The 70,718-nt window shown below is 46.2% G+C and overlaps 5 protein-coding genes and 1 long non-coding RNA gene across 6 annotated transcripts in view; 3 read left to right on the forward strand and 3 right to left on the reverse strand.

Moving 5' to 3' along the window:
• Positions 1-8,341: 8,341 nt before the first annotated feature.
• Positions 8,342-14,798, reverse strand: LOC113024817 (glutathione S-transferase theta-3-like). Its single transcript, XM_026172163.1, has 5 exons — positions 14,304-14,798; positions 13,941-14,028; positions 13,715-13,865; positions 12,986-13,162; positions 8,342-8,878 (listed from the first exon to the last, which is right to left on the reverse strand). The coding sequence occupies exons 1-5, from the start codon at positions 14,413-14,415 to the stop codon at positions 8,681-8,683; spliced, it is 726 nt and encodes a 241-aa protein (XP_026027948.1). The 5' UTR covers positions 14,416-14,798; the 3' UTR covers positions 8,342-8,680.
• An 8,909-nt stretch (positions 14,799-23,707) lies between these two features.
• Positions 23,708-24,590, forward strand: LOC113023391 (uncharacterized). Its single transcript, XR_003272568.1, has 3 exons — positions 23,708-24,030; positions 24,121-24,274; positions 24,505-24,590. It is a non-coding gene; the product is annotated as an uncharacterized LOC113023391 (long non-coding RNA).
• A 6,281-nt stretch (positions 24,591-30,871) lies between these two features.
• On the reverse strand, positions 30,872-35,844 carry ddt (D-dopachrome tautomerase). Its single transcript, XM_026172164.1, has 3 exons — positions 35,600-35,844; positions 33,176-33,351; positions 30,872-31,217 (listed from the first exon to the last, which is right to left on the reverse strand). The coding sequence occupies exons 1-3, from the start codon at positions 35,786-35,788 to the stop codon at positions 31,145-31,147; spliced, it is 438 nt and encodes a 145-aa protein (XP_026027949.1). The 5' UTR covers positions 35,789-35,844; the 3' UTR covers positions 30,872-31,144.
• A 2,211-nt stretch (positions 35,845-38,055) lies between these two features.
• chchd10 (coiled-coil-helix-coiled-coil-helix domain containing 10) lies at positions 38,056-39,889 on the reverse strand. Its single transcript, XM_026172167.1, has 4 exons — positions 39,711-39,889; positions 38,778-39,000; positions 38,520-38,661; positions 38,056-38,227 (listed from the first exon to the last, which is right to left on the reverse strand). The coding sequence occupies exons 1-4, from the start codon at positions 39,872-39,874 to the stop codon at positions 38,208-38,210; spliced, it is 549 nt and encodes a 182-aa protein (XP_026027952.1). The 5' UTR covers positions 39,875-39,889; the 3' UTR covers positions 38,056-38,207.
• Positions 39,890-39,962: 73 nt separating this feature from the next.
• Positions 39,963-45,653, forward strand: LOC113024820 (zinc finger protein 568-like). Its single transcript, XM_026172165.1, has 3 exons — positions 39,963-41,325; positions 42,590-42,720; positions 44,448-45,653. Exons 1-3 carry the CDS (start codon positions 41,037-41,039, stop codon positions 45,363-45,365), a joined length of 1,338 nt encoding a protein of 445 aa, XP_026027950.1. The 5' UTR covers positions 39,963-41,036; the 3' UTR covers positions 45,366-45,653.
• A 10,638-nt stretch (positions 45,654-56,291) lies between these two features.
• Positions 56,292-70,718, forward strand: part of LOC113024569 (uncharacterized) — a 21,437-nt gene continuing 7,010 nt past the window's right edge. Inside the window, exons 1-10 of the mRNA XM_026171751.1 lie at positions 56,292-56,600; positions 56,761-57,184; positions 57,811-57,887; positions 58,894-59,008; positions 59,091-60,114; positions 63,682-64,028; positions 66,984-67,075; positions 67,167-67,281; positions 69,249-70,007; positions 70,253-70,338. Of these exons, the coding sequence (XP_026027536.1) occupies positions 56,911-57,184; positions 57,811-57,887; positions 58,894-59,008; positions 59,091-60,114; positions 63,682-64,028; positions 66,984-67,075; positions 67,167-67,281; positions 69,249-70,007; positions 70,253-70,338 (2,889 nt within the window). The 5' untranslated portion in view covers positions 56,292-56,600; positions 56,761-56,910. The remainder of the gene's footprint in view (positions 56,601-56,760; positions 57,185-57,810; positions 57,888-58,893; positions 59,009-59,090; positions 60,115-63,681; positions 64,029-66,983; positions 67,076-67,166; positions 67,282-69,248; positions 70,008-70,252; positions 70,339-70,718) is intronic.

Genomic DNA, 70,718 nt, shown 5'->3' on the forward strand with positions numbered 1-70,718 from the left:
GCTTTCTCTTCTGTTTTTTTCTCTCCATACAGGTGATCCAGGTGTTTTGTTTGTTTTTCTTTCTTTCTTCCCCCCTTTCTCACCGTCTCTTCTCCCCTCTGGTTTTCTTTCTCTCCCTCTCTTTCTTTCATTCTTTCTCCCTGTCCTATCCCCCAGTCATGTCTGTCCCGTTTGTAGCAACCGCAAATAAAATAAATACATAATTATAATAAAGGTCAATCAAATGGACCAATATGGCAAGGCCATGATGATCCACTTGGTAAAATAAATCCGCTTGGCATCTTTCTTGGCCTTAAGACAACAATTCTGATGCTAAAGATCCAAACGGGACAAAAAATAAATAAATAAAAAATAATAATAAACTCAGCCGTCTGCTCCTTGCTATCTAAAATATAACAGGACACTGGCGTAAACTCTCGACCATCTCACACTTCTGTTTAATCAGTTTTCTGTTTGACGTTTATTCAGCTGTGTGAATATCCCGGAGGAACCCAGATGGATTAATAACGTTTTATTTAATCTAATAATCTAATAACTTTGATCTCAGCCAAACCGATTTACTCCGGAACAAATAAAACACCGAAAAATAGGCAAACAATTACATTTTTAAGTTATCCGAGTGACTTATATATCATGTTTAACCTGAGTAGCGAAAGAGCGGGGATCTGAAAATGATGAAGCCGGGAGTCCGCTGCTCTCGCCAGCTCGAGTGACCACTGAACCCCCCGCCTTGCTATCGAGCGGGTGGCTAACAGACATCTCCGAAAACGTCGGCGCACTTTTGCAAATATGCGATGTCTTGATAAACCAAGCAGATATTTGAAATGTACACAGCTGCTTTCTCGCCTGAAAATATGTTAAAAGTTTATTTTGTGACCCAGAAAGAATAATAAGACTAATTTTAAAACTTAGTAGCAGCCGCCATTGTTGGCAACTGAAATTTGGCTGGGCCGCGCTATGAATTCTGGGATATGGTGGGCCACGAAGGACACACCCGACCCATCCTTCAAAAATGAAGGACGCATTTGAAGGAGTCGACGAATTGGGACAGCCTTTGTCGCCTGACTGTGACGTAATCGGTCTACAAATGGTGCCTCTGGAGGATGCAGCCGACGTTTTGGGACACAGCTCTGGTCTCTGGAACAATGTCTTGAGTGGTTTGCGTGTCATCACAAACGCCAGTTTGTGTGGGATTTCGTGGCGACGTGTCCTGGGCGCTGACGAGGTGAAGGCGATTGCGTCTTAGGAATTGACCGTCACCTGTTTTGATGTGATAGCTGCGTGGGGTCTCTGCTGGTTTGACAATAGTGGCTGGCTGCCATGTCCCATCTTCTTGTTGGTAGCGTATTAGTGCTCCAGCCTGCAGTGTCGGCAGGGGTCGGGCGGATGTGTCATAATGTCTTTTCTGACGCAGTTGACATTCCTCTCGTCTTTCTTGCACAAGGCTTTGTGGGGTGACCTGAGGGCGGAGCTGTGTAGTTGTTGAGGGCAAAACGGAGTGCAATCTACGGCTCATGAGGATTTGGGCTGGGGATTTAAGGCCATCAACAGGTGTGTTCCTGTACTCCAGCAAGCTCAAGTAGGGATCCATCCTGTCCTGTTTTGCTTTTGTCAGAATACGTTGTGCAGTTTGGACAGTCTTTTCAGCTAAGCCGTTGCTCTGGGGGTAACGTGGGCTTGATGTAATATGCTGGAATCCCCAGTACTCTGCAAAACGTCTCAACTCTTGTGAGCTGTAACATGGTCCGTTGTCGCTTATGACTTTCTTCGGAATGCCATGTGTGGAGAGTGTGGCTTTCATCTTGTGAATCACAGCTGCTGTGGTGATGTGGTGAGGAGTGATGAGAGGCGCGAGTGGTAACATCTAGGAGGAGCTTCTGTCTGTGTTCACACAGCAGAACCAAGCACAAATGGAGCTGGAGTCTTTAAAGAGCAGCCCCACCGCTGGCTGATGGTCAGAGCATCTGCCTGAAGTGAAGGCATTTCAGGATTGAGATGTGAATGTACTGAAGAGCGATGAGTGTTGAAAAGCTGGAAGAAGTGCTTTAATCAGCTGATGAATGAAGAAAGTGGAGGACAGCTAGGAAGAGCAGAGGATTAGTAAGGAGGAGATGAGGGCAGCTTTGAAGAGGCTACTCTAGAGGACGATCCTGTGGAGTCGGTTGTTTAGGAGGACAGTGGACTAACCAGGATTTTCACAGGAGGAGAACTGTACTGGTACAGATCTGCAAGCACCAGGGTGATGTACAGAGCTGCAGTAACTACAGAGGGCTGATGAGCCACAGCATGAAGATATTCAGATGTCCAGGTGTTCACTGGGAGTGAGCAGGATGGACAGGACTAGAAATGAGTCCATCAGAGGAACAGCTCAGAGTCAGAGAGGCTGGGATGATTTGTACATGTGCAGAGCAGGGAGGGTGGATGTACTGGACACAGGATGATGAAGATGGAGCAGCCAGGCCGGGGGAAAGAGGAAGACCTCAGAGGAGGTTCATGGATGTAGGGGTGTTGGTGTCACACAGGGGGATGCTGGGAGAGGCTGAGACAGAGGCTCCTAAACCGACCAGCTGAACGTCTGAAAAATCACCCGAGATCCTAACTTTGTTCCTCGTTAACTTTTATTATGGCCCTAACCAAAGATCAGTCACGTCTCCACTGATAACTGGTGACCTGCGTGATTACGTTTTTGTCCTGTTCTGGCTGCATTAAAAGTCAGTGTTTCCTGCTCATACACTGTGACGTTTAATATCAGGGGCTCTCTGCAGGTTCGTCTCACAGCTGCTGTGAGCCAGATGATTCAGGGAGTTCAGTCCAACGGGGAGTCCTCGTGCTCCATCTCTCTGCTCTCTGAGCTGCAGAGCACTGGGTGAAAGGTCATCTGAGCATTTACATAACTCAGAGCTATGCTCCTGTTGTTGCTCTTTCAGGGACAGATGAGGGTCAGTAACCTCCTATGACAAACACTTGCTAGCATGGACTGCCTTCATAAATGTACCCGTGTTCACTCAGCTGGTGAAGTCTTACAGCTCATCATTGTGTTAGTCAGGCCAAAGCAGCTTGTTTGGAACATCCAGTTATTCTCTAACCCAGATTCTAGAGACTAAACCCTTCACACTGATGTTCATCACTTAGATTAAACTCACCTTTTCCAGTACATTTCCAACTGTAGGATTGAGTATTACTGCAAATGGAGACGGTCCTCTACCTCAGCCAACACAGGAGCTTTCCTCTGCTCTCACACATAAAGACGTGTTGCTCAGTAAGGACGAGGCATTTAGCCATGTCTTCTTTAGATAAGGAATATTAACACATTTAGGATACACATGTAAAAAGTGGCACCTTTCTCACTGATGTGTGTGAGCCAGGAGCTACGAGCTGTACGTCGCACTTCTTTAACGACTGAAATCACCAATGTGCAAAGATGCACATCGAACCTTCAACATCATGCACTCCACACTGTATATAAATGCCACTTGTTTTGCACATATTCAACTCTGTATATTTTATATATTTTATTATTATTATTATTATTATTTTATTTTATTTTTTTACTATTTAATTTGTAAAAATGTGTATACACACACACACACACACACACACGTAGGAAAATATTTAGTATACACATCCAGAAATGCATACACTATTATATATTGTACATATATTTATTAGTTTCAGGTTGGCCATTCTTGTATTTTGCTCGTTTGTGTTGTTGTGTTTGCACATCTCTGTTGCTTGTGGGGCTCGCACACAAGAATTTCACTCACATGTGCTGTGCCAGTGTGCCTGCACATGTGATGTGACAATAAAAAGTGATTTGATTTGATTTGATTTGAACCTGCTGAACACACGAAACAATGAACATTTTCAGGTGAAGCTGAGCTTTGAGAATCTGGCAGCAGATGTATAACGTGCAGTGATGGCTCACACGTGTCTGCTAACATGTGAAAGAAGGCAAACACACACACACATAAGTGAACTGTGTTTATTTCATCCACATCACAGTAACATTGTTTCCAGAGGAGCCCTCTGCTACATCAAAACTCAAACTTTAGAGCTCTTTCTCTGTGCGCTTCTTCGTAACAAGTATAGAAACCAAGCGAATGTAACAGTCGCAGAGCTTGGGTTTGGTTCAGACAGCAGAAATGATCATGGTGTGAAAATGAAGCAAGTGACCTTTAAACGACTGTGCAGAGGGGGCGGGTGCTGATGTGGTACAGCCGGTCGTTCAGGGAGGCGAGCCTTCACAGGAAGCTCATGACGGTTCCCTTTTTCCCCACTTGGTGAGGCTCCAGCGCGTTGAACACAATCACAATCCTGCCAATCAAACACAGCAGTCAGTCTGCACATCCACATGAGAGCAGCACACTCATCGCTGACAGCAGCACTAATGCTTACTGTGTTTAAACCATCATCCCAGACAGAAGACTGGCCCTGGAAGCAATCTTTCTACCAAATCAGTTCTCTACATCATCCTAATGGGAAATGCTCCACATGTGTCCAGATGATCTGCAACAACAGGAGGAAGAAGCACAAACACAGCACATCGAACACCTCTGCACCAGTGTTGTGGAGCACGGTGGTGCAGAGGTGAGGATTTGGGCTTGTTTTCTGATTGTTGCGAGTGCTCTTGCTCTTGACGAAGGCGGTCGCACTTTTCTCCTCTCCCTTAGCTTCCCTGCTTAGCCTCTTGTGTCCTTGTCTAGTCTCGTGTTTTTTTGTATTACTTTTTATTACTTTTCCGTGGAACACTCTCACAGTCTGTTCTCTAAAACCTAAAAGAGAATTATGGGTTGGATCAACTGGTCCCTGAATGCAATTGACACCCCTTTCTCAACGAGAAGTCTGGGCTCGGGTGAGCCTGAGTGCTGAAGATATCTACCTATTCAGAACCATGGTAACAGGGTTCTTGCTGATCGGAGCTGGCTTGGCCCTGACTTATCGAAGAATTAAGAAAGCGGAACCGGCTGTTCAAACCCCCACAAGGCTGCCCGCTGGGATTGAAACGATGGAAGAGGCGTGAGTTTCTCAAAATGGGCTCATTGAACGCAGCATGGATAAGATCTTGGAGAAGCTTACGGCTGCTGTGAATACTCAGAATAAGATCTCTGAGCCCAAATTGGATGACATCTCGAGGAGGCCCACTGTTGTGAGTTCTCAGAATCGGCTCTTTGAGCACAAGAATGACAACATCACAGAACGTAAGTATGGCGAAGCTCGCGGCTCTCCAACGGGAGATTGAGAGACCAGTGTTGGACTGTAGAACTGCTTTGAAATTCATATGAGCTGTTCGCACTAAAGTAAAAAGCACCATCACTTCATGCAGATACCCTCTCGGCGCCAGCTGCAGTCGCAAGGCTGGAGCTGAACAACAACTCCCTGATAACGACTGTGTTTAGTCTGTTCTTCCCATTCCATGCAAGGCCACCTGGGTTGGCTGGAAGACTGTTTACTGAGCCTGGCAGGGCGAAGGACACTGTCTCAACTGAACTCTGGACACGCCCACACATACATATACACTGATATGCACACACTCATCCTCCCTCCCTTTCCAAACGCCTTCGATGCTTGTTGCCTCCTGGGAACACGGCGGGTCTGAGCCTGCGCTGGATGGTAGCGCTGGGCAGGATGGCTGCTGTGTTTGCTTCGGATTACTCCTCACCCCCCACCCGACCCTGTGGCTGGTCACGTGCTCCATAATGTTGTGCTGTGGACATTTATGTGCTTCTTTGTGCAGAGGAGTTTTGTTGTTTCCTGTTCTCATGCTGTCCTCCCAGGAGCCCGGCATGAGTAGAGGTCTCTTTTTTTCCTCTTGTACTTTCCCATTGTAGTGTATATTTCAGTGTTTTTCTGTAACGCTACCGATCTCTGACCTGTATCCCCATGTGATGTCTGTGCTATGTATGTATGGACGGGAGGGGGGGTCCTATTTCACTACAGGGCAACCTGCACCCGGCGAATAAAGCCTTGATTGATTGATTGACTGACAGGTCAGCTCTTTCCCCCTCTGTTTCTTGTTTGAACCAGTGGAAACACTTCAGATCTCTGCGTCCCGCTTAGACGTTTCACTAATGTCATTCAGACTTTATCCTGGTCTCTCTTACAGAGAAAGCAGGCTGTTGGCTTACACTGATTCTGAATCACTACTAGGGTGCGTATCTTTGATGAATCCAACTGTAACTTTGTGTGGATACAGACCGAGTACATGTCCACACAAGTGTAAGTGAATGAGGCCCAGTGAGCCCCACTACAGCAGCATGGTCAGAGTCCAAACCTCGTAGCAGAGCTGTGTGTGAACAAATTGCTACAAATCTCCATGAATCCAAGGAAGGATGTAAATAAGAGGCACGTTCCTCCACAACAGAGACGTCAACTTAGCTACTGACTCACAGGGTGTCCTCAGTCGCTCCCAGAGACTGTGCTCTCTGCAGAGACGCGAGTCCCTGATGCAAAGGTTTTACAATGCACAGCATTTTCACTTTCCTTCTGCTTGATATGGTTCCAACCTTTCCTGTGACTTTGCTCCTTGACACTCTTAACCCGTCGCACCAGCAGATGAAGCCTGCCACGTGTTCCTGACTGTTCCTTCCCATCCCTACACACCCCCATCCTGGATCCTGGACACCTTTGAAGGTTTATCTCCAAGGCCGAGGTCAGCTGGCAGGTCTAGGCCCAGCGCTGGATTAATAGCTGCAGGGCAAGATGGCTGTGTCTACATCGGCTCACCTCTCACCCCCTTACCCACCCCCATTGCTTGTCATGTGGTTTATGGTGTTGTGATGTGGAGATGTTTAGTTGAAGCCGGCTGCCATTCTTTACAGTTTCACTGCATCTGAAAGGTTTCTTAAGTTCTACCTGCCAGCATAGTGATTTTTCCTAGTGTCACCTTGGAGGTGGTAAATGTACTGATTCTTATAACGTGCTTTTCTACTCTCCTGGAGAACTCAAAGCATTTTATACAACATGCAACATTCACACAAGCACTTCCTGCTATGCTTTCCAGTGCTTTCTAGCTGACATTCACACACATTCGTACTCCGATGGATGGTTAGTATCTTGCCCAAGGATATTTGGTATGCAAGTGTGCAAAAAACCAAAACAACCAGAGAACAGAATGATAAAGACACACAACAGTGCAGTAGAAAAGTGCAACAATGACAGGGGGTGGTGCAAAAGTCTGAGCATTGTGCAAATAGTAGCTTGATGTATGAAGGTAGGTGTGTGTGTGTGTGTGTGCGTGAGATTGTGCAGATAAATAAAACAAATAAGCAGAGTATTTCTGGCTCTTCTGTGAAATCATTATGAGTGAAAGCAGGTAAAACATCAGCATTATAACAACAGCGTGGACTCTGGCCACATACCCACTCTTACTGTTTCCTTATGTCAGGGGTGGGGAACTCCAGGCCTCAAGGGCCGCTGTCCTGAACGTGTTTTAAAGTTCGCTTGGTAATGAACTAATCGTATGATTCAGGTGTGTTGACCCAGGGTGAGACCTAAAACCTGCAGCACACCGACCTGCATCCTGACTTTCACTTTCTCTCACCTTTATTATTTATTTTAGAACAACACACATGTCCATGTATGAAAAGAACATTTTCAATAACATCCTTTCTTTGAGTACTTCAGTTCACCGTCCATAAATGTACTTTAATGACAATGACTGCCTTGGAGCAGCTGTTTGTATTTGTTCGGGGAAATTACATTCAAATAAATGTATTTGTCATTTCCACTGAGGTGGTGCTGTGGGTACTGCTTTCCAGCCCTCTGCTGTGGATGTTCACCATAATAAGGATTTGCTGCTGCTGCCTCAATCTCCTTTCTTTCTTAATGCTGTATTTGTTAAGTTCTTTATAGACTTTAATCGGTTTTTTAACATCTCTGGAGTAGGTTGGACTCATAGGATCCTTTTCTGTGGATAAAGCAAAATGTCCCTTTTAGACTGGTCAGATGGTGCCAACCCCACCTCTTCAACCCTGGGTGAACCGAGCTGGTTGATAACCAGCCCTGTGTGAGAGATTATCCTGACCACTAATGTTAGAGTAAGTGAATCCAGACAATGAAGACATCCTGGGTACACTGAACTGGCTTTGTAGTGTAGACCTCTGGTAAAGTAGCATGTTGTGGTGGGCGGCCATCTTTGAAGAACAGTCAATTTCTACGTGAAAGGGCCGTCTCTGCTTGTGAGTACAAGTCTTGTTTGTTCTACAGTATGTCTGTGTATTACACTTGCACTGATTACTGTGCATGTAAATATGAAACACTAGGTGGCAGCAGTGCACCGTCATTTGCAAACATCCACACAGATCTGCACCAACACAGTAAACACAAAGGGAGGAAGCCAGGCTGACAGAGTGCTGCAGACACTTTATTAGGCTTGAAAGAAGATTAACAGCAGCTTCATTATATACGAAGACAGAGCTTTTATAACTGTGCATTTATTCTGAAAGCTCATGTTCCACATTCCTCTGTTACATAATCAGGTCTGCAGAGCCATGTCTGCCTGTCTCCATGGAGAAGCCCTGCACTATGCAACAAGAGTGTACTGAGTTTACTTGAAACATCTGGAATGCATACTACATTATCCTGTTAGTACAGACATACATGTAAGACGTTGTGTGTATTTGTTGTATCGACACATATGAGATGAATCCAAGTCGTTTGCACAGAATCGGTGCCGTCCTGTTCACATGAAGAGCCTGAGGATCTTGGGCTTGAAGACCTGCATCTTGCTGGAGTCCATGCTTTTCACACTCTCCTGTGCTCCCAGGATATACTGGTGTGCCTCATCGAAGAGCTCCTTTCCAATAGCTTCCTGGACTCTGTCCCGCCACGCACTCAGCTTGGGTCTCCCCTCAAACACGTCCACGCCGGCGCCCACAGGCTGCATTGAGACAAGCACAAGAAGAGGATTCAGGTTTAGTCCCCACAGAGATCAGAACCGGTTTGTTCATCGACCTCGTTCCCAGCAGCTGTTTCAGCTCAGGAGGAGCTCTGAAAACACCGGGGATGTGTGCGACTAGTCAACAAAGTGTTGCTACGGTTACTAGTCGGTACCAGGCGAACTAGTTGTTGGACCTGTTTATATTTTAATTTAAGTATTGTTGGTGAGAAACACCATTGATCTGGATGAACTGGAAAAAGGAAATACCATTGCTAAAACCAGTGGTTCCCAAACTTTTTTTGCTGGGCCCCCCTTTGTTTCACAAGAAAAATGCCCCCCCCCCCACAAAACAAAAAAACCTTCCTCCAACCACACGCCCATATTTTGCTCCATTGCTGTTTATTTCACACCTCAAACATTTAGTGAACAATTAAGCAAATACAAGTAATCTGCAGGAAGTAATAAAATAAACTACTAACTCTGTCACGCTGCGTCCGCACCTACACGGGTGATTTTGAACACGCAACTGTTTCGCCCACGTAAATGGCGTTTCAAATCACTGAAAACTGAGATTTTTAAACTCCTTTTTTGCGTTTACGTGTGGACGAGGAATACAGAGTTCGTCATGCAGCGTCAAAGGTATGTAACTTTTTTCACATCACGCTGTGGCCACGTTATTGTTTACATGAGATGAACTGCAGAATGGCAGATAGTCAGATTAACAGTATTTTCTCTCTATCTGCAGGTTTACACGCTTACATATAAACACGCAGTTACTGTCCCTCTATTTACAAAGGCAGAGGCGTCACAGTGTGATTATTTTACGTGTAGTTTTTTCCTGTGTACTGATAGTCACTGCTCACCTAATGCGGAGTTTTTAATGGTCAAATGCAGACCTTATTATCTCCCCAGAGAACTCACTTCAATCATACTCACTGCCGTGTATATCCCCCCCGACGCTAATGCTAGGTTGGCCATGAAAGAACTTTCTGCAGCCATTAACAAACACCAGAATAAACACCCCGAGGCTGCTTTTATTGTTGCTGGCGACTTCAACCACACCAACTTAAAGACAGTCCTCCCCAGATTCCACCAACATGTCTCCTGCCACACCAGAGGAGACAAGACTTTAGACCATGTGTATTCCAACCTGGCTGGAGCCTACAAAGCCACACCCCTCCCCCACATTGGACAATCGGACCATCTCTCCCTGTTCCTCACACCTCGGTATTCACCACTCATCCAACGTGTGAAACCTGCTGTGAGGACAATTAAAGTGTGGCCAGAGGGGACAGACGCAGTGCTCCAGGACAGATTTAAAAACACAGACTGGAATATGTTCACCCACACAGACCTGGACCAGTACGCCTCATCTGTACTGGATTACATCTCCAAAACCACAGACAGTGTCACCACCCAGAAACGGATCACCATGTACCCCAACCAGAAGCCTTGGATGAACCGGGATGTTCGTCTCCTCCCGAAGGCCCACAACACTGCCTTTAGGTCAGGAGATGCACACGCCTACAGTACAGCCAGGGCTAATCTAAAGAAGGGCATCAAAAAAGCCAAACACCATTACAAAAAGAAGGTAGAAGAACACTTCTCCAACTCCAACCCCCGACACATGTGGCAAGGACTCCAGACCATTACAGACTACAGGACCACCAAACCCTCCCCCGCATCCTCTGATGTCTCCTTCCTCAACGAGCTCAACAACTTTTATGCTCGTTTTGAGCGAGGGAACCCCACAACCACAACCAAAGCAGACATGACGCCAGACCACCAACCTCTGACTCTCTCCCCCACCGATGTAGGAGCGGTGCTGAGCAGGATCAATGTCCACAAGGCTGCAGGCCCTGATGGCATCCCCGGGCGTGTTCTCAGAGCGTGTTCTGGGGAGCTTGCAGGAGTGCTCACAGACATATTCAACCTGTCCTTGGCCCACGCTGTGGTACCGGCCTGCTTCAAATCCACCTCCATCGTCCCGATACCCAAAAACTCCAACCCATCTAGCCTCAATGATTACCGCCCAGTACCACTCACCCCCATCATCACTAAGTGCTTAGAGCAGCTGGTCCTAGCACACTTCAAATCCTGTCTCCCCCCCACCCTGGACCCCCACCAATTCGCATACCGCCAGAACAGGAGCACAGAGGATGCAGTCTCCATCGCACTGCACTCTGTCCTCTCACACCTGGACAACAACAACAACTTCAGTTCAGCATTCAATACAATCCACCCCTCACAACTCATCAGGAAACTGACAGACCTGGGCATCAGTTCCCTCATCTGCAAATGGTTACTGGACTTCCTGACCAACCGCCCCCAACATGTCCGGCTGGATACCCACTGCTCATCTACAATCACAATGAACACCAGTGTACCGCAAGGCTGTGTGATGAGCCCTTTCCTCTACTCCCTCTTCACCCATGACTGCAGACCTGCTGATGGTTCCAACACCATCATTAGGTTTGCAGATGACACCACGGTGATTGGCCTCATCAGTGACAACGATGAGGCCGCCTACAGGGAGGAGGTGGATCGTCTGGCTGAGTGGTGCGACAGAAACAACCTGCTGCTTAACACCGAGAAGACCAAGGAGCTCATCGTGGACTACAGGAGGAATGCTGACCCACATCCACCCATCCACATTAAGGGGACGGCTGTGGAGCGTGTGAGCAGCTTCAAGTTCCTGGGAGTCCACATCTCCGAGGATCTCACCTGGACGACCAACTGCTCCAAGCTGGTCAAGAAGGCTCACCAGCGCCTCTTCTTCTTGAGGACTCTGAGGAAGAACCACCTGTCCTCAGACATCCTGGTGAACTTCTATCTCTGCACCATCGAGAGCATCCTGACCAACTGTATAACAGTCTGGTACGGGAACTGCTCTGCCTCGGACCGGAAGGCGTTGCAGAGGGTCGTGAAAACTGCCCAGCGCATCGCCAGAGCACCACTTCCTGCCATAAAAGATATCTACAGGAAGCGGTGTCTGAAAAGGGCTGGGAAAATCATCAAAGACCCCAGTCACCCATCACATGGACTCTTCACCCTCCTGCCCTCTGGGAGGCGCTACAGGAGCCTCCGGACTAAGACCACCAGGTACCGGAACAGCTTCTTCCCCACAGCTGTCAGACTCCTGAACTCTGCCTCCTGACATCTGACCCACGTTAAACTCATGGACTGAACACACACACACCCACAATGGACAACTGTACCCTCAAACACACAACAATAACATGGACTGAACCACCACTCACAACCACTAGCACTTTATATAGCCTCTGTAGAAACTATCTACACCCTCACTTATCTTAACTGCACTACTGTATAGCTCTGTGTAAATAATCATTCTGTACATTCGATAATCTTTAATCCTACAACTGTTTACAACTTGCATAGTTCCCATTTCTGTATAGCTGTATATCCCAGATTCTGTAAAGTTATTTATTTCATATTCTGTATAGTTTTTCATATTTATATCCTGTTCATATCCTGTACATAGCTTGTACTCACTACAGCCTGTACATACTTATAGTTATAGAATATTCACAACATACTTACAAGTGTTTGTGAACTAAAGATCAAGAATGTGGGATCCTGTTTGTCTGTGATTTAAACAGCCCAGCGCTGCTCCTGAAGAAGGGGAACCTGCAGGGAGACCTACCTCAGCACCTGTGCAGGTGAAGCCAAAGGGAAGATTTGCTTCACCATATTTTCTAGTCTTTGGCTCAGAATGAAGTTGGTTTGGAAACATATTCAGCGACGCTTCATCTCCTGCTTTGTGTTTGTGTGGGAGCCCTATCAAAAACCTGTCCATGATGCTAGCAGTGTCCAAACGTTCTTTGTTTTTGTTTTGTTTTTTCCTTCATACCGCCCCCCCTGCAATGGCTCTGCCCCCCCCGCCCCCGGACTGGAAAATACATTTAAAATGTGATTAAAGGGACAATATGCCAAAAATGCACCAACTTACAAAGAAATGACAGATGTGCACTTAATGATGGTGTGACGGAGACCTGAATGAGTTTAAGATCTCGTGTTTGCTCCTCTCATAGTGGGAACACTGATTCTGATTCCTGTTACTGCGGGTACATTTGGGCCGCTCACCTGCACGATCTCCACAATGGCGACCAGATCAGCCAGTGAAATCTGATCTCCAGCGATAAAGGGCCTGTCCTGGAGGAACTTTTCTTCAACGAGTTTCAGGGAGGAGTTCAGATCGTCCAAGGCCGCGTTCATTTTGTCCTCTGGGATTTCCACGCCCATGACCTTGGGAATCATAAGCTACAGGCACAATGGATTCAGTGTGAGTGAAACAATGAGCTTAATGCTGAACACAATCTGATTCAGGAGATGAATGATGACACGGTGACTCTGGGTTTTTCTTTGAGCAAATTCCAACAAACTAGAAAAGTAGCATCTGTCCCAAAGAGGTGGAAGGAAGTAAAAGCTCGAACACGCCGGGGAGGAGACGATGTCTGAATGATGTGGATTTTAAGTCAACGGCTATGACATCGCATGACTTTAGCTTACTGGCTCAGAGCAGCTCTCTCTCTCTCTGAGCAAGCAGACCAATGAAATGGCAGTGATGAAACTTTACCACAGAGGTGCACAGTAAGAACTGCTGAACTCTCTGTTTTCCAGCAGTGGCATTTATTGCTGATCATTTTCAGTTGGCCCTCACCAGCTGGCCCAGACATGCTCAGTGACATCACTCTGCACAGTGATTTTACTTCATAACCAGACGAAAGGGTATTTCAACAAAGCTAGAACATGATGGTGATAAGATATTACTAATCTAACAGCACCTACAAAGATCAGTGAAGGGGAACGTACCCGGAGCCAGAAGATCTTGGAGCCGTGCATCCGGATGGCCGTGTGCTGCCACGACAGGTACTCATTGACACGAGCACGCTGCTGGAGGTCAGCTGGGTACCAGAAGTCGGGAGTCTTAAACTTCTCAGCCAGGTACAACATGATAGCAATGCTGCAGAGAAGACATCACTGTGACCGTCACGGCAGACCAGCGCTTCCTCAGCTCACGACTTTTTGACATAATCACCTTTCAGCCAGGCAGAAGTCTCCATCTCTGAGAGCTGGGACCTTCCTGATCAGGCTGATCTTCCCAAAGTCCTCCCCATACTGCTGGCCTGGGACCAACACACGCGCATGCACACGCACACATTTTAATAGCAGATATTTGGAAGAATCACATGATCATCGTGGACATAACCAGACAGCGTCAGGCAGTCAGTGCGGACCGACGGAGCAGCTGCTCTGCAAGCAACGGAACCCAAGTTCAAAGAAACCCTGATCTACACCCTCACAGACTCACAACTCAGACCTGTGCTCGTCCAAACCTCCTTACTGCTGCTGTGAACGGTCACACTGGCGACGTTCTTCGTGTCTGCGTGCGTGAACTCACCGTCCAGCAGAGAAAGCTTCTTGAAGTCGAAGCTGATGTTGTTCTTCTTGGCGAAAATGTACACGGAGCGGCAGGGCTGCGAGAACAGGTCCAGGTAGAGCTCCAGCGCCATAGCTGACGGTCCTGTGTCGGCTCCTTCTGAGCAGGGTGCGGACACCAAAGAGTTTAAAGCCCTCTAAGATAGTTGGCGCCCCGCCCCCTGCTGTCGTGTGCCTCACCCTGATAGTGGAGTTAATGGCGACGGTAAAAACATAAGCGTGTTTAAAAAGCACACAAAATGTGTTTAAACACACGTTTTAAAGTGTTTTCAAACACAAGGCGTGTCCAGTGAAACCAGCAGCTGCAGAGCACTGGCTGGGTTCACTCTCCTGGAAACAAATGAAAAAATAAACTGCGCTTTGAATCTACACCAGTAACTTTTACCAACAGCCTTACATGAGACGCACTTAGTATCTCAAAGCTGTGCTTGAGGTCCAATCTGTTTCTATCAAAGGTGAAGTGCATTAAGCATGTGAGTGAAGTTGGCCCCCCACCTTCTTCAAATCCAACAAAAGTGGTATCAAACGTTTGTGCTGCAAACATCTTTGTTTGTGCTGCTATCATTTTAAAAATATTAATAACATAACATCTTGATGCGTGCTTAATCTTCCAGGTAAGTAAATCCCAAAAGGTTGGTTCCACACGCATGCAAACAGCTCGTCTCCACTGCTTTAACTGTTAAACAGAGGCAACACTGCGGCTGGCAGGGTTTATTATGTGGAGCAGCAGCTTGTTTAGTTTAAACAGTCTGCATTAAGCTGGGCAAACACTGCGATTTTTTTCAGTCCCGTTATTCAGCTGCTGCTCAAACTGTACAATTGAATCTCAGGGGTTAGAAGTTCATAGGTCACGATGCAGGTCTCACACTATACAGCCTGATGCTCTGATGCGACCTGAGTGCTCACACTGTGCGTCCATAACATGAAGCTTATCATACAAAAGCTGTCTCTCGCTCTGTCTTTCACACACACAGACACACACACACCATCAACTTTGCAACGAACAGGTGTACCTGGCAAAGTGTGTGTAACCCTCAGTGTTACTGACATGTTCCACACTGATGCACAACAGTACTCTGGGCCCCACACTGTTTTATTAAGTATGTCTAATCACTGTAGACATTACATGTACCTTCTTAAAGGAGAGGTCAAAGGTCAGCTACCTTTATAGGTTCCTGCTATATGTTGTGACATATACACAGCACAGTTGTAGGAATGATAGTTTCTAAGTTCTAAAGCTTTTTGTCAATTTTCAACCAATAAATCATCAAGTTGACCTTGAAGACCACAAGTTTGAATGGATTGTTAACATGACCCCACTCCACAACACAATCCGCACTGACTTTAACAAATGTGCTATAGGCTCACCCGGAAAATAGTGAGCTTTACAAGACTGATTTTGTTCCAAAGGCTTGCACAGACCTCAACCAATCCTAAGGCTAATTAGCACGGCTAGAATTTTAAAAACATTTGTTAAATGTTGTCATTGCTAACATATACCTGTTTTAGAGCATGGTGAGTAGCCAGAGTGCAAAGTTATTTTTACCTCTAAAAAAAATGTGAAGATGTGATATTAGCATGTACGGAGCCCCTCTGATGACACGGTCCAAAAATAAATAAATTGTGGCCACAAAATACTACTTCGTGGCCACGAAATGGGTATAACGTGCGCACGAAATACTTATTTGTGGGCACGAAACACTTGACCGATAACCGTGATCCTTCCCAGGCCCAGTTGGTTGACAATAAAATCTACCCCAACGTCCGGATTGTACTTACGTCTGCAAAGCAACTGGGCTCTCAATATCCTGTTTAAATGTCTCTCCATAATAATGGTTCCTTTCAGTGCCAGGCTTTTCAAAATGCATCTGTAGCTCAGTCCCAGCCTAAAATTGTCAGGGATCTGGGTCTGAGGGACCTAGACCTATTATTGTATATTGTTTACTTCACTGTAAATAAACGCACTGCATTAATCCGCATTTTGGGTCCTCCTTCCCCACACACCCACGGTCTGCCACGCAGACCATGACAAAAATATGCCTGTTTCTCCATCACAGCTCTGATGGTTCAGTAAGGACATCTCCTGGTTTCATCTTCATGTTTCCCTCTCACCACATAACCAAACCGACATCATGACCAGCAGCTTTACAGCTGTGGCTCCAGCAAACATCTGCTGATACTAGAAATTAATATTAAATAAATTCTAACAACAGCTGATCAAACGTGCTGCTGTTGTTTAGCGCGACATCCGCTGGTTTCCTCTTTCTGGCTCGAAATATAAACAAACAAGAGAGAAAAGCAATCAGCTGATCACTGATCAGTTTCATCATTTAAGTAGCAACAGGAGAGGGAGGGGGGAGAATGGGAGAAGAAGAGGCAGCTGCAGCGTAAAGACACAGAATAACTCCAGCTTTGTGTCTTTTTTCATTCAAGCTGAAGTCTGGACCAATCACCTTCCTTTTCAGCCCAATACGAAACGCGGCCGGTCCGGCGGCCACCACGGGTCTCTCCTCCTCCTTCCTCCCCTTTCCCTCATCCACCTGCTGTACTCAAAACTTGAACTCAAGTACAAGTACTGTTACACTGGTTAAGTTGTACTCAATTACAAGTAAAAGTACTGGTGTTAAAAAAATACTTGAGTAAAAGTACAAAGTACTGTTCTCAAAAACTACTCGGAGTATTAATTACTTTTTAACAGACTGATGTTTTATTCTGTCGTCAACAGCAGGCATTCGACTCGATTCACCAGTATAAATATTTATGTTCAAAGCACATTTCTCAGATGAACAAGGTATAGAAAGGTAACTTGTTTTGTAAATAAATGTAGATGTAAAAGGAGGAATTTTGTTTGTTAAAACAATGACAAAAATGTTTCTGAACATGCGTAGAACCATTTAAACTTTTCCCCATACACTGAACAACAGGCAGGAGTGTCTTAAAGTCTTAGCGTTTCTGTCACACTTTACTTTCTGAACCTTTTGTTCAGTTTCAGCACGAGCTGGTTTTCTAAATTAACAGAGGCAATCTGACTTCGTTTGGCTGTGAAGAGTAAACCAGCACAGCTAAAAAGTCGTTCACACGCAGCAGAAGCAGGCAGAGCTGTGTTCAGTTTAAGAGAGAGGTTTTTGATGGCTGAGGAGTGCAGCAGCTCCATGGTGTCTGTGGCACAAGCAAGGTAACCATCAAGCTCAGCTGCACTTTGGTCTGGAGAAGAATTCATCTTCATCAGATGACTCTCTTTGCTGATCCTCACTCTCATGCTCCGTCGTTTCAAGATGTTGTTTGATGCATGTCAAGGCTGTAATTGCAAGTAGATAACACAATTTTGTTATTTAAATTTCAGTGATTATTCCTGAACACAAATTTAAAATCGGCAAATTCTCAAAAAGGATTGTTTAGTATTCAGGACAGACCATCAATAACTTACAACGTATTAGGTGAAATACTCACTTAAGCATGTGTTCAAATGTAAGATTACACAAAAGTGGGATCACATGAATCCTTACCAGCCTCTGTTACATCTGCTCTGTCAGTCCAGGAAGTCTTGAACTTGGGTAAGAGGACTGCAGCTGCAGCCAACTCTGGATCCTCCATCATCGTCCAAAACGCTTTTGAAGGCCATTTTGCAGGGCTCTGATGAGTGGCACGCATGTCGTGCTTGATGTCTCCAGCCTGCTAAGTTTGGACAGTAGTTGTTGGATTACTGGCAGGAGCCATCCCATAAAGGAAGTGGACTCAGACTGAAGGATGTTTGAAGCTTTCACCAGTGGCTTCATGGTGGTACAGTACTCCCTTAGGAATGCAACTTCTGCAGGACTCAACCTGTAAGACACAACAACAAAACCCACCATGACTATAATAGGGATCTTCTGATTTAATATTAAGAGTCTGCTCACGTTTTTAACCATCCATTAAGGAAAATTCACAAAATTTGCAACCATATTGGTAGGTGTCCAATCAAATCAAATCAAATCAAATCACTTTTATTGTCACATCACATGTGCAGGTACATTGGTACAGCACATGTGAGTGAAATTCTTGTGTGCGAGCTTCACAAGCAACAGAGATGTGCAAATACAAGAACGTAAACAAGCAAAATACAAGAATGGCTACATCTGAAACTAATAAATATATGTACAATATATAATAGTGTATGCATTTCTGGATGTGTATACTAAATATTTTTCTACGTGTGTGTGTGTGTGTGCGTGTGTGTGTGTGTGCGTGTGTGTGTGTGTACACATATTTTACAAATTAAATAGAGTCAATAAATAAAATATATAAAATATACAGAGTGAGACGTGCAAAACAGTGGCGTTACTGTACAGTATGGAGTGCATAATGTTGAAGTTCCAGTAGTGGAGGTGAGGTGTCCAATTTTACTCACATTTTCACCTTGAACTCCTCACAAATGCTCCTGATGGCATCTTCCCCCTTCTCATCAATGATGCGTATTATCCTTTCAATGGCAAGGTAGGTTGAATTCCATCGTGTTGCATTGGGACGAATGATCTGTAGCTCACACTTGTCCTCTACCACTTCATTAGCCAAATGAGATCGGCCAGTTTTGTTCCAAATGGCCTGGCATTTTGCAAAGCTTGCACGGGAGAGCCTCTTGTAGGTGTCACTCATGCTCTCTGCTAGGGCAGCGTCAGATGTTGCCACAAGGTTTAGCAGGTGACATGCACATCGCTGATGAGGCGGGAGTTGATACACCAAACCAGAGTCTTCATCAAGAATTGCACTTGCCTCATGGTAGTCAATATGGTCAGTCAGGTCAAGAGTTTCTGGGTCTGCTTCATCTTCAGCTGCATCATTTTGTGCCCCAAACACGTGGAAGGCCTTGACAGAGTTGGATCCATTATCAGTTGTGTTCTTACAACTTTGCCTCTAATCTTGTATTGGCAATGGATATCATCAAGCGCACCAGCAAGCATGTCAAATGTGTGAGACCCTCTCAATCTTTTGCATGCTGATGCTGCAGACTCTTCCTCTATCCAATGGCATGTGACTCCAAGGTAACTTTTCTGATGAGCTGACCAACAATCAGTAGCAACAAATTTGACTTTATCCAATGCTGCAACCAAAGTCATCTTCATGTGATCAGCAGCTTCACAGATTCTGGCACGGACAGTGGGTCTGGAGATGACTTGAGGTTGTAATGTGGTAACCAATTCTTTGAAAGATGGCTGTTCTACCACTGCAAATGGCTGTAGACCCTCACATGTGAAATTGATGACAAGCTGTCAACAGTTGCTTGTGGAACATGTTTGTTTGCAGCTCTCAACATCAGGTCTGGTAACTTGTGTATTTGCTGAGAGCTTGTTTGGTGTGGCTGTGGTCTTTCGCTGACGAGATGTTGATGCCACAGTGATATTGTACTGCTCAATCTTCGATGGATGTTTCCTCTGTAGAGATAAATATTATCATACGTCAGGTTCATACATTACTTCATAACATCACTGTGATTAACACTAAAAGAAAACACATTTTTAAAACATCATTCAACTAGACTTGAGCTAATCTTTGATTGTTGAGCATAGTATAAAAGAGTGGTGAATTGGTCAAATTTTGCAGATATATTGCTGTATTTATTCACAAGTGTAAACCAATTTTGAACGATCATTGCAAAAAACATGAATTTCTGTATACATTCTAAGTTCTGTAATATGTATACTATCTGTAAAAAGAGTATCGACCAATGTATCAGTATCTAAATTTTTAACTCCTTTTTATCAGTATCACCCTAAAGTTTTCAGTATTAGTCAGGTCCTAAAAATACTAAGAGAGCAAAATATGTGTATCTAGCAAATCTAATTTAAGAAAAGGGATCACATACACAATGCTGCCCATACAGCTAACAAATAAAAACAATCCACATTATGTTCTTTAAACAAGATATCATATTGGGAAACATATAACCCTACTGATTAAGAGCCACGTCACTATGATAGACCTGTATCAGGCCAATGATACTGATCAACTGATCAATCGCGCTCTGGTACGTGTCAGCTGAGAGCTGGAAGATTCATTTGAGATGCAGCTCAGCACTGTGTTCAAGTTTTTGTTTTTTAAATAGGCCAGCTGATTGTAGGCCTGTGAGTTTTAAATGACTACAAGTTTAATTTATTGTAATGACGGTGGTTATCCAAACAATAAGCTAAAACATGCACACACACACGCACATTAGCTAGCTCCGTCTTATTTTAACATCAGGCTAACCAATGGCGGTGACAATATCTTAGCCAAAATAACCTTAACACACATGGAAAATAAGAAAGCAATATCATACACGTATAGTTGTAAAAGCTCTTACCTCAATGTGTGTTTTTAAGATTAGACGCTGAAGTCTTGTAAGCTGAAATGACTGTAGAGGTCAAAGTTTGCACTGCATCTGGACGCTGTCTCCGTTTCTCCCTCTGCACATGAACAATCCCTCCAGGTACGGCCACGGGCACGCGGGTATGGCCACGGGCACGCGGGTACGGCCACGGGCACGCGGGTATGGCCACGGGCACGCGTCCTCCGTCTTTTCTGCTCGTTCTCATGGTTGACAGTGTTGTCCTCTGTCTCCGTTTTGGCTTCTTTGTCTCCAAATCTTCGGTCTATAAAGTAGTTTGTACTCCACCATTCAGCACCTCCAGACTGTGCCTGCTGCTGCAGCGGAGTTTATTCTTTGCTTACGTCTTAAATTGGCGCGGTTGCGATTGCAAAAATGCAGACGAAAGGTTTGAATATTAATTCAAATTGTGGGCGTACTCAGTAGCGACTTTTGATTTTATAAGTAGCGAAGTAGATTACATGGTGTAAGTTGTACTCAAGTATGAGTAAAATTACACACTTGAAAAATTACTCATAGTACAAGTACCCCAAAAAAATCTACTTAATTACAGTAACGTGAGTATTTGTAATTCATTACTTCCACCCCTGACAGTAAATGACCATAAATGAACTGTAAATTACACCGCGGTCAGCTCCATTCATATAGTTCTATCAGTGCACGTGTACACACGTTGACAACCGTAACCATGGCAGCCGAGGGTATTTAAACGCTGCACGAGGCTCCAATCGTCCGTTTACACTTGCTCGTGGACTTGTTTCGACCTGCTCCAACCTCAGCCTGTGGAAAGCTAAGTTTTGCAAAACATTTGACTGAAAGCGGATATAACTTGAGAGCACAACAAGTACTTCATCTGTTTGTACTTGTTTCTGTTTTTCAAGTTTGAAGATGGCTCGCCGTGGACCCGGACTCCTCGACTGTCACCTGGACTTCGCTGCAGGTACGTTTGAAAATTTCTTTAACTTTAAATGACTGTAATAATTTAACAAGTTCCAGTGTGAATATCAAGTTTTAACGTGATCAAATATGTGTATTCAAGATTGTTTCCCGTAAATTGTTTGTATGCTTTAAATTTTCCGGGAGAGGTGTAGAAATTATTAACGCCCGGTGTATGAATACGAAAAAAAGGTGTTACTTTGATGTGAAGGCTTCAAATTTGACACTTTTCTTTAAAATGAAATGGTTAAAAATAGCTTAATGGACTAAAATTTGTAAAATGCCCAAAAATCCGTTTCTGTGGTAACGGCATCTTCAAGCTGTCATGGCGTCAGAACACGCAGATCCAGGTCCCCTCCTGACATCCTTTTCTTCTCCGGATCAAAGGCTTTAATGACAAACGATATTTTTTCTCTGCTGCAAAACACAAAGATAAAAAAAATACAAATAAAATAATATCAAAAGAATATGAAAACAGTAGAAATAATGGCATTAAGACCCATCTTCTGTTACGGTAATGCTTTTAACCTTATTGGATAGCAGAGAGAGATATTGTACACAGGGATATTTCCACAGGGGTAGCATGTTTACCACAGATTAGATGTGTCTGTCCTTATGGCAGATACAGTCCTTGTGCACATTTCTAAAAATGTGGATTCTGAGTTAAGAGTTTGTTTGTTTGTTTGTTTTTCACTTGACCATCATTTTCAGACATACCTGCAGAGCTTTGTGTGTGCAATTTTTACTCTTGCCAAGGAGGTTGTGTTTTTATTTAAAAAAAAAAAATGCGATTGGTACATGTGGTCTAAATGTTACATTATGGTTTGCATAATGTAACATTGCTTAGGCTGCTGCCCCCGCAACCTGGCCCCGGACAAAGCGGATGAAGATGGATGGATGGATGGTTTGCATCCACATATTTAACCTCTGAGCTTTTTTCAAAATGTGTGACATCGTGAATTGTAAATAAAACAGGAGAATGAGCTGCATGGTTAGTTCTAAATGTACTGTAGTATATTTATATAATAAGTTACTCATGTTCGGCTATTTACAAATCAATACTTATTATCCATTACCTATTCCAACATAGTGTTTGCATAAAGGCTTACAAAGAACAAATAAAACAAATTGAATGTACACTAAATACAGTGTCAATATAGTGTCACCTTAAAAGTACACAGAGTGAGCTGCCTTGGTGGAGGTTTGGTGGTCTTCTATTAAAAAACTTCACTTAAAGATTGAACAAGTAGAGGTGTCATTCAGTCTGACATAAAATGCTTTTCTCTCATGCTCTGCTCAAACTAACAGATGTAGGTCTGTTGCTTTAACACTGGGTGTCTATTACATTCCTAATCTTATTTTAAAAATTGTTTCCTCACAGGGCGTCTTGACTATGTGGTTGAACGCCCTGCAGAAGAAGGCCTTCCTGAAGTCATCAGGATCCTGGATGACAGTCTCCAGAGCACCACCTCTTCTGGTGAAGCTCAGGACACTGATACCCAGCGTATCAGCGAAGGTGAGTATGGTGAGTATTTTTCCCCTCTCTCACCCTCACCCTCTTCTGATGAAGCACCAGATGCTGATGACGGTGAACAGCAAGGTGAGTATGGTGAGTACCCCCCCTACCTACCTGTAGATGATGAAGAGGTGAGTGAACAGACTGACAATTCATCTGACTGGAACGACTCAGAAGAGTGGGGGGATTGGCTTAGCGATGACTCGGGGTATGACACCATGGATGAGAGAGATGATTCCCCTCTCATCCGGGAGCACCCTCCAGGGCCGTTTTGGCACGATTGGCAACATCCTATTGCTCCAGGTGCTGCCCCCATCGCCATGCCGCCTTTTGGCCAGGCCAACGCCCCACTCTTCCCTCAAGTTGTTGCCCCAGTTGGTGACCCGCCAGCTGCTCCTCCCTCAGCTGCTCCCTCTGCTGTTCCTCCCTCTGCTGTTCCTCCCTCTGCTGTTCCTCCCTCTGCTGTTCCTCCCTCTGCTGTTCCTCCCTCTGCTGTTCCTCCCTCTGCTGCTTCTTCCTCATCTGCTCTCTCATCTGCTTCTTCAGCTGCTCTCTCTGCTGCTCTCTCTGCTGCTCCTTCCTCAGAAAAGAGAAGCAGAGAAGACATCTGCACCGAAGAGGTAAGTGCAAAGAGGTGCAAGGTAAGTGACCAGTTTGATGCCCCTTCAACATCCTCAGGTTGTTTTGGAGTCAGATGTTTCTGGGAGAGGCTTTTTAGCCTTTCCCTTGATGACAGTGACTCTGATTAGTTTATGTTAGAACGTGTTTTTAAACTTTGCCTTTGTGTTTTTGTTTTTACAGATATAAGAACATCTGACTCACACATGTGAAATGTATTGTTTTTTTCTTGAATAATATATGTTTTTCCCAAGCCCTAATTCACCATGCAGGACAAAGGTAAGTCTGTACTTAATCTCAACACAAATAAGTAGAAAAGGTTTAAATATGATGCAGTGAACTGACTGTAGTCTCTTGTTTTTACATAAGGTATAGCCTGTGGCTAAGAATTCAACACTTCAGACGCTCAACGTCCAAGATGGAGCAAACACCCCACCCAGAAGACAGCCTTACCCCGACCAACCCGATGAGAAGGATGGATGACCAAGTGAAAAACGGGAGAGTGGTGCTGTGGTCCAACTATGTAAGTTATCACCTCACATTGACAACAAGCTGTATTGAAGGCGAAATTCTTCCAATAGTTGGTATAAATCATCATCCTCTGTCAGCAGCACTGTAGGTTTAGCTTTATTTATATTTTTCATGTGTATACGTTGGGTCTAAAATTGCTTTTTAACAACATACTGCAGCTGCCAACAATGGAAATGCTGTTTTGTGTTAAAATGACAGCTTTCTTGTGTTATTGCTTTGCAGGGCAGCTGAGAGTGGACAGAGCTGCACAGAGGACCAAAGATCCACTCTCAGCACTTCATACCTGACTGGCCACAGCACCACCCCTCCTCACCCAGGGTGAGGAGGGTCCTGACCCCGCCTGCACAGAGGGAGTTGTGAACATGCACTTCTGTGTCGGTGGGTTTAGGATCCTCCTCACACTCACACTGATGAAGACTGTCACTGGAAGATGTCTCCATTGCATCAGCAGGACATAAGCATTTGTAAAATATTACAGTTTGTGATGTTTTATACACATTTTTATTGCATCATTTAAAACTATGAGATATAAAATAAACCAATTTTCATCACATTTTCTGTGTATTTAGTTGTTTTCTTAATAAGTTATTTGGAACATCATCACAACCTGTCAGCTTTTTATTGAGGATTTAGAAAGTTGCTGGTGGCCCGAGTGTGTGGAGTGGGGTGTTGTTTTTGTCACATGGTGAAAGTGACCTCAGGGGGAGCAAATAGAACAACTGCACAATTTGGGGATTCACAGACTTTGGTAATCGCTAAAAACAATTAATAAAAATTGTTCTGTGTGAACTAAAAGCTCAAATATAAACCATCCTGACACACTGACACAAATGATCTGCTGTTTATAAGCAGGACGGTGTTTTCATGAGCCTGGGTGAAGCTCATTTGCATGAGTTTAACCTCCTGGTCAAAAACTTGCATGACTCTGATATCACTCTAACTTTCTTCTGTTTATTTATTCATTTCTGCTAATTGTAGTAGATTAATATGTTCACCAGCTGATTCTTGGCCTGAATGTTTGAATGTTTGCAGTTTCAGGTCCTACTGATCAGTTTTAAGTATTGTAGAAAGTGAGCAGCAATTCAATCGAGTCCTGGGATGAAATGGGACAAAAGGGTAATGTGACAGCCACATTAGTTCCCTTCCCTCGTTTAACAATGTGTAAGCAGACTGCTTTAACCTGCAATTTACTGCATGTTGTTAGGCTGCATGGTACAACCACAGGCTGCTAACCACCCGTGGTGATCGAAGGTTTTGAGGTCTTGCTTGAGCTACTGATGAAGTTTTATCAAAGCTTGTTAAGTTTCCCAACCACATTTCATCCTGATGGTCCAAGGCTTACATCTTTATGCTCACAGACGTACTTCTGTAATTAATCAGTGACCGATTTATTACTTTAAGTTACAGTGTGAGGGGCATTAATGAACATAAATCAGATTTAACTGGATTATGTGTTTAGGTCAAGAGACACAGACCTTCATCTTTAAGAGGCTCTTCCCGAATGTCTAATCACGATGTTTGTGTTTGTCTGCAGCAGAGAGGGTATAACACAAGGCCGCAGTCATGTGGTATTCTTATTCTTATGTATAAAAAGGGTTCACAACTGAAAGTAAAAAGTAATACAGTTAATGCACATTCATCTTAGTTGACATAAGCATAAAGACAATGTAAATAAGATATGGAAATTTTTAAAAAGTTATTATTTTTCATGTTGCATTAATTGTTGTCATTTTATTCACCAGAACTGCGATCTGTACAATACTAATCGGCTAGTTTCTGGGATCGATTGGTAGTGTCTCCAATCTCCACTAGGGGGCTTTCGCACATTCTCCTCATTGCATTAAACTACTCTGTGAGATAACAACACAAAATCACTTGTGATTCTTTCCTTCCTGTTTTCAGGGGTGTAATAATGGCTGCATTCACTGAGGAACGTAGAGGAACAGTTAATATATGACAGCCTATATTTAGTAACGTCGGGTCAGTGCAACACAACCAGGCACCTTTACATCGATAGCTCAATTGTGTCCAGCAATATTGTCAGAAACGTTTTGATACACAGACTTTGCTTATCTCATATAAATGATTGACATTAAATGCAGTCATGGGGGATCAGTTGGGCTTCAGAGGTGCAAACATAGTGTCATCAGCTGTAGTCTGTTATGTTGAAGTTGCCTCGTTCTAATGTTTTCTCTGAGGCTGCTGTAAATGTGAATATATTTACTGTGGGTTTTGCTTGAAGAAGCTTTACGTTGTGAAAAACTGAAATCTTAAATTAGAATTGTTGTGCCTTATTTTGTGGATCTTTTTACATATATTTGAAAATACTAAAATTTGTATATTTATGTATTTTTGTTTGTCTGATAGCATTGATTTATAAAATAAATCAGACATTTCAAACAGTTACTCGCTACTTACTCAGTACTTGAGTAGCCTTTTCAATAAGTACTTTTTTACTCTTACTCGAGTAACTTTTTTGACGACTACTTTTCACTTTTACTTGAGTAATAATATTTTAAAGTAATGATACTCTTACTTGAGTACAATTTTTGGATACTCGACCCACCTCTGCATCCAAGTGACTTCTTCAGTCTCAGCTGACTGCAGGTTTCCCCAACCTTACAAACACATGTGAGTGAAGTTGCCCTCCAACCTTCTTCTAATCAAACAAAATTGATGTCAAACATTTGTCCTGCAAATTATTTTGTTTGTGCAGGTTGTGTTTCTCTAATTTTATACACAGTACATGTACAGTGAGAGAGAGATGTTACATCTGTCTTCACTTGCATCCCAGTCATAGAAGCGTTGGAGGTCGTTCTTTCTCCCACTGAAAATGTCCAGATGAACAGAATCAACCTTTTGGGATTTACTTACCTGGATGATTAAGCACGCATCAAGACGTTATTTTATTAATATTTCTAAAATGATCGCAGCACACACGAACATTTTTGAAGCACAAACCAGCACAAACGTAGCAGAAACGTTTAACATCGTGTTTGATTTGGGTAATGTGGGGGGGCTGGTTGACCTTTTGACCTTTACATTTTCATTAATATCTTTAAAACAGAAGCAGCACAAATGACAATTTTAGCAGCACAAACCAGCACAAACATAGCGCAACTGATTGACACCAATTTTGTTTGATTCCATTAATGTGGGGGGGCTGGTTGACCTCTGATGACCTCTAGAAATTTTTATTAATATCTTTAAAATGATAGCAGCACAAACCAGCACAAACGTTTGATACCACTTTTGTTGGATTTGAAGAAGGTGGGGGGGCAACTTCACTCACATACATGAAGCCAATGACAAGCCTGCATCATTCCCTAATGACCACCAGGAGAGCCCGGACCAACGTGCCAGAATGTTTTCTTCGGTGGGCGTGTCTAAGATATGACCACACTGCCAGCATAAGAGGAACTGGTATAACAGCAGTTTCATCACACAACATATCAGAATCAGAATCAGAACACTTTATTCATCCCGAGGGAAATTAGGGTTACAGCAGGCAGCACGCTAATGGCGCATGCGCACTCACAAAGGAACCTTCTGACCAACTTTACACAAACATCACATTGGGGAGACATGTCAGAAGGTAGGCTGATAGGAAAAAACAACGAAAATACACTACATGAGGTAAGAGGAGGAGAAAAAAAACTCCACTCAGACTGAGCTCCTAGTGGGAGAACAGTTTGATAACAGAAAAAAAACACCTCAGCACAAAAGCACATGACTATCAATACACCATAGAAACACAAGACCAGCAACAGGTAAAGGGTAAGAGAGAGCCGGTGTACACAGCGCATCCGGTCCTGCAGCATCTGCGCTGGTCCAGTTGACTGCTATCATCCCCGGTAGGGCACAAGCATCGAAGGCGTTGGAAAGGGAGGGGGGATGAGTGAGTGCTTATCAGTGTAAGTGTGTGTGTGGGCGTGTCCATAGTTCAGCTGAGACAGTGTCCTTCGCACTATCAGGCTAAGTAAACAGTCCTCCAGCCAATCCAGGTGTCCTTGCATGGGACGGGAAGAATAGCCGTAACACAGTCATTATCAGGGAGTGATTGTTCGGCTCCAGCCTTGGGCCTGCAGCTGGCGCCGTGATGGGGATCCGCAATGTTCATGTTGATTTTGTTAATATATATTTTCAGTCATATTTTGATGTGTTTTGTTGTTTTCATCACTTTTATTTGGTCTTTTTAGTTGCAGAGGTAACCATGGTTCTATGAATGAGTTTATTACAGCTTGAGACACGTTTAAGGACCAGGCAGGACAAATATTTCACAATATACAGCAGGTCCCAGAATATTCCTCAGTCTGATGAAGGCAGAGAGGTGGTTGGTATGATGGAGAGAAGGAAGACACATGGATGTGGGCACGCTGAACTCCAGCTGAGCCACCCGTCTGTCATCATTGCTGCACTGCTGGTAGTGCCTTGCTTGCATTAGCTTGCACCTCCTTCCCTCTGATTCATTCCTAGAGAGTCATCTGATTGTTTTGGTAGGAAGCCAACATGGGCAGTGTTTCGGCATCAAACCTGAGAGTCAAGTTCAACAGACATCTGGCTCTTATGTGGAGCGTCAGACAAACTGAGACTGATGAGGAAGTCTGGCTAAAGAACGCTGGAATCTCCCACCTCGACTGATTCATGGATAAATAATCTATCTGTGGCTCCTGGCAGATGTTTGAATGTGAACTGAGAGAAATCCTTTTGACTGTGGTTTTGTGGTGATCTCATTAACCTTTTATCACCTAAGTAGCATACAGGCGACCTGGAATTATTTTGTCATTTTCACTGTAAAATTCTGAGTCCCATTCTTCAGGAATCATCTGAATTTCTTCTCTAGCTCAGAATAGTTGAGGAGTGATGAGAGGCGCGAGTGGTAACATCTAGGAGGAGCTTCTGTCTGTGTTCACACAGCAGAACCAAGCACAAATGGAGCTGGAGTCTTTAAAGAGCAGCCCCACCGCTGGCTGATGGTCAGAGCATCTGCCTGAAGTGAAGGCATTTCAGGATTGAGATGTGAATGTACTGAAGAGCGATGAGTGTTGAAAAGCTGGAAGAAGTGCTTTAATCAGCTGATGAATGAAGAAAGTGGAGGACAGCTAGGAAGAGCAGAGGATTAGTAAGGAGGAGGTGAGGGCAGCTATGAAGAGGCTACTCTAGAGGACGATCCTGTGGAGTCGGTTGTTTAGGAGGACAGTGGACTAACCAGGATTTTCACAGGAGGAGAACTGTACTGGTACAGATCTGCAAGCACCAGGGTGATGTACAGAGCTGCAGTAACTACAGAGGGCTGATGAGCCACAGCATGAAGATATTCAGATGTCCAGGTGTTCACTGGGAGTGAGCAGGATGGACAGGACTAGAAATGAGTCCATCAGAGGAACAGCTCAGAGTCAGAGAGGCTGGGATGATTTGCACATGTGCAGAGCAGGGAGGGTGGATGTACTGGACACAGGATGATGAAGATGGAGCAGCCAGGCCGGGGGAAAGAGGAAGACCTCAGAGGAGGTTCATGGATGTAGGGGTGTTGGTGTCACACAGGGGGATGCTGGGAGAGGCTGAGACAGAGGCTCCTAAACCGACCAGCTGAACGTCTGAAAAATCACCCGAGATCCTAACTTTGTTCCTCGTTAACTTTTATTATGGCCCTAACCAAAGATCAGTCACGTCTCCACTGATAACTGGTGACCTGCGTGATTACGTTTTTGTCCTGTTCTGGCTGCATTAAAAGTCAGTGTTTCCTGCTCATACACTGTGACGTTTAATATCAGGGGCTCTCTGCAGGTTCGTCTCACAGCTGCTGTGAGCCAGATGATTCAGGGAGTTCAGTCCAACGGGGAGTCCTCGTGCTCCATCTCTCTGCTCTCTGAGCTGCAGAGCACTGGGTGAAAGGTCATCTGAGCATTTACATAACTCAGAGCTATGCTCCTGTTGTTGCTCTTTCAGGGACAGATGAGGGTCAGTAACCTCCTATGACAAACACTTGCTAGCATGGACTGCCTTCATAAATGTACCCGTGTTCACTCAGCTGGTGAAGTCTTACAGCTCATCATTGTGTTAGTCAGGCCAAAGCAGCTTGTTTGGAACATCCAGTTATTCTCTAACCCAGATTCTAGAGACTAAACCCTTCACACTGATGTTCATCACTTAGATTAAACTCACCTTTTCCAGTACATTTCCAACTGTAGGATTGAGTATTACTGCAAATGGAGACGGTCCTCTACCTCAGCCAACACAGGAGCTTTCCTCTGCTCTCACACATAAAGACGTGTTGCTCAGTAAGGACGAGGCATTTAGCCATGTCTTCTTTAGATAAGGAATATTAACACATTTAGGATACACATGTAAAAAGTGGCACCTTTCTCACTGATGTGTGTGAGCCAGGAGCTACGAGCTGTACGTCGCACTTCTTTAACGACTGAAATCACCAATGTGCAAAGATGCACATCGAACCTGCTGAACACACGAAACAATGAACATTTTCAGGTGAAGCTGAGCTTTGAGAATCTGGCAGCAGATGTATAACGTGCAGTGATGGCTCACACGTGTCTGCTAACATGTGAAAGAAGGCAAACACACACACACATAAGTGAACTGTGTTTATTTCATCCACATCACAGTAACATTGTTTCCAGAGGAGCCCTCTGCTACATCAAAACTCAAACTTTAGAGCTCTTTCTCTGTGCGCTTCTTCGTAACAAGTATAGAAACCAAGCGAATGTAACAGTCGCAGAGCTTGGGTTTGGTTCAGACAGCAGAAATGATCATGGTGTGAAAATGAAGCAAGTGACCTTTAAACGACTGTGCAGAGGGGGCGGGTGCTGATGTGGTACAGCCGGTCGTTCAGGGAGGCGAGCCTTCACAGGAAGCTCATGACGGTTCCCTTTTTCCCCACTTGGTGAGGCTCCAGCGCGTTGAACACAATCACAATCCTGCCAATCAAACACAGCAGTCAGTCTGCACATCCACATGAGAGCAGCACACTCATCGCTGACAGCAGCACTAATGCTTACTGTGTTTAAACCATCATCCCAGACAGAAGACTGGCCCTGGAAGCAATCTTTCTACCAAATCAGTTCTCTACATCATCCTAATGGGAAATGCTCCACATGTGTCCAGATGATCTGCAACAACAGGAGGAAGAAGCACAAACACAGCACATCGAACACCTCTGCACCAGTGTTGTGGAGCACGGTGGTGCAGAGGTGAGGATTTGGGCTTGTTTTCTGATTGTTGCGAGTGCTCTTGCTCTTGACGAAGGCGGTCGCACTTTTCTCCTCTCCCTTAGCTTCCCTGCTTAGCCTCTTGTGTCCTTGTCTAGTCTCGTGTTTTTTTGTATTACTTTTTATTACTTTTCCGTGGAACACTCTCACAGTCTGTTCTCTAAAACCTAAAAGAGAATTATGGGTTGGATCAACTGGTCCCTGAATGCAATTGACACCCCTTTCTCAACGAGAAGTCTGGGCTCGGGTGAGCCTGAGTGCTGAAGATATCTACCTATTCAGAACCATGGTAACAGGGTTCTTGCTGATCGGAGCTGGCTTGGCCCTGACTTATCGAAGAATTAAGAAAGCGGAACCGGCTGTTCAAACCCCCACAAGGCTGCCCGCTGGGATTGAAACGATGGAAGAGGCGTGAGTTTCTCAAAATGGGCTCATTGAACGCAGCATGGATAAGATCTTGGAGAAGCTTACGGCTGCTGTGAATACTCAGAATAAGATCTCTGAGCCCAAATTGGATGACATCTCGAGGAGGCCCACTGTTGTGAGTTCTCAGAATCGGCTCTTTGAGCACAAGAATGACAACATCACAGAACGTAAGTATGGCGAAGCTCGCGGCTCTCCAACGGGAGATTGAGAGACCAGTGTTGGACTGTAGAACTGCTTTGAAATTCATATGAGCTGTTCGCACTAAAGTAAAAAGCACCATCACTTCATGCGGAGACCCTCTCGGCGCCAGCTGCAGTCGCAAGGCTGGAGCTGAACAACAACTCCCTGATAACGACTGTGTTTAGTCTGTTCTTCCCATTCCATGCAAGGCCACCTGGGTTGGCTGGAAGACTGTTTACTGAGCCTGGCAGGGTGAAGGACACTGTCTCAGCTGAACTCTGGACACGCCCACACATACATATACACTGATATGCACACACTCATCCTCCCTCCCTTTCCAAACGCCTTCGATGCTTGTTGCCTCCTGGGAACACGGCGGGTCTGAGCCCGCGCTGGATGGTAGCGCTGGGCAGGATGGCTGCTGTGTTTGCTTCGGATTACTCCTCACCCCCCACCCGACCCTGTTGCTGGTCACGTGCTCCATAATGTTGTGCTGTGGACATTTATGTGCTTTCTGTGCAGAGGAGTTTTGTTGTTTCCTGTTCTCATGCTGTCCTCCCAGGAGCCCAGCATGAGTAGAGGTCTCTTTTTTTCCTCTTGTACTTTCCCATTGTAGTGTATATTTCAGTGTTTTTCTGTAACGCTACCGATCTCTGACCTGTATCCCCATATGATGTCTGTGCTATGTATGTATGGATGGGAGGGGGGGGTCCTATTTCACTGCAGGTGTAAACTTTGCATGTGACAAATAAAAGGCTTGATTGATTGATTGACTGACTGAGTGCTGCAGTGGCATTGATTAGTGCTGGGCTCTGCTGGGATCGGGCCCAGTTTGACTTTATAGCATTCTGCAGAGTAGTAAACGTACACGCTCTTCTTTCCAAAGTATATTTATACAACAGCTGTCTACATTCAGAAAAGGCTCAGCGGCTCATGTCCGTTAGTTTATTCAGTTAGTGAATCATTAACATTCACAGCCTTTACATGTGATCACTGTCAAGCTGTTAAGGAGACAGCCTCAGTAAACAGGTAACTACAGCGAGTGTGCACAGCAGACTCACCTGTCTTGGCTCAGATCGAGCTCCTTGGTCAGAAACTCAAAGATCTTGGCGCTGTGCTCCTTGTTCTTCTCGGCGGTGTCAGTCACACCGATAGCAGACACTGACAGGATCACACACGGAGAGGTGGAACCTGCCATCAGCATCGGCAGCCCCGGCGTCACCACCACGTTCATCCGCTGGACCAAAGACACAGACACTCGCATTGAAGCCCGACTGAGAAAGAAGGCTGCACGGGCGAGGCTTGATCAAACAAACTAAGTGTGCTTACTTCCACAGAGGGCAGCACAGGTGCACCAGTTACTCCTCTGTGTCCTCGCTGCACACGCAAAACATGACGTAGCCTTAAACACGGTCACGAGCATCAGTGCAGTTAATCCACTGAATAATACAGTGTTCAATAGTTTGGTGTTATCAGACTTTGTGCAAAGGTACAGTTCGTGTTTCTCTAAGCAGAGTCACATTCTTTCATGTACATCTCTGAGGGGTAAAATATTAGTGTTTAAAAGTTGTGGAGGTGGACACAGTAACTCTGACCTCTGACCTCCTACAGTGGCTATGACCCTGACCGAAGGTGAAGCGACGCCCTGTACGAACATTCTGCTCTCCATACTTCTGCGTTGTTTGTTGGCAAGTCTTTCTTATCTGAGAAGGTTTAAATTTTTATCGTTAGCTTTTCCTTCTTTTTGAGTTGAGACAAAGCTGTGTGAAATTAGCCACGTTCCTCGCTGCTAGCACAGTAACCTGATCTGCTGGATGAAATGTATATTTTCATAGGTATTTGAAAGCTACTTGTGGCACATTGAACTGCATGCTGACAAGCCCTGACCTAACACAGTATCCCAGTTTAACTGCTCTCCTGTAAACTGGTGAGACATCGTCCTCTGTCCCGGCTCCAGATGTGAGCGGTCTCTGCCAGCATGTCATTAGGTTTGGTAAAAAACAAGAGTTCAAGCAAATGCACATACATGTTAATATTATCATTGGATCCCGATACACACGACATGCTGATTAAAATGCTGTTCATGTGTTTGTGCTCCATGGAAACTAGTTTTAGCAGCGTGCTCTTCTTCACTCGGTCAGTCACAGTTCTGTTACAAATGCAGACAAAAACACTGACAGCAGATCTCCAGAACATCACCTCGACATCCAGGTTTGTCCAAAGTCTTTGTGTTTCTCTGATGAGCATCAGTATTAAATGTGGATTCTTATTAGCAGCTTCACTGCTTGTTGGCTTTAAAGCTTTTATAGCTCTCCAAGCCTGAGTGGTCCTACACGGAGTGCGTTTGTAGCTGCTGGCTACAGCTGGAATAGGGCATTTACTTTATTCTTTACATCAGAGCAGGTGTGGGGAACGCCAGGCCTCGAGCGCCGGTGTCCTGCAGGTTTTAGACGTGTCCTTGATCTGCATGGCTAAATGACCTCCTCAGCATGTCTTGAGGTTCTCCAGAGGCCGGTGTTGTGCCAAATAGTGATTGCCTGCCAAAAACTGATTTCCGGTATTTGCCAAAAACTGATTGGTCATATTTAAACTGGTATAAATAACTTATTGGGATATAATATGTGAAACATATGTCAAATGGATCCCTCATGGATAACATAAAGTCATCTTGGGCCACAAACAACATTTGTGTAACAAGGTAGAAGCCGCAATCAGTTTTTGGCAGTGACTTTTATATGACCTTTATTTATGCAATTCTCATTAACATTAAAAGTCTCTTGTAAGAGTAAGTTGGCCAAGAGGACAGCAGAAATGGCAGCAAAAATTACAATAGTTCTGTAAACATATTTTAAGCGGGGCTAAAGGACCGAATTTGTTATAAAGTAACTACAGTAACACAGAGTTATACAGATACTTGAAAAACTGATAATTTTTTAATTTATAATCCTTTTGTAAACCCTGTTCACCGAAGTCTATTACCAACACATGTAAAGATTTTACTCATAAAAAATACACAGACACATTGGAAATCCGTTTTTGGCACAACACCGGGTAACAAACTCATCGTGCGATTCAGGTGAGATCTAAAACCTGCAGGTCCCCACGCGTGATCCAGAGGCTGCAGCTGCAAGAATAGAAACTACACCCTCGTTTCAGACACGTGACTATAATCCAGCGCTATCAGCCTGTGCTGTGTCCTGCTGATGGAGCTGTGATACTGAATCAACTTTGTTGACAAAGCGGCTCTTCGACGCGTGTAAAAACACTTTTGACGCTCTTTCACTGCGCGTGACTTTCACCGATTCACGCGTCATATCCAACTCTTCCCGATCGGTGCTTGTGATTGGTCACCTGTCGTACGTGGATCAGGGCTGAGAGGGTGATGAGAGAGCTGATCAGCGGACACGTATCCTCGGTGTGCGGCGCTCGCTCGCGGGCCTGTCAGCCTGGAGGTCGGGCTGGGTTCGTGTGTGTGCCGTACTCACGTCCTCGGGTTTCCCCAGAGCCGCCGCGGTGCTGGAGCACAGCCTCTTCAGAAAGGCCTCCGAGAACTGGCCGGCGGGCAGGTTGCTCTGTAGCTCGATGAAAGGCATGTTGCTGGAGCTCGCACGGACGTGGCCGTGGGAGGCTGAGACGGATGTGTCGTAAGAGCTGGCGAACCCGGAAGTAAACATGTAAAACCTTAACTCTTTACCTGGGCTGGGAAACTACAACTGTGATTGATGACGTCAGGTGTCATCAATCACAGCCCCCCCAGTCACATGACTGCGCCCCTCCCCACCACCAGCAGTCACATGACTGCCCGCATGTTGGATCGTCGGCTCGCTGGTTGGGGTCCAGAAAGTGATGTGAGCACTTTGGACAGAGCCGCTCTCACTTCTACAAACCTGGACAAATGTGTTTAAACATAAACGAGACCGTCCACGGCTGCAGTGTGTGTGTGCTCCCACGCTTCAAGTCAAAACGAAACAAGCGCGAGCACTCACGGAGACCAGGTAACTTCAGCGTGGACTGTTAAACATCAGGTTCTTATGAAGCCCTACGGAGCCTCGCACGGGACTGTCCAGAGCACTGTTAAATCAAATCAAATCACTTTTATTGTCACATCACATGTGCAGGCACACTGGCACAGCACATGCGAGTGAAATTCTTGTGTGCGAGCCCCACAAGCAACAGAGATGTGCAAACACAACAACACAAACGAGCAAAATACAAGAATGGCCAACCTGAAACTAATAAATATATGTACAATATATAATAGTGTATGCATTTCTGGATGTGTATACTAAATGTTTTCCTACGTGTGTGTGTGTGTGTGTACACACATTTTTACAAATTAAATAGTAAAAAAATAATAATAATAATAATAAAATATATAAAATATACAGAGTTGAATATGTGCAAAACAAGTGGCATTTATATACAGTGTGGAGAGCATAATGTTAGTGAACTTAACCAAGACTGACAGGGAAGACTTTGTCCCGGACGGCTGGTTTAATGTGCTCAGAGTTCAGGCCAAGCGGCCGTGGTTGTTTCCGAGGTCTCAGTGCTGACCTGGAGGCACGTGGACTTAAAACACTCTTGCAGGATCTCACACAGCTTCAGTTCCTTTCTCTAGTGGACCTTGCGGGGCTCCGTAGGAGCTCGTTTCCTGTTTGTGCTGTAAAGAGAAAAGTGGACTGAATCACAAAAATCGCTTTCAGGGATGTTCCAGATCAGACCTTCACACAGTCATTAGGGAGCGTTTGCATTTTAAATATATTAACCCCCAACCGGTCGCAGCAGATGCCCCGCCCCTCCCTGAGCCTGGTGCTGCTGGAGGTTTCTTCCTGTTAAAAGAGTTTTTCCTTCCCGCTGTCACCAAAGTGCTGCTCGTAGGGGGTCACATGATTTTGGGGGTTTTCTTTACCTTACGATATAAAGCGCCTTGAGACAACCGTTGTTGTAACTTGGAGCTATATAAATTAAACGGAGGACTAGCGCTATCAGAAAGATTTCATAAATCCTTATTTGCTATCATTTTTGCTCCAGCAGTTGAATGATGATGGAATTTGGTAACAAAGAGTTTGCAGTGGCTGGGAGGAACAGACTCCTGCATGAGAGTAAGAGGGCTTCAGGGGGGATGACATGACCTATATGTATCCTGGGACGACCACATCGACAGGAGGGACGAGCAACACAGAGGCTGCAACAAGAAGGTGATGAGGTGTTTGCTTTTCAGTCACTGCGGGGAGATCGGCTCACACCAACAAACTGAATGAAGGCTGCCTCTGTGCTGCAAACTGGAAGCTGTGGTGGGGAGCAGGGCCCTGAACAAACTGGTATCCATCATAGATGATCTGCACCAACCTCTGAACAGGCAGTGCAGCAAAGAGACTCAGCTCTGCTGCCACACAGGACATCATTCAGACACACAGCACGTGTGTCGGGCAGAGCTGCAACGATAACGATCTGTTAGATTCAGTGTTTCTGGAGTTACAGTCTTATTTTGAAAGCAGTGTTGTGTGGCTCATGCTGGGAGCTAACACACACAGACCTCTGTGCAACCTTACTGGCTGCTTCTTTCAAACAAACATCTATACAGGGACGCTCAGCTGTTGTTTGCAGATCTCACAAAGGCTCGATTCATTTTGTGGGTTTTTTGCAAATTTAACGGGACTATTAAAAAACACCTGGTGAAATTTAAAATGCAGCTTTCATGTGAAAACATTTCTGTAATGTTCAGATCTGTGTGCTGTTTACATTAGTGCAGTGTGTGGCACACACACCTGTGAGTATCCAGCTGCTAGCAGACTTACAGCACCAATCCAGCAAACAAACCTTTAATGTTCACAGTGTTTACCCACCATCATCATCATCAGTTTCCCACACTGAAAATAATCAAAGCAGGAAGTGAACATTTGTTTCGCTGCAGCATCCCAAAGTAGGACAGACCAACACGTGACGTCAACAGCAGCTATTTATTAAAGAGTTCATCACTGTTGTACAGTCAACACACACACACACACACACACACACACACACACACTCTCTGAAGGACAGCGCTCCCGTTGGTGTCACGTGATCTTCACCATGATTGTGGGGGTCCGTTCATCACACCAGCGATGTCACACCTGCACAATCACAAACAAACACGAGTGAGCGCCCTGCAGACATCAGTCGTCTCCTGACACCATCAGCGCACTTTGTTTTAAAGGGAACTGCTCCTAATGAGGGAACCAAAATAACCAGGATCGATTAGAGGTCCTGAATGTTTGTTTTCCACTGACTACCCACCCCCACTGATCACGTGACTGCACACTCAGGGCAATCACATGAAGCCGGTGGGCTGTTGTTGCAGGTTTTCGTGGCGTGCTCCGAGTAGAGCTGCAGTATGAGGCTCCACGCCTCCTTTACCAGACTTACCATGGGAGAACTTGCACTGTTTGAGCGCCTCGTTGAAGCCCTCACAGAGAGTGAGGTCTGTATGGTTGGTGGCACAATCCAGAAACTGTTTGACTTCAAAGTGACAGGGGCCTGGCTGGGCTGGAGCAGACCGGGGGGGCTCCTGAATGAGAGCATAAAGAAATGTCACACTCGTGGCATTTCAAACCACAGCAGCTGCAACATTAGAGCTGAGGCATGCTGGGCGTTGTCTGGGCGGCATTTCCAACCACCTCTTACCTGGTATGTAGCTTTGGCTGGTTCTGGACTGCTGCTGCTGCCCCCACCGAATGCTCCCGTGAGGGCGCTGCCAACCACGTGGCCCACAGCTGAGCCAACAGCTACTCCTGCAGCTGTGGTAGCCATCTGGGCCATGAGTCCTGGACCCTGGGACTGAGCAGGAGCTGGGACCAGCGAGGCCGGAGGTGCATGAACAGGAGCTGGAGCGTGGGATGGAGCTGGGCTACAGACAGGAGAAAAACAGTCATGCAACACTGCTGCTAGCAGGACAAGAGCTTCCAGCTGCTGAACGCTCTGTGCTGCTGTTAGTTTCTGAGGGTAGGCTTCACATCAGAGTTAGCAGGTTTGGAGTTGGTTAGCATGCTGTGTGGATTTGTGATACGTCATCCGTCGCAGATCAAGTTCTGTTGCAATTCAAATTCCCAGATGTGCTCCGGCTCCTCCCGTCCTATCCAGGATGCATTGATGGCGGTTGCCTGCGTGGACTCAGTGCAGCCAAACATCCCAGAATGCATTCAGTCCAGAAGTCATGTTAGTGTTTGGTTTCTTTGCTCCTGCCTAAAGTTCAGCTTCATAACTGGATCATTTTATTTCATTTGGAGAGGTGTCAGTACATGTTGAACTGAATATTACATCAGATATGACAGGTGAAAACTGTGCTGTTCTTATTTCAACAGCTGAATTCAGGCTAGCATTAAACACATTTTAGTTCAGAGATGATCAAATGATGTTTTTAATATTTGTATAATTGTCCAAGCTCAGAGCTGTTAGCTGAAGCTGCTTCACTCACCTTTTGTGACGCAGAAAAATGGCAGCAGTGTTTCAGGCGCACGTCACCGTGAAAGTCACGTGTACGGCGGGATCAGCGCTGCGTTTGCACTAATGCAGCAGCAGCGCTGAGATATTAACACACAGGTACTGTGACAGTCTCACCTGGCTGGAGCCGAGGGACGGCTGCGGCTTCCTCTGGCCATTGGAGATGATTTGGCGGACAACGCGAAGCCTGGACACGCCGACCTGGTCGCCTCTACACCGGCTCGACTGACCTTGTGCAACTCGCCTGTAATCCCCCCCAAAGAGCAACTGGAGGCAAACATCGCGAGATTTAGGCGTTACTTTAAACTCCCGTAGTGTCTCCTGGCGGGGAGGGTGGGGGGGCTGCACTTCTTGGGTTTTTAAAGTTTCATTGGAGGTTGGTAAACAGCAAAACGGCGCATTAGCGCCATCAGCTGGTATGGGGATGATCCAGCATGTTCAAAACCAGCAACACTAAATCTCAGCTGCTGACAAGCGTCCATGGCTGCAGAGCTCCGTTTGCAGCAGCTCACTGAGATCTGGCCAGTGTTGGCCAAGTTACCTGAAAAAAGTAATGAGATTACAGTAACGCGTTACTGCCCATCTCTGGATCTGGCTGCCTCTTTGTCTTCTTGTGGTTTTGGGTCACTTCAGTGACGCCTGTCCTTCGCACAGTGGTCACAGGGCCCTGAATGAAAACTGTGCTGCTCCCTCCCGTGCGTCTCATTTCTCTGTGTTTGCTGGATTTTCTGAAACCATTGTCCTTTCCTTTCTTGCTCCTTTCGTTAGAGTTTGCGCTCTGATGTCTGAGCTGCAAACTGACCCGTGGTCTTGTATCGTCGTCCGGCTGCAGAGCTCAAAGAGCCCATTGCTGATCCTTTTCCCTAATCTGACATGAAACTGGGACAATAAACGCTGTGTGTGAGGCAGTACAGATGTGGACAGAACTGTAACACTGGTCCATGTCTGTGTGACTGTGTGCCGGTGTAGAAAAGAAGCAGTAATGGAAGATACACCCCACGGCAGTGCTGCTGTCTGGGCGACTGTCCACCCACAGCTCTGTGCTTCTCCTCATTTTCACAGGTTTCTGTAGTTTGAGGTCATAACCAAGGATTTCATCTTTTCATTCTGTCCCTTTACAGCTGTTCACTGTTACACACAAATCATGAAAGCAGCCCGTGACTGCAGCGTGGGCTGGCTGTGTGCTCTCGTGCAGCAGCGCGGGGAGTCCTCTCAGCTCTGGCTGTGGTGAGCGCTCACAGGCAGTACCGCCCCTGACCGCAGGGGGCGCTGTGTGCTGATCGCCGGGGTTCCTTCTGGAAAAGCTCCGTCGACGTTAAAGCTTCCGAAGAGCGTCCGTCCTGTGAGCCGAGGTGCAGGTGGTGGTCCCGGGTTATGCATGTCAGATAGCAGCAGTAACAACGCACAGGCTCCGCCTTCTGTGAGAGGGCCGAAGGTCTGAAGATGTCTGCCGCCGTGGACTTCCACTCTCAGATCGCCTCCATCATGGAGGTGCTGGCTAACGCGGCCGTGGCGGAAATCTGTAAAGTTGTGGACGATGGATACGCGGTGGTTCACCTGGAGATGTCCCGGAGCCAGAAGGAGAACGAGTTCCTGAGGAGGAAAATCAAGCTGCTGGAGCTGCAGATCGCCCGGTACCGAGCGGAGAGGGTGAGGGGGGCAGAGGGCTCCATCAGCAGCCGCTTTCCCGGGGTTCGCCTCTTCAGCCGGCAGAGCAGGGACTCGCAGGCGGGTATGTAGCACCGGCACCGGGTGGTGAAGCATTACCGTCATAGGACAGGCTGGCAGACACGATCAGGACGCGGTGGGAGGGCAGTGTGCCGTGACTCAGCGTGACACAGTCCACTGGGCACTCGGTGATTTTCGTGTTTGACCACGGCCGCGGGCCTGTCCTGTGTTTGGAGCGTCCTCCTCTGTAGCTTGGTGGACTCGAGTGTCAACGCCACGGGCTTATTATATCCAGGCGTACTCACACCCGAGGGATATGTTTGCAGTTCCACTGTTTCTGTGGGCTGATTATCGTGTAGTCCATAGTAAACACACCGCTGACCTCTGACCTCGGTGCCTGAGTCAGCGATTTCACTCCTGTCTCTGATTCGTTGGCTGCCACTGGAGGAGAACGTACTGGCGGCTGCGCAGTAACAAAGCAGGGCAGGGCCCAACAAACCCACGACCCTGGCTTCCCTCATCCACGGTGTGGACAACATGTGACCAGTCACACTGGTTATTGTACTAGCAGCTGATTGGTTGGTCCAGTTAAAGCACTCAGTAGAGTGGGGCGGAGCTACTGTAGCCTCAGTGCTGGTTGATGGTTTGACTGTCAGTGATAAACACAACACACAGGTTACAACTACGTGCTGTAAAATAGTTTGCAGCCAAGAGAAAACAAAGTTTCCTTTAAGAATTGATATCAGACGTTAGAGCAGGGTCCCCAATCCCAGGCCTCGAGGGCCGGTGTCCTGCAGGTTTTACATCTCACCCTGGGTCAACACACCTGAATCACATGATTGGCTCATTACCAGGCCTCTGAAGAAAGTCAAGACATGTTGAGCAGGTCATTTATACATTTAAATCAGCTGTGATGGATCAAGGACACATCTAAAAACCTGCAGGACACCGGCCCTCAGGGACTGGGATTGGGGACCCCTGCGTTAGACTGTCGGCACACACGTCTCAGGGATCTCCCAGGAGTGGCTGTTTTCTGGAGATCTGATTGGTCAGTAGGTGGTGATTTGTACCTGTTCACCTGTGATGAAGTCTGTTTGTCCAAACACTCAAATCCAGCTTAGCTGTTACGATGATCTACTGCGTCAGCCGTCGGTGTAAGGAGGGCTGACTCGGAGCGGCGAGCCTCTGACTCTGTGGACATGCAGCTTTTTAATACATAACGTGCACATGTGTTTGGCACGACATTAAACACCTGATTGTTTATATGAGTCTTTATTTTGAATGATCAGACTCACGAGCCTCTAATCATTCTTCTGGTATCCCATCAGGCCCCTCTCTGCAGGGCAGGACCAGGTTTCTGAACCGAGGGCCAGGAGCTCATCAGTCTGTGCAGAAGATCCAGCTCGTCAGTCTGGACCAGGATGCTGATCAGGAGGTTGTGACCACCACCAAAGCCGAGGTAAATCCTCACCCACACACGTCCGTTTACACACCAGTCCAAACTGTTCACACTTACAGACTGTCACACAAAGTTTTTATAGTTTTAAGTTGTTTTTAAATGGTCATGGCTGGATCTGTGACTGCGAGTGACCACAGTGGCCCCGGCAGACCTCCCTTTGTTACTCTACCCCCGTTTAAAACATACGATCCATGAAGGTGTAACACGGACAGGCTCAGAGCAGATGCCTGATGTAACCCACACACCTCACCACCGTCTCCTCGTACGTGTCCTGCACCACCTCACACACTGCTCTGACACTGCTGACCTCCATGCAGCACCACAGTTCCTCTCTCAGCAGCCTGTCATCTGCTTTCTCTCATCCTCAAAGACACAGTGAAGCTGACCTTCTCTGTTCTTCTCCATCATCACCCTCAAAGCAAACATCTTCTGCTCACTGATCTCTGTAACCTTGCTTCAACAGCTCTGTCCCACGTCTGCCTGCTGTGGCTCATCGTCCCTCTGTAGTTACTGCAGCTCTGAACATCAGCCTCGTTCTGGCAGATCTGTACCAGTACAGTTCTTCTCCATGCTTCAACAGCCTCTCACAGACACCTTCATACCTGCAAAGGTCATCTGGACCAAGTGTATTTCCACTCTTCATCCTCTTGTAGCTGACCTCACTTCCTGCTTATTATTCCTCTACACTTCCTGATTCACTAACTTCCCCCCACCCTCCTCCTTCCATCGCTCTCTGTTTTTCCAGTCGTGGGAGGAGCTATGAGGACTCTCTGGGCTTGCAGGGAACACAATAGAACAGATGTAGACATTTCTATAATAGAGTGTGAGTGTCTGTGACCACAGTCACATGTGCTTTAGTTCTTTCATGGTGTGTGTGCTTCAATGCACTCTCTAACAGAGTGTACTCACACTTCTGTCCCACTGCCTGTGAACACTTTCCCCTCACGATGTGATGTTTCTTAGCATGTCTGACGTCGTAACGTCCACAGACAACAGTGACAAACATTATTGGCTTTGTCTTTCTTCTGGTGCGTTTTCATTCAGAGGTGGTAGCAAGAACACCTACAGCAACAGGAGCTAATGTGTCTGCATTTAGCAAAAGCCTGTAAATGCTCACTTGTCTCTGTTTTCCAAGCCAAATTTCTTCACTGGCAAAATATGTGAGGGTTTGTGTTTGCAGCTACGCTCAGTTGCTGTCCACAGCTTTGCTGTTAGCGTCCTCCGTGATACGATAGCCCTCCAGCTAGCTGCTGCTGTCATGTGGTGCGTCCCTCATTTAAAGTGAAAAGTGTTCTTGTCGTTGTTGAGCGTGAATAAGAAATCTAATGTTGGGTCCATAATTATCTGGAGGATGACGGCACAGTAGAGAAGCAGCACAACGTCTCAGGGAGGAAACGCAGTATTTGTTGATGCCTGTGGGCTTCAGACTGTCGTCATTCACTGCAAACTAATACAAACAGTCCTAATATTTAAAATGTGCACAGTCTAGTTACCTGTCTGCCTGTGAAAATGGGCCTTTAAAACCAGAAACCAAAACATCACGGTGGGTACGTGGAAGTATCAGCTGGATTCATGCAGACAGGCTGCAGCTTTGCTCTGCATGGAAACAGTTATGTAACACGTTACTATGTAACTATTTATTTGGACGTGTGTTGTAATGATTACATTTGAAATAGTTTGATGATGTGAAGAACAGTGTTGTTCTCAAAGTGGGTGTGTCCTCTCAGTCAGCAGAGCCTGAGGGGGAGGGCGAGCTGCTGATCGTCAAGGTGGAGGGAGCAGTGGACGCTGGGTCTGTTGACCACAAGCTGCCGAGACGAGATGCTGCCTCCACCACTGCTACGTCACTCGGCGTCAGCGACGGCCAGACATCCAGACACTTAAGAGGAAAAGAGGTCAGTGGATCCAGCGTCGTCGGCTTTGTTGACGGTGGGACGGCTGAGATTGAGGGCGGCGACACTTTTCACAGTTCCCAGCCGCAGCAGACCGGAGCAGGGGACCGTCGGCCTTCGAGTAAAGGTGCTGACACCGGGCTGGGTACAGCTTCCTGTGAGGACAACAGCAAAGATAACCAGGCGGCGTTGGAGCCCTCCAAGTGCCCGCTGCCAGAAGTGATCGTCATTGATAGGGGAGGGGCATCGGACAAGGAGACCGCAGGGGAGGGGGGTGACTCGTCAGATGCAGTCCAGACAACCAGAGGACGAGACGGACACAAGGACGCGACTCGGTCCTCGGGTCTGTGCTCAGCCGGAGATGGGTCTGTGCTTCCTCACAATGACCCTCCAGGAACCTCCAGCATCAACTCCTCCAGTGACACCCACCTCCTGACTTTACACCACCCTGCGGTCCAACACAAAGCCCTCCCTCTGTCCTTCTACCAGGCCGTCACAATGGAGCGTCCGTACGGCTGCACCATCTGCACCAAACGCTTCTTCATGGAGTCGGACCTGCAGAAGCACATGGCCAGGCACACCAGGGAGAAACCCTACACCTGCCTGCTGTGTGGCAAAAGCTTCGTATGCCAGAGCCAGCTGGATATCCACCACAACGTGCACACCGGGGAGAGACCTTTCAGCTGCTCCGTCTGCAACCGGCGCTTCTCCCACCCCAGCAACCTCAAGAGGCATCAGAAGATCCAGCACTGAACCCAAAGACGAACTCTCCACAGCCCGCTGCACCACAGCTTCTCCTCCAGAGGCAGGCTTATACACTACTAACCTTCCTCAGCCTTAACTTCATGAAACAGGACTGGATGAATATTATCACATGAGCTGCTGTCACGTCACCCACACAGTCCTCTGCAGCACACAAAGGACACACACTGTTGTTGATGAGGGACAGGATGCAGTATGTGAGTGTGTAAGGATGAGTATGGAACAGCAGCGCACACAGAGACACACACAGACACACACACACACAGAGACAGACAGACAGACACAGACACACACACACACAGACACACACAGACACACACACACACAGAGACACACAGACACACACAGACACACACAGACACACACAGACACACACACACACAGACACACACACACACACACACAGACACACACAGACAGACAGACACACAGACACACACAGACAGACACACACACACACACACACACACACACACACAGACACACAGACACACACAGACAGACACACACACACACACACAGACAGACAGACAGACAGACACACACACACACACACACACACACACACACGTTTCCATGGAAGTATCCAATCAGACCATGAACACTGTGAATGAGCTTGTAACTCCTGAACTGTGAGCAGCATGAATCAGCTGGCACATGGCAGACACATCATCATCATCATCATCATCACCTCTAGTCCTTTATGAGCTCCTTGCAGACGGCCCGTACATCAGAAATGATGTCACAACTGTTGGTGTGTGGTGCACTTGTTGCCGTTAGTTTGCTGCACCTCTGTCTTTTGTAACCTGCTTCCTGTGTGTGTGTATTTACATGAAGTCTAATCAGTTTAACACAAATGTTCTGCAAAAAGCACCAAAGCAACATGAGCGTCAGCTGGGGACGGGCACAGACTGAGTGATTAACTCCATCACTGAGACCTCCTGTATGTTCTCGCTGCCTCTGCTGTGAGAGGCTGCACCGTCTCTGAGCAGCACATCAGAGACGTCACATCATGCAGATTCATTGCACGCTGTCTGGTCAAATGTTTGTCATGCTGGAGGTGTTTCAGTGTCCCACACACCAACACAAATCCCAGTGACGACACATGTGATGTTTGTCTTAGTGTTTAGGTCTGAGCACTTGATCGTCTCAGGTAGAAACGGAGGCTGACTGCTCGTCACGTTGTTACCTGATGAAGGCTCTGGCTGCTGGTCTGGGGTCAGCACACACTCTGCTGTAGCATCACTCTGGGCTCTTAGCTTAGCGTTAACATGCTGCCTGTGGTGTTGGCTGTCTGCATCATGCTGACACTCAGACACAGGATGCTGGCAGTGGCTGCGCTCATCATCCTGGTGCCTCTACACTGATGAAAGAACTAAAAAGGTTTCTGTGCTCATAAAAACACGGCCACGTCTGATAAGCAGGTCAGTTTCAGATCCAGCAATCAACCAAGAACCATCATAGCTGCTGCTGAGCTGAGCACCTGTATGGACATCAGACTGACTGAATCCAGACACATTAAGTGTACAAAGGCACAGCTGCTGTCTTTAGCAGCAGAGGCTAACTTGCTAACCCAGCTGCTTTCTTCTTTTGACTGATGAAAGTTTCTGTGAACTTGTCGAGACTTCATATATAAACCTCCCCCACCTTTAAATCTATCATCACACCTCATGGCTGTCCTGGTGAGCTTTGTCCCCATTAATCTGCAGCGTTGACTTTAATATCAGATTATTAGTCCACACCAGGTTAACGGGAGCTCCTGACACGCCCCCTGTGTGTAACGGACTGTGTGAGTTGATGGCTGCAAAGAAGCCTTCGTTTGGTTTCCTTCATTTCTTTCATTTGGGATATGAGCCAAAGTCATGACATCATCACGAACATTTCCCTGTTAACGTACAAACTTCGCTTCACCTTTGAAATGAATTCATGAAATCTGAGCTATGAGTTCAACAAAGAAGAGAGAAACATTGTCACTGCTTTGTACTCGTGAATATAGCGACATGTAAATTCGCTAATAAATTGTATTTTCAAACACTTGTATTTTGTCGTTTCCTGTGTCGTACGCTCTGGACTCAGTGGTCCTCGGCCGAGCTCACGCTCGCTGTCGGCACCGGAGCGGTGCATTAGTGCCGGTCTAGCTTGGATGGGTTGTTTTAAGCTGGCCTGTAAGCAAAATAGATGCACAGATTCCTGCAGCTACAAAAACGAGACTTAGTGGAGAAAAACCAAACGCTCCTCCAGGAGCTCCTCCTCCTTCACTGCTCCAGGGCTGTGCAGGTGTACTGTCCCCCACAGCCCTGCCGTTAGGACTGCACCGAGTCAAATACAAGTATGAGATGTGATGGTGCTGTGAAAGCACGGTTCATGTCACAGCCATGTTGACGTCAGTTGACGTCCACAGCCTGTCATGACCCCCCCCCCCCACTGTGTGAGCGCCCCCTGGCTTCTCTGTGTCAGCTAAACGCCTCCCTCCTCTTTCCAGGGTCAGGGGAGTCTGAATAACACGAGCAGCTCTCAGATCCCAGAGGAAGACGTGGATCAGGTCCAAGGTATCATCTGTTTCTCACTTACATTGTTTCACGTGCTGCCAACCCCACGAAGGCTGTTCACCGACTAACCATCGGCCCTGGTCACTGCATAGACGAACAGAGCAGCCAGTGGCACCACGATGTCTGTAAGAAACCAATATTTGAAGAATTCATTACATTACAAATGATTGTGGTAAAAACCCGAGTCAGGAAACACAGATCCCAGAGAGGTGATGGTACCTGAAGCTTCATCGTTAGTACTCAGCAGCACGGTGTGTGGGACTGAGCTAGGAGAGAGTATCATCCAGTGCCAGGGTGGCTGAGCTCTAACACACTCAAGACTAACATACACCCAGAATAATGTGTATTTTTCATCATAGGACTCTCAGCTGTAGGCAAAAACTCCACACTTGATTTCAGTCTTAGTGCCTGTGTGAGAGCTGGGACAGTTTGGGTGAGCATGCACGCTGCTGTGGAACATCCTATCCTATGGTTCATATTCTGTCTGAATGAAACTATCATGAAACCTAGAGACTGTTCGAGTGTTCAGAACTTGCAGACGTTGTACCGGCGCACTGGAAATGTAAGGCTGAGACTAAAAAAGTATCCAGATCAGTTAACAAAGCACTTTGGCGTCTCACTGAAGGTGAAAAGGAGAAACTTGTCAGGTATTAACCTGAAAAATGCCATTTCTAATCCTGTTTCTTTGCTGTGGGCTCCTCAGGCTCCACTCCAGGGAAACAGTCCCTCCCAGGGGCAGCTGGATTGGCAGGAGGACATCAGGACACAATGTCACCAGGAGACCGAGGCCCTGTACAGGCTCTTGGTAAATGCATTGAGGAAATCAATGACTGGTTGTGCCACAATTTTCTCCAGCTAAACAAAAACAAAACTGAGGTAATAGTCTTTGGAGCCAAAGAAAAACGATTACAGGTCACCAGAGAACTTCAATCTATACATCTAAAAACCACAAACCAGGCGAGAAATTTGGGTGTAGTGATGGATGCAGACCTAAACTTAGAAAAACACATTAAGACAATAACAAAATCAGCTTACTATCACCTCAAGAATATTTCAAGGATAAAAGATCTGATGTCTCAACAGGACCTGGAAAAACTAGTCCATGCATTCATCTTTAGTAGGCTTGATTACTGTAACAGCATCTTTACAGGTCTACCTAAAAAATCAGTCAGACAACTACAGCTCATTCAGAACTCTGCTGCTCGAGTCCTCACTAAGACCAAAAAAGTGGACCACATCAGTCCAGCTCTGAGGTCCTTACACTGGCTGCCTGTCCGTCAGAGGATAGACTTTAAAGTTCTGATGCTGGCCTATAAAGCTCTGAATGGTTTAGGACCAAAATACATCAGTGACCTCCTGACCCAGTATGAACCTTCCAGATCCCTCAGGTCATCTGGATCCGGTCTTTTATCAGTTCCCAGAGTCAGAACCAGACACGGAGAAGCTGCATTCAGCTTTTATGCTCCTTATATCTGGAACAAACTCCCAGAAAGCCTCAGATCAGCTGAAACACTCAGTTTATTTAAATCCAGGTTGAAGACTCACCTGTTCTCAGCTGCATTTGAATAAAGCACCAAATCCATACTTTTAAGCTTAAATTTCAAAACTTACACTAACTACTGATTTTATCTACTGTTCAGATTTTATCTGTTTTGATTTTATATACTGTTGTTTGTTTGTTAATTAGTTAGTTAGTTTATTTGCTTGTTTTATTCAATTTTAAATCATGCTTTTTATTTGTTTTTGTTTCTAATGTCTCTGTAAAGCACTTTGAATCACCTTGTTGTTGAATTGTGCTATACAAATAAACTTGCCTTGCCTTACGGAGCAGCATCCTGTTCTAAACTCAAAATTGCATCAGTCAACCAAATCAGTTCAAAGCCAGCCTCTGGTTTTCCACCAGGTTCCAAGATGGCTCAGAGTGGAGCTCTGCTGCGAAGCTTGACGGCGCTGCAGTCGGCTTGCTGCCACGTGGGGCTGACAGACGTGGTGGGTCGTGGGTAGGAGGTGGAGACGAGGGAGCGCCTCTCAGCAGAGCTGAGTGCTGACATCATCAGCCGGAGGTGTGGGGTTCAACGCCTCTCCTGTTGCCATAGAAACAGTGGACTCCCAGGTCCAGCTAACATGGCCATCGTGGTCGCAGATGCAGCAGATGGACAACTTATCGAGTCCGAGCAGCAGTCAGGAGCAGGGGTCTGGCTCTCGCTTGGTGTGTTCGGAGCGATAATGCTTCTTTTGCAGTGCAGCTGTCTTTGCACCAGTCTTTCACCGATGTAGTGTGTGGACTGTGTGTGAACCAGTATGTGACTCAACACCAATGGGCTATTTACTGACAGGGTGTAGCCTTCAGATCGTCATCACCAGGTGTTCCTAATACACTCCGGGGTGACCCGGCCACTGTGACAGAAAACAGCCTTCATTTAGTTTTCCTGACACGTTCAAAGGTGACTCTGTGAATGATGGTCAGACTTTCTACCTCAGGACTTTCTGGTAGAGAGCAGAATTCATGGTTTCATCGATTACAGCAAGTCTTCCAGGTCATGGAGCTGCAGTTCACCCCAGAGCAGGGGTCGGCAACCTTTCTGATGATGAGTGCATCTAAACTTTCCTCAAAAGTCAGTGTGCCATATGACTGCATTAGCAATAAATGTAATAACGCTCTATACTAGCAGTCCTTCACAAACAGGGAACAGTCTGTCTATTCTCTCCATCTGTCAGCTGCTGCTGGCTCTTCCTCCTCCTCTTCCTCACACACTGCTGAGTTTGTCCTGGTGGATCATCAGGGCTGCAAAGCCTCACAGATGATGTGCAGCAGTGGGTCCCTCAGTCTGTCCTCACTCTGGACACTTGCAGTCGTCACACATGGAAATCAAATGTGTGATAAGCTGCAGGATTCAAACACAAGTGTAACTTGCTTCAAGGAGTCCATCATTGTTCCTGTCCCGAAGAAACCCCACCCTGCTTCTCTCAATGACTATCGCCCTGTAGCCCTCACCTCAGTAGTGATGAAGTGCTTTGAACGCCTGGTCAGAGACTTCATCATTTCTTCACTACCAGACACACTGGACCCACTACAGTTCGCTTACCGTCCAAATCGTTCCACAGACGATGCCATCTCTCATCTCCTCCACACATCACTCACTCACTTGGACACTAGAAGGGGGAATTATGTTAAAATGCTCTTCATAGACTACAGCTCTGCATTTAATACCATAATTCCCTCCACACTCACCACCAAGCTGGAGCATCTGGGACTCAGCTCATCTATGTGTCAGTGGATCTCCAACTTCCTAACTGGCAGACCGCAGGCAGTAAGGATGGGCGGACATGTCTCAGCCTCCACCACTCTCAGCACTGGAGCCCCCCAGGGGTGTGTTCTGAGCCCCCTGCTGTACTCTTTGTACACATATGACTGCGTGGCCACTACCAGCTCCACCACCATCATCAAGTTTGCTGACGACACCGTCGTGGTGGGCCTGATCTCTGATAACAACGAGACGGCCTACCTGAAGGAGATTAGGAATCTGGAGAACTGGTGCCAGAGGAACAACCTCCTTCTAAACGTCAGTAAGACAAAGGAGCTGATAGTGGACTTCAGCACTAAGCAGGAGAGGAACTACCAGACCCCCGTCATCAACGAGTGCCCAGTGGAGAGAGTGGACAGCTTCAAATACCTCGGAGTTCACATCACGCAGGACCTGTCATGGTCCTGTCACATCAACACCGTGGTGAAAAAGGCCCGACAGCGTCTCTACCACCTCAGACGCTTGAGAGACTTCCAACTGCCCTCCAAGGTGCTCAGGAACTTTTACTCCTGCACCATAGAGAGCATCCTGGCGGGAAACATCTTAACCTGGTTCGGGAACAGCACCATGCAGGACAGACGAGCTCTACAGAGGGTTGTGCGGTCAGCTGAGCGCACCATCCGCTCCGAGCTCCCTGACCTGCACTCAATCTACAGCAGGCGGTGCTGGACCAAGGCCAGGAAGATGGTGAAGGACCTCAGCCATCCCAACAACAGACTGTTGAGGTCAGGAAAGCGATTCCGCTCCCTGAAGACCAACACAGAGAGACTGAGGAGGAGCTTCTTCCCGCAGGCGATACGGTCTCTCAATCACACCACCACACAGTACTGACCCACACATATGGTTCTTACACACACACTGGACTTTCTGGACTTTGGTTTCACTTCATCACTTAAATCACGCTGCTGTTATTGTGTATATGCTGCTGTTATTGTGTATATATTTATTTATATTTCTTCATACATTCTTATATAGTTCTATATTGTGTATTTTGTTGTACAGTTATTTTATTTTCAACTTTAATTTATATATTTTATCTTATTCTTCCCAGTTAAATTTACCTTTCATTCTAATTTGTGTTGTACAGTTATTTCATTTTTAACCTTAATTTATATTTTATTCCTTCCTAGTTAAATTTACCCTTTTTAATTTTTCATATTTATTTCCTATCTTATTCATAGCCTTTTCCTTTTTTGTTTTCTTTAGGTCACGAGCAGTTGTCCAAGCATTTCACTACATATCGTACTGTGTATGACTGTGTACGTGACAAATAAAATTTGAATTTGAATTTGAATTTGAACTTATAAACACATGTTCATACTTTTATTCCACAATCAGAGAGAAAGAAACAGAGAGTGCAGGACAGACAGACAGGTGACAGTCTCAGGTGTACACACTGCTACACAACAGCACAGAGAAGCAGGATTTAGTGTTTGTGTTATTACGAGTGTAAACAAGAAGAGTTCCAGATGGTGCAGTGGACACATGTGTGACTGCTGTGATTAAAGCATCTTTCTTTCAGCTTAACGAGTGAACCGTCAGCTCGTTCAAACACACGTTAAAGTGCGTTTGGCTCGACACCACCGAACAGAGGCAGCAATATAACACAGCTCACATTAACAGTGCAGTGGATCCTGCTTGTGCCGTGATGTTCAGGACTGCAAACCGAGCAGCATCACTGACTTTCAGCCTGTTGTGTTTGTGGATATATGACTGACTTTAATTATCCACAAAATCATCACATTCTCTGTAAGATTAAGGTCGACTATTGTATTATATTTTAAAGGCTTTAAAACCAAGTAAACGCTGAAAGTACAAACATCGCTAATGTCACATAACTTTGCCGACATGTGGCCAACAGGAATGTTTTAATGTTCCTCATTATTAAACATTTGCACATAAATAAGTGACATAATATTCAGTACTTACTTTTAACAGTTTACTCTTCGGCCGCTCCACCTCCACTTCTGCAGCTGCCAGTCAAAGCTGCTATGATAACGTTTCACCCCAATTTAACATCACCGCGGTAGGAATTAGAATCAAACTTATGGGAGAGGAGACTCATTGGACATCAATCAGCGTGATGAGAACTATTGATAACAAAAGAAAGAATCTTTGGAAAAAGTTTTTCTTAGGAGAATTAATTTATTTTAGTCTGACCACAGTCCCATCCGCTAACATAGAGGAGGCGGGGTTTATGACCTATACTGCAGCCAGACACCAGGGGGTGATAGAGACGTTTTGGCTTCATTTTTGGGGCGCTGTCACGTCATCCATCTTTATTACAGTAATTGGTGGTGATGAAAGAAAACGCTGGGTTGGCATGTAAAGGGGCATTTATTCCTTTCAAAGACCTGCAGTTCAAAAAAAGCACCCCTCGACAGCCAAACCCATCTGTTCTCTGATTGGATTGTTACATTTGTGATTGACATGACATTGACCAATCAGATGAAAGGAAGAAAAATAGGGTTAAAATTCGTACTTGTAACTTGCAGGGTTTTTTGGCTAAGTCCACACACAGATTCTTTTTACACATACAAATCCTGATTTACATGTACAAAATATTTATGACCCAAGAGCGTAGATTTGGTTTGGGCATTGGTGGGGACGGATGATTCAACCACCGAATCCTGCCCTGTTTTTGTTTTTTGTTTTTCCTTCTTGATTAACAAAAAAGGAGAAATATACTTGCCTACATATGCTATTCTACGTGCTTTTAAACCATTTAAAATTACAATTCATAGTTTTATATGTGAATTATATAATGTTAAAGTACTATTAAACAAATGACTGAGTATTTCAGGCTTTAGTTTACTTCAGCCATATTCCATATAAATCAGGTATCATACAAAAATAAAAATAGCTTCAAATACAGTCATGACAATAAAAGAATATGACTTTAAGGACTTAACAACATTACTTCAGTTATAGTACACCAACATCTCTGATACATTAGCACTAAGGGAACACTGAGTGACCTGCTGGTTTTTGTCCATAAAACTACTCGTCTAAGATGACCACAAAGTAACAGATCTCTCAGCAAAATGATGCAACGTTTGAGGCACTATTGCCCCGATTAACTCAGTGAGCTGCGATCTTTTATTCTAAACATGAGCTACTGTTACAGCAACAGACATGGACTACATGCCCCACACAACAACTCAATGTCCACTATGTGAAGCAGCCAAACACAGGCCTGCTCCTCTCACTAACTGAGATAAACTGCTGGCATATTGGTTTTACATCTATACTGTCCGGTCTCTCCTGGTGGACATGGCAACACGTTATTCATGGTTACATACAGTTTTAGACTGATGTGGGCCAAAGCCTGGCACAGCCTGTAACGTTATTGTGACTAGTGATGGGACGTTCTGTATCGAGGCTTCGAAACGTGTGTCGAGTAATGGAGGGGGCGTTTCCGCGAAGCGCGTATCGAGGCTTGCTTCATTTATGGGAGGAGCTGAAAATGATGACGTCCGAAGCCTCGCTGCCCGGCTGTACCACGTGACTGGTTCATGAAGTGGTTCGAACTTTGCCGCGAGCTATGACAGCGATATAAACCCTCAGACTTCATTCAAAATGTGGGTGTTTGATGGAGAATTGCGGTTAGTGAGAGTTTGGAGGTTTATGAGAGTGAGGAGAGAAAGTCAGGAGAGAATGGAGCCAGCTAAGAAGAGGAGGATGTCCTCCCCTGTGTGGGAACATTTTGATCTTATTCCTCCCAACAAGGTATGTAAATTTCTACAGAAGATGTATTTTCATGATACTGATGGTGCAATACAATTTATGTTGAGCTGTCTGTACTTTTGTACAAGGTGAAGTGTTTGCTATGTGCCAGGGAGCTGGGATATAACAACAACACCTCATCCATGCTTAGGCACTACAGAGCTTTGCATGAGAATAAGAGGAACACCGATCGTGGAGCAAGGCCAGGTGAGCCATCAAATGCCATGATAATATAGGATGCAGTAATGTTACTAAATGATATAACAATATCATACAACTGTTATAAGTTACGTGTGTGATATTTATATTTGTGCTTTATCTTTATTGTCTTTCCTCAGGAGAACAATCTCAAATAGATGAAGACCTGGTCAGCATGGTGATTGAGGACTCCCAGCCATTTAGCATTGTGGAGGACAAAGGATTCAAAAGATTTGTTAAATCATTAAATCCTAGCTATGTTCTCCCCACTAAAAAGGTCATAAAAGCAGTGAAAATTTAGTTTTTACAGAATAAAATGTGAACAGGCAGGACTGAGGCTCAAAGCCTCAGTGTGTAGCTGTCCATACCTCAACGTTACAAAAGCACAACCACTGTCCACACCCCACCCACACCTCACCTCACAGGAAATGATCATTTTCCACACTGCCAGTATAAATATACACAGTATACTGCCATCACTACAATATACATGTTTTACACACTCCTTTTGTTGTTGACATTTACAGGCTGTGTGCAAAATGCCACACTCTTCAAATTCATGCCAGCTATTATTTTTACGTCCAGTAGGTGTCCTGCTAGAGCAAATGAAGCTTCATGAAGCTTCGCGTTGGGGTGAACCAATTGGATGAAAAGCTTCAGTGCTTCATGGGGCTTCATCTGCCCATCACTAATTGTGACACATTTTATGAGTGAACTTGGCTTTAAGTGACTCACAGGTTTCTTTGAAAAACACTTTCTTACATCCAGCTTCTTCCTCTTTGCTGCCGTCCTCCTCTCCTCCTCGCAGCGCAGGTTTGCCGCTGCTGAAACTGAACAGAGCTCCCTGAAAGGCTCAGCCAATCACATTGGCCATATTTGTCACATGACGTAGGACTCCAGTAGAGGTGATTTAACTCTTTCTGCACCGCTGGGTGAATGAGACGCTGACAGATCGGTTTTTTTTTAAATCGGCTTTGTTTTTCTTTACTCGAAGAGATCAAATTATTGGTGGGGACAATTCAGTAATCGCTGGATATTGGTGGGGACGTGTCCCTTCCGTCCATGACAATCTACGCCCTTGTTATGACCACATTTTGAGCCCATATAATCGGCCTTAAAATGCAGCTTTAAGGCTGCAGACCCTGAATTGGGATACAGCCAAGGTTTCAGGTGAACCCACTGTGAAACCTGGCACCGCCCTATCATGTGATTTCCTGAGGTTAGATGGCCCATGAGGTGAGTGGGCGTTAAGGCGTCTGGGAAGGATCTCAAACTGGATTACAGATGGCAGACTTGTGTAGCAGCATGAGACGCTGCAGAGGTGACCCGCGTGTGTGTGATGAGCCATCACAGCCCCTCCACAGCACACACGCACCTGCATCTTGCACAGGAGTGCCATGGTAACACTTCCTGTCAGGATTTAGACCTCAGAACGCTTGATGATTAAGGTCTGTGTCTTTAACACACACACACACACACACACACACACACACACACACACACACACACACACACACACACACAGGTGGTTATTTTTGTGACCTGATGCTGTCACATGTGGGGCGGCAGCCTGCGACATGATACTAAACAACAAACTGACGTCATCAGCAGGCGACTCCCACCTGACAGCGCCCAGGAGGCCGACGGGGAGCCTGTGCATGTCTTCGGCCACACATCAGTGCGCGGATCTCCTGACGCCCGTGCACCGCAGCGTCTGCCGCGCGCATCTGTCCGTGCACTCCGACAGCGCGGGCCACGATGGCGGACTGCGTCGGCTTCCAAGCGCAGATCGCCTCCATCATAGAGATGCTGGCCAACTCGGCGGTAGCCGAAATTTGCAAACTGGTGGACGACGGTTACGCGGCGCTGCGCTCTCAGATGGAGCAGGAGCGGGAGAAGAGCGAGAAGGAGAACCGAGCCCTGCGGCAGAGGCTGCGAGACATGGACGTGAAGATGCGGAGCTGTGAGAGGAGGATGAGGAGACGGAGTCAGCGCGAGGAGCATCACACGGCTCATTTTAGGCCGCCCAAAGGTAGGGGAGCGGGACACCCTGCACATCCACCCATCCAGCTGTGAGCTCAGTAATGATTATACTGCTGCATCCAGCCCCGTGTGCTAGTCGGAGAAATTCGTCCTGTCTCCCATGAAGAGCATGGTAAAAGATGGCTCGCATGTTTTGTCCCAGCAAACCTGATTCAGGTGTCCTCAAATGCTGGTTGGTGTAACATGCACCTGCTGATCTGCTGGGCTCTTCCTGCACAGCCACCTGTGGAGTTCAGCAAAAGGCAGAATATCCAGTGAGTTCTCCGGGTGAAAAGGTGTAGTTGATGTTAGAGCAAATCAGAGCTCGTTACAACCGAGGTATGCAGAAGAGCGGGGCTGAGTGCACAGCACATCGAACAGATGTGCTACAGCAGCAGAAGAACAGGAAGCCACTGCTCACACAGGCGCAGCAAAACTGGAGAAGAGTGGAAACACTGCCAGGTGTGCCGAGTTTCTGCTGCCACACGGTACAGCTCGCCGTGCGTCAAATATGACGGCAGATCATAGACATCAGACGTGGGGATGCGTGGCGTGTCTGTCTGATAATGTGGCTGCGTGACACACAGCTGAAACACGTGGGGGAGCACATGTTCAATGTCCTGTGTTATTTTTCAGGACCTGATGACCATCAGCCCCTGGCACCCCCTCCTCTGGCTCTTTCTGAAGGCAAACCCTTTCATCCAGTTTCAAAGGTAAAGATGAATCGTGCACTAGGCTAGCACGTTATATAACCTCAGCTCTCTGCACTTTGTGAACCTCTAATCCAAGATCAATCTGTTTTTGTTAATACAAGAATCCAACATTATTTTCGTCAGTGTTGATCTGTGACCGTGTGACAAAGAAAAGGTCCACATCCTAAGGTTAGACTCAGATGTGTCTGAGTCCACCCTCTAACATATGTTTCATATGTTATTCACTCTAAAAACATTACTTTGTTAGGTTCAGGATCTTTAAAGGGTTCTATTGGTTTAGGCCCTAAAAAGGAACAGTTGGAGTTAGGAATACAACATAAACTGAATTAGAAAAAGCTCATGGTTTGGGTTCAAATTCTGCTTTATTTATACAGCTCCAAATCACAGCAACAGTCACCTCAAGGTGCTTTATACTGTGAGGTCGACTCTACAATGACACAGAGAAATCACAACAATGAGCAAGCACTTTGGCGACAGTGGGAAGGAAAAACTCCCTTTTAACAGGAAGAAACCTCCAGCAGAACCAGGCTCAGGGTGGAGCCGCCACCTGAGACCAGTTAGGGGTGAGTGGAGGAAGACAGGATAAAGACATGCTGTGGAAGAGAGACAGAGATGGATAACAACTAAGGATTCAGTGCAGAGAGGTCTATTAACACATAGTGAGTGAAGAAGAAACACCCAGTGCATCATGGGAATCCCCGGCAGCCTACGTCTATCGCAGCATAACTAAGGGAGGATTCAGGGTCACCTGGTCCAGCCCTAACTATATGCTTTAGCAAAAAGGAAAGTTTGAAGCCTAATCTTGAAAGTAGAGATAGTGTCTGTCTCCTGAATCCAAACTGGAAGCTGGTTCCACTCACAGTGTGCACACGTGCAGTTATTTCTATTTTGGAGGCAAAAAGTCTTGAATGTCTTCCTTCAGCGTCCGCAGCGTCTTGGCTGCTGTGTGGGACAGAAATGATTGATGCAGTAGCTGAAACTGTGAGACTCGTTTGTCTTTTCTCAGCAGGAGGAAGCCAAGATGTTGACACTGGTGAAGCAGGAAAAAGAGGAGAGAGATGACTGCAACTTGGACGTGAAGGTGGAGGTTAACATAAGGGCGGAGTGTGGCCTCTCTGCAGGTGAGTGTGGCCCCCACACAGTTACATCAGTGTTTTGTTGGCTGCTCACATGGTTTCAGTGTTACTGTCTGTCCTTCTACAGCTTTGGAGCCCAGCGAGGAAAGCCCCCCTGCTGACACTGTCCTCGACACCAGCGTCAGCAGCCTCACATCCTCCACATCACAGCTGTCCTCCTCTCCTGCTGATGCCACGATGGACCTGACCTGCAGGCCTCGAGCAAAACGTAAGGCTGCTAAGCCCGTAGGCAACACTGAGGGGGTCCATGCCTCCGAAGCGGCTCGCAGGGACCCTTCGGGGAGCCTACCTGATATGGCTCTGAAGCCAGAGGTCCAGACAGATGAGCTCACAGAAGATGACCTTCATCCCTCTCAGCTGTCGGCCACTATAGCCTCTGATGAGTCGAGCTGCGACCGCCTCAACAGCCTGGGCCTGGATCTGGCCTGGATGCAGGAGCGTGTCAGCCATCTGGGAGCAGCCTATGCAGTAGCACAGCTGGGTTTGGGGAACACGGACAGCGGGCACCCTTCTGCCTCCTTCCCCTCACAGGGAGGGGGAGAAAGTCTCGACGGCCCCCCGACTATGCTCTTTACAGGCGGCGCTCACGAGATGGCTGCTTTTGCTGCCTCCTTCGACATGGCTGCTGCTGCCGCCGCCGTAGTAGCTGCACCCCCTCCACCTCCGCCCCCTCCCCCTCCTCCGACAGCTCCCACTGGCACTGCCAGCAGCCAGAGGCGGCCTTACAGGAGCAGCACCGCCGCCGCAAAAGAGCCGGTGGCGTGCGCTGTGTGCGGACGTGTGTTCCCCAGCACGGCCGGCCTGGAGTTGCACCAGCGGGTGCACACCGGGGAAAGACCTTACACTTGCCCTCACTGTGGGAAGGGTTTTGCCCAGCCCAACAACCTGCGGGTTCACCTCCTCATCCACACCGGTGAGAGGCGTTATCGATGCACGCTGTGCGGGAAGAGTTTCATCTCATCGAGCCATCTGAAGAGGCACCGTACAGTTCACACACAGGAGAAACCCTACAGCTGCTCGCGCTGCGGCCAGTCCTTCAGCCAGATGTGTAGCGTCCGCAGACACCGGCAACAGTCTCAGTGTGGCCTGTAGCATGAATGCTGTAGCAACATCTGATACACTCTGGACTCTGAATGGTGAACATTTAAAGATGGTAGCTTGAGCGTAGATGAGGTGATGTCATGATGACGTTCAGAGTAAATGTTTGTAAATGTTTGTCCTAAATCAGTTCTTCGGTTGGTCTACCCCACACTGTCTTCATATTGGTGGTTTGACAGTGAGACACGGTCACACAGGTGAGTTTGTGATAGACTCTGAGACTAAACTGAGACTAAACTGAGACTAGACTCTGAGACTAAACTGAGACTAGACTCTGAGACTAGACTCTGAGACTAGACTCTGAGACTAGACTCTGAGACTAGACTCTGAGACTAAACTGAGACTAGACTCTGAGACTAGACTCTGAGACTAGACTCTGAGACTAGACTCTGAGACTAAACTGAGACTAAACTCTGAGACTAGACTCTGAGACTAGACTCTGAGACTAAACTGAGACTAAACTCTGAGACTAGACTCTGAGACTAGACTCTGAGACTAAACTGAGACTAGACTCTGAGACTAAACTGAGACTAAACTCTGAGACTAGACTCTGAGACTAGACTCTGAGACTAAACTGAGACTAAACTGAGACTAGACTCTGAGACTAAACTGAGACTAAACTCTGAGACTAGACTCTGAGACTAGACTCTGAGACTAGACTCTGAGACTAAACTGAGACTAGACTCTGAGACTAAACTGAGACTAAACTCTGAGACTAGACTCTGAGACTAGACTCTGAGACTAGACTCTGAGACTAAACTGAGACTAAACTCTGAGACTAGACTCTGAGACTAGACTCTGAGACTAAACTGAGACTAGACTCTGAGACTAAACTGAGACTAAACTGAGACTAACCTGAGACTAAACTGAGACTAAACTCTGAGACTAGACTCTGAGACTAGACTCTGAGACTAGACTCTGAGACTAAACTGAGACTAGACTCTGAGACTAAACTGAGACTAAACTCTGAGTCTAACAATAAACTCTGAGAACTCATTCGAGTGAGCTGTGACGAAAACCCCTCCTTAATAAAACCGCGATGTCGAGAGCAAATAAAAGGGCAGAACCTCTATTTTAATCTCGTGGCCCATGGAGCATGACTGTGTACCAGTTTGGCTCATGCTTTTATCAAACATTGGTGTTCATGACTAGATGAAGCTGGAAGCTGACAGTGCAGTGTAGTGGCAGCGACACGGCTGCTGATTCCAGCATGTTGTATTTCATGCTGTCAGCAGCTGTAAGTAGCAATGACAACAGAAAGTCTGACTTTTGCTGCGCAGACTCTCCACCTAACTGTTGTTACCTGGTGCTATGTACATAAAGCAGTGATGGCAAACAGCATCTGCACATCTGTTGAAGGTGATCGCTCTATTTAGAAGAGTGGACTTTATTCCATCCATTAAATATTGGTTGATAAAGTTTGCAAACACAGAGCACTTTCTTTAGTCTAACATCAGAACATCGGTCATTAATGGGACTCTCAATATGCCAAATTCATGTTTGAATGTATTATTAACATAATGAACATTAGTCAATCCTGCACACAGAGAGTGTGCTACATGTGGCACAGTAACAGTACCTTAGTTATGTCTCAAGAACCAAGAAGGGAAATCCCAGAACGTTGTCTGTGTTTGTGTGGATGCTGCGCTTTGTTTGGGAGAAACGTTTCACGGCCCATCCGGGTCAGGCTGCAGCTTTCCCACCGTGCACACGGCACAGCTGACACGAGCACCACTAGCTCCGTTTCATAAACATTAATATGCAAATTGTCATGAACATTGATCGCTGACTACGAGTGCGATTCACAGAGTCAGGACTGGCAGCATTCACGGCGCTGACTCTCGTCCCGTGGATGGGCTGCAGCTTTCCTCAGTCCTGTTGGGATAATCGCCTCGATCTCTTTGACGGTCCTTTTCTGGGCTCTGCTTTCCAAAGTCCAGAGTTCCAATCAGAGGTCTTTATGGCCCGGATAAGGTGAACAGTCGAAAGGAAAAGTGGACATAGAAGGCACGTTGTAGCGGGACAGTGGGTTTCATCTTATTTTAGCTGATATGAAGAAGACGCGTGTCCTGGTTTGATGGGAGGAGCTGCGAGGGGCGGGCTGCTGCAGGAAGGCTAGGATACCACAGCTGTGCAGCGGCTAGGAGTCCATGTTGCTGCACGATTACAAAAGCTATAACAAACTGAGTAATGTTGTTGTAAAAAAATTCCAGACTCTTCCGTTGAAGCACTTTAAAGGTTCCCCTTTGTTAGAAGGGAAAAACTGGAGTCGCGGTTTGATTCCATGCTCTCTGTATCAGCGTCATCATGACAGTATCGTGGACGAGTGGCCTTCTCAGACCTGTGCAGTGACTCTGACGTGTTGGCACTTTGTTGAAACACATCTTGTTGCCCAAGCTCGCACCTCCTCGTTGTGCTGACTACATTTATGTGTGTGCACTTCACATTCATATTGAATTGATGGAAATGTAATAAGCTGTTGTGAAGAGAGGGCATTACATTTGGATTATTGTTATTATTATTTTTGGATGCAGAGCCTGACTGGAGAAGCTTTTTCCAGGTCCAGGCCTGAAGATGAATCTTTTAATGTCAGACATTCATTGTCCACATTTCAACACATCACAGGACTGTAAAAAGATGTAAAGTGAAACATATATATCAGAGTCGTGTTAGTGTGTGTTGGTGTCTGACTGTAATCGGCTGTAGCAGCTAAAACAAATACTTTGCCTTCGAGTATTCTTTCATGACATGTTTCAGTGTTGATGTCATTAAATATGTAGGAGGTTTGCAGTGAACCTCGCCATGCTGTGCTCATCATTTCTGCTGTGTGCTGTCACTTTGTCATTTGTATGTTCCAGAGCTGTCACTTCAGAGGTGGCTACACTGACTTGACCCGAACCACCGTTTACCTGCACATCCTCTCTGTGGAGACATTCTGCTTTATGTACGAGACGACAGCAGTTAGATCTTTGTGCGTGTCTCAGTGTTCCACAATTGTAATGATTACATTTGCATACACACCCAGTTATCATTATTTTTTATAATTTAATAGATAAAAACATGACAGCAGAAGGTGTTGTGCTTAGCAGTAGGTGTGGCTGTAGCTCAGGAGGCAGAGATCACTTACTAACAGGAAGGTTGCTGCTGTATCTTTATGTGTGGCTGGACAAGTTGTTTTTAAAACTACCAGCACAGCCAGATGAAATGAAGTTGTGTCATACAGTACACTCATACCTGAGATTATAAAAGATATTGAGATATTGTTATCCAGCCACAGTCTGATGTTTCTCTGTTATTTTAGCCGCTGTTACAGAATTAGACAAATTCAGAGTCGTAGCTAAATCAGGTGATCTGGTGACAAACACACATCTGAACAAGTTGGAGCTTTAGTGCCACCGAGCTACGAGCAGCATTACGTCCTCCGGAACAGAGGGTGGCGCTGTTACGGCAAACTGGCTGTGAGCCGCCGTCAAACAGGAGATGCACTTTAGCGGTGAGGTGCTAGTGTTTACCTGCTAGCTGTGCTGCAATGCTGTGAACGACCTCCAGTAGTTTCTTAGTCCTACTCGAGCAGTGAAAGAGCAAAGACCGAGCAGCCAGCGGCTAACAGCCATGTCCAACCGCCTGGCCTTCCAGACCCAGCTGGCCTCCATCATGGAGGTCCTAGCAAACGCAGCGGTGGCGGAAATCTGTAAGCTGGTTGACGACGACTACGCGGTGGTGAGGTTGCAGATGTCTCAGTGCCAGAGAGAGAACAAGGCCCTGAAGAGGAAACTACACCTGCTGGAGCTGAAGATGGCCCGGGGAAATGCCGAGAGAAGGCTCCGGGAGAGTGCCCTGAACAGCAGCCGGCCGAGGGTGCAGATAAACGGCAGCGACAGGCCCCGAGAGCCCTCCACCCCCGCCGGTACGGTCAGCACGAATAATCCGAGCAGTAAGAAGAGTCCAGTCTGAAACCACATCAGGCTTTCTTCACTCACACGTTTATTATGTTGTAAAAAGTCTGGGCCCTGGATAGAGCCGGGGCTACAGTGTGCCTAGCTCGTTTTTCCGGTGTGCAGAGTGCCCTCTCTCAAAGTGGACACACGAGCATCTCTGGTTCATTCATGCAAACTCAGAAACCTCTTCATCGAGACTCGATGAAATGAACGTCTCCGCCCATCAGCTGTTATACCGGTACATTACAGAGCACATGTAGAAGCCTCCTACATCAAATCTGCATTTACATATAACCCCATCTTCTTTTCTGATCGGCTGTTTTCAGCTTATTTGTACCTTGTGACAATGAGCCTCCCGTTCTTGGTTCATGTTTGTCACCCTGCGCTGTGATTTCAGACACGTCACAGGGCTCTGACTAAGGCTTCCCACGGTTGCACTGGTGCGCCTAACGGTTTTTCTTAGCTGCACCAGGACAGAAGATAGGTGCAACTGCATCACTTAACACCGCAGTTTTACATGTTGACTTACAGACAATATTGATTTGTAAATGATTAACGAACAATGTTGTCAACACAAAGTTCTTTATTTGGAGCTCAGTTCTACAAGAAACACAAGTTACTGACAAAGTGCTTAAAGCGCTTCACTGAGCTGAAATTTAACCTCAAAACATCTCAAGACATTCAATGAAAAGAAAATCTAAAAGGACCTCAAAGTGTCTCACGGGCTTCAAACTGAACATCTCTGTGTCGGCACAGCTTGATATCTTATGGACTGTCCTCCATTGCAGTCACATGGCCCTCAGATGGCCAACTCCTGTGATTTGGCCTTTTTCTTCTTTTCATCTTTTCTCATTACCCACAGCTACATCTGCTGCTGTCAGGCCGAGGCTGCTCACCTCTCTGTATCCGCCTGCACTTTCAAACGTACACACACACATAGGCCTACAGGAATATCTGGACCATGGCCAATCAGAGACTATCTTTGATTGGTTAGACCATGATATGGGCATAATGTGTGTCTGTTGTTGACCGCATGGAGACTTTCAGTGTTGTGGGGACTGGCTGGTCTCACCTGTGTGACCCAGGATTTTTTGTTTGAGAAATTTGGTCGCACTCTAGAGCCCTGAATCAGTTGAAAAAGAGGTGCAGGTGGGAAGAGACTACAAACAGCAGAGGAGACGAGAAGATGGTCACACAGACGGTCATTTGGCCAGCCCTCGTTACATGGATATGACAGCAGAGGACTCTAGTGTCCCCCTGCAGTGCCTGGCATAGATGTGTGTTGTAATCTGTTGGTGCTACACAGAGCTTTGGTCCCAAGTGACACCAACACGAACCTCTGTCCTAATGAGGACACACATGTGATCTTTGTCTTAGTGTTTAGGTCTGAGCACAGAGCAAAGATGGAAACCAGCACAGAGACTTCAAAGTGATTCAGGTAGAAACGGAGGCTGACCGCTCCGATTCTACCTGGGTTGCTCGCTTGGTTGCTGTTTTGATCACGTAAACGATGTATATCTCTGCCCCCGTCCTGATCCAGTTTGAAATCGATGTGGAAGAAGTGCAAACTGAATCCCAGCCCTTCTCCATGAGCTATCAGTTAGTCAGATTTTGTTGCTCTATAAAATGACTGCTCAACATAAACCAACCATGATGTAACCTTTTTAAGCTTTCTAACCAGCTGTTTAAAGTCTCTGGTTCCCACCATTTGAATCAAATACTTGGCAAAACACTTGAGTAACCACGTCGCTCGAGTGACGCTCGGTGGAGTCCTTTATTTACATTTGGGTGGCACATTAGTGGCTGCTAGTATCTCCAGCTTCATAGCCTGCACTCCACGCTGTCTTTTTGCCTCAGGTGGTTAAACAGGGCTTTGTTGTTTCCACGGTTGTGCGTGTCATGCGAAGTGCCGTCAGGAGAACGTTGACGTAGATCCTTTGAAATAAATCTGCCTCTGAGGCTGACGCGTTTGTGTCATCGTTCTGTGCATTAGAGAATGTAAATGCCATTATATCACAATGTGACACTTTATTAATCACATAGTGTTGGCCGTGCTGCAGGTTAGCATCTGAAAGTGTGTTTGAGATGGAGAGGAACAGCTCAACACTTTCACTTGGATCAGGAAGTGTACAAAGTTTAAATGGCAGGAATAATCAAACACGTGATTTATGCAGAACGCCAGCTGATGTTTGAGTGTGAATGCATGGCACGTGCACAAAAATCCCCAGCAATGTACACATCACATTTTAGACAAAATCAAACTGAAACAAATGTTTAGCAAAAAAACATAGTATTACATAATAAGACTCTTTTTTTTGTTTGTTTTCTAATTCAGTTTTATTTACACAGCGCCAAATCACAACAACAGTCGCCTCAAGGTGCTTTATATTGTACAGTAGATGCAGAGAAAACCCAACAATCATATGACCCCCTATGAGCAGCACTTTGGCGACAGTGGGAAGGAAAAACTCCCTTTTAACAGGAAGAAACCTCCAGCAGAACCAGGCTCAGGGAGGGCGGGGCCATCTGCTGCAACAGGATAAAGACATGCTGTGGAAGAGAGACAGAGGTTAATAACAGGGATGATGGGGAAACAGGAAGATGAATATTATGGATGCATGTTCTCAAAATACTTCAACTGTAACATTGAAATATTGAATAAAATAAAGTTTCTCTGGTAAAATGCTGATACAGCTGAACACAGTAAAATAAGTAACTTGTGCCTGTCAAACACACCGTCACACCCACATCATGGTTAAAATAAACAGGTGGGCTCTGCCATTACTGCCCTATAGGGACGGAGGGGCGGGATCTATTTACACTGACACAGAGCCGTGTTAGCGTTCACTTCCAATAGTGTAATATGTGAGCCAAACATGAGAATAACATCGGCATTTGAAGACAGCTGCTTTTCTGTCGTGTAGGTGACGTGTTTGACCAGCAGAGGGAGGTGCTTCTGTGGCCCAGCGGAGACGCAACCGGTGAACTGATCCTGTCTGAAAGCATGCACAGTAAGGTAGGCACATCATCACAGGTTAGCGTATGTGCACGCTGCTGTGTGAAGCTGCTATTGGCTGACTGAGAGACGATTCCGTGTTGCTGTGCAGTCTCCAGATGTGGAGCTGGTGGAGCCGGAGGCAGTGCTGGTGAAAGAGGAGAAGGTGCAGGCAGCCACGTCTCGAGATGAAGTGGAGCAGAGTACGTCACTTATAGGAGATGATGGTGAGTACAGACAGAAACACTAAGGCTGCTGAGTGGACGAGTACTGACACTGGGACATTTCCACGCAACATGCCGTGCTGCAGTTTAAAAATCTTAACACCTTCGATCAAATCGGTCGTAGTTTAAACCGCACATGCACGTGGTTGGAGGCGTCGCCTCAGAGGAACAAGGCTCGGCTTTTTTCTGTGGGTTTGCTCCTCCCACAGTCCACACACATGCATGTTAGGTTAGTTGGTAATTCTGAAGTTGACCGTGGACATAAAGCATGAGTGGTCCCAACACAGACACACAGCTGAGCGTGTGGGGATTCCCACTGGGAGAGCACTCAGTGACCGTGATCAGATAATAACAATACTAACCCATCCAAAGAGACGGCACACAGGTCTGTCATGGTGAACAAATCACTACTGTCGTTTAACTGGATGCAACATCTGTACAACATCTGTACAACTGAACCCTTTTATGTGTCATTAAAATGATACTTTTTAAAGAAAACGTCCTAAATGAGTAAATAAGTGTGTTAGTGAGTGACAGGTGTGACCTGTAGGTTTAGACGCTGGTGTGCACAGACAGTATTCAGGTTAGGATGTAGGTGTCAGTAAAATAGTTTCTTGGTCACATTTGTGTTTGGATTGAAGCACTCAAGTCCTCAGAAGGCAAAGCTTTACATTTGTAGAGTAGGTAGGCTCACATCGTACACATTTGTAGCTCTGACTGTACTCGTACAGCCTAAACTCGGACATGAAGACGGTGCTCTGTCCTCCTGGAGGAGTTTTACATGAAGAGGAGGAACAAAAAGCTCAGATCTGCTGCATCAGATCAGAGTGTGTGTGTTAGCCTCACACAGAGCGAGCGTGTGGCTGCTCTCAGGTTTGCTGTGCGGTTGCGTGTTGTTGTACGCTCCTACAGCAGGTCTGCTTTTAGGCACAAATGTAAACTGCAGCTCTAAGCAGCGTGCTTACAAGCTGCGCTCTGCATCAAATGCATCCAAGCAAAAACAATGCATTGAGGAGTTTTTATAATTTCTACAACAGAGAGGTTCACATATTTCAGGACATGAGTGCTGCAGGTAGAACAGAGCACAGCAGGGTTTCATATCCTCTAAAGCTGTTTGTTTGGATATGAAACATGTTTGACCATGAAAGAGTTAAAACACTGTAGAACAGCTCGTATATTAAAAACATTAAAACAATGCAAAGCCAAACAGGACACGCTGTTACAGCCATGTTGCTTCATAACAGCTGTGACTCCTCCCACACCGAGTGTGATGATGAGCAGGGGCAGGTAAAGTTCACATGTGAGAGTCGGTGGACATTTCCTTGCATATTTTATATCCTGCTTAGACCGTCGTGGTAAGAAAGTCGTCTCTTATTTCTGAGATTTGATGTGTCGTGTTGTGAAAGTGCAGAGAGCTCAAACAGCAGTAGTTTCTGGTCTTAGGCTGTAAGCTCAGATATCGATGTGGTCTTCAGTTCTCCAGGCTCCTCTGTCAGGTTTGAGCCCACGCTGCTTCAGTAACGATGGGCGGTGTGACCGCCCAACAATCAATATGCTGCCAGTCAGACTCTGTGCAGATCTGCTAAAATATTTTCATACAAGAATCTATTTAACATATTAGAGACCTCAGAGGAGGTTTCACAGTGTGGTGGTTAATGGAGTCACTCACAAAGGGAATGATTGCTGGTTCTTTCTTTGGCCCGGTGAGGAAGGCCATCCGACAGAAAGCTTCCGTGGCGACTCTGTGACGGCAGCAGCCAACGGTATCTGTTAGAGACTTTGGAGAAACGTTGTTGTGCCTCGTTCTACATCTGTGACTCTGAAAGTCGTCTCCCTGTTTTCCCTGAGAGTGTGCAGGGCTGCGTATCCACACGTGTTACAGCCAGTACTTAAATAGCAGTTAGCATTATAGAATAGTGCTCTACTAATTGAGTGTAATGGTAAACTGAGTTTTCTTTCTGTGTTTGAAGGGCTGATGGAGTGTGTCCCTCATGGAGCTGAAGGTCAGATGCCTGGCCCCGAGGACCAGGACGCCCAGTCCGTGTCTACTCGATCCCAGTCGCAGAGCCAGGCGTGCAGGACGAAGCTTACCGGCAGCAGGGGAGTGGAGGTCAGTGGCTCCTCTCCTCTTAAGTGTGAACTCACTGCTTCTGTTGAAGGCAGAGACTCGCTGCAGGAAGTGGCGATCCCACACCGGTACGTCGACGATGGCAGCAGCGACTCAAAGTTTGACGTCTTGTGTGACATCGATAAAACCGGTCACTCGTTGGTCGGGGAGTTTTTTGACGAGCCCTCAAATGTTGACGTGGAAGGAACGAGTCCGTCGTGTTCGTACTCGATGGCGGCCGTCGATTTGCCGTCAACTTCTTCCGGTGTTAATGGCTGGAATCGCTATGACAACGTGTTTTCCTTCACTGACGGCAGCAAAGCGTTCCCGCGCACTGGCAGGGAAAGACTGTTTGCCTGCAGCTACTGCGGCAAAGCTTTTAACCGGCCCAAGAAAGTGGAGATACACCAGCGTGTCCACACAGGGGAGAAGCCTTTCAGCTGCTCCACATGCGGGAAGATGTTCTCAGAGGCCGGGAACCTGAGAAAACACCAGAGAGTCCACACTGGGGAGAAACCGTACACCTGTGGGGTGTGTGGCAGGGGATTTGCCTGGATAAGAAACCTGAAAACACACCAACAAAAGAGCCACGCTGACGTTTACAACGCAGAGACCTGGGAGGGTAAATGAGCTGCATTTGTGTGAAAGGTGCAGAGACACTGGAAGGCCGCTTTGTGCTGGACAGAATGGAAAGTAAATCTGTGGCGACTACAGTCGTTGTTTTTACACGAGTGAAATTTACACTCCTCCCACATGATACTCAACATTGGAATCAGGGCAGTGTGTCAGCTAGCCGTTACAGCAGAGCTGTAAAGCAGAGTGAAGCTCTGTTTGCTTCCACATCTGTGTGTGTTTCTGTAAAAGCAGGCAGCCAGGCCTCCTCTGATTGGTCAGGTCCAGTGTCCTGGTTCTCGCTCTGCTGGTTTGTGTATGCCCCCGTGCAGGCGTCGTCTGTAAGCCAGACGCTGTGGTGTTATAGATGTATGATTTGTAAAAAAACACGTCAACATAGCATTTTGTTTCATGGCGTCTAAAATAATAACTTTATGATAAAACAAATCGTAGTTTACAAAAAGATGCTTGAAACATTTTCAGGAGGCTGAATAGAAAAGGTTGAAGTTACATCTCCAGTCGTAGAACCAAAATCAGCACCCAGGCAGGGCTGTAAGACAGGACGCTATGTCTCTGATGGCGATATAAAAACGTCGTTTCATTTTACGCTGTCGTTTGTTTCATGGTGTCACACAATAAAGTGTTTACAGCAATATCATGGTCCTGATGGTCGCTGTAGTGGCTACATTCATTTCTTAACGTTCTCTGTTTCTCTTATATT

Source organism: Astatotilapia calliptera, chromosome 6 (assembly GCF_900246225.1).
Source record: "Astatotilapia calliptera chromosome 6, fAstCal1.2, whole genome shotgun sequence".
NCBI lineage: Eukaryota > Metazoa > Chordata > Actinopteri > Cichliformes > Cichlidae > Astatotilapia > Astatotilapia calliptera.

Coding starts and splice junctions, on each gene's coding strand:
- LOC113024817 (XM_026172163.1), bottom strand. CDS start 14,415: ATGGCGCTGGAGCTCTACCTGGACCTGTTCTCGCAGCCCTGCCGCTCC. Junction 13,866..13,940: donor GACTTCTGCCTGGCTGAAAG/GTGATTATGTCA, acceptor TCTTCTCTGCAG/CATTGCTATCATGTTGTACC. Junction 13,163..13,714: donor CCAAGATCTTCTGGCTCCGG/GTACGTTCCCCT, acceptor TTGTGCCTGTAG/CTTATGATTCCCAAGGTCAT.
- ddt (XM_026172164.1), bottom strand. CDS start 35,788: ATGTTTACTTCCGGGTTCGCCAGCTCTTACGACACATCCGTCTCAGCC. Junction 33,352..35,599: donor CTCTGGGGAAACCCGAGGAC/GTGAGTACGGCA, acceptor TCTTTGGTCCAG/CGGATGAACGTGGTGGTGAC. Junction 31,218..33,175: donor CTCGATCTGAGCCAAGACAG/GTGAGTCTGCTG, acceptor TTTGATTGGCAG/GATTGTGATTGTGTTCAACG.
- chchd10 (XM_026172167.1), bottom strand. CDS start 39,874: ATGTTTGCCTCCAGTTGCTCTTTGGGGGGGATTACAGGCGAGTTGCAC. Junction 38,662..38,777: donor CAGCCAAAGCTACATACCAG/GTAAGAGGTGGT, acceptor GCTCTCATTCAG/GAGCCCCCCCGGTCTGCTCC. Junction 38,228..38,519: donor ACAGTGCAAGTTCTCCCATG/GTAAGTCTGGTA, acceptor GTGATTGTGCAG/GTGTGACATCGCTGGTGTGA.
- LOC113024820 (XM_026172165.1), top strand. CDS start 41,037: ATGTCTGCCGCCGTGGACTTCCACTCTCAGATCGCCTCCATCATGGAG. Junction 41,326..42,589: donor GAGCAGGGACTCGCAGGCGG/GTATGTAGCACC, acceptor GTATCCCATCAG/GCCCCTCTCTGCAGGGCAGG. Junction 42,721..44,447: donor TGACCACCACCAAAGCCGAG/GTAAATCCTCAC, acceptor GTGTCCTCTCAG/TCAGCAGAGCCTGAGGGGGA.